This window comes from Magnolia sinica, chromosome 2, assembly GCF_029962835.1.
Source record: "Magnolia sinica isolate HGM2019 chromosome 2, MsV1, whole genome shotgun sequence".
NCBI classification, from domain to species: Eukaryota; Viridiplantae; Streptophyta; class Magnoliopsida; order Magnoliales; family Magnoliaceae; genus Magnolia; species Magnolia sinica.
Genome location: NC_080574.1, coordinates 3,087,166 through 3,159,254, shown reverse-complemented (window position 1 = coordinate 3,159,254; position 72,089 = coordinate 3,087,166). Strand labels below are relative to the sequence as shown.

Genomic DNA, 72,089 nt, shown 5'->3' with positions numbered 1-72,089 from the left:
ATGGCCGTGCGACCCACCCGGATGATCCCCACCATGAGGTATGTATCTTATCCATACCGTCCATCGAGTGGACCCACTTGGCATCCCGTCTGGACAAGCTGGATGTAGGGGAAAACACAAATATCAGATCCATCTAAATCAGGTGGACCACGTCTATGTGGGACCCACCATGATATCTGTGTTATATCCACAACCGTCCAGCATCCAGGGATGCTAGATATCAGTGAGGTGTGGGCTGACGGTGGGCGTGCACTAATAGTGGGGGTATACTGACGTGGGGTGCAGTAACAGTAAAGTGTGGACTGACAGGGGGTGTGGTAACAATGGAGTGTGGACTGGTAGTGGGGTCCATGGGACCCACTTATGTCCTCCTTCCCTTTGATGGGCCACACCATGGTGTGTGTGCTTTATACAGACCGTCCACCACCCCTGGACGGTGGGACCCACGTCCATGTGGGGCCCTCCCTGACACACCCAGCTCCATAGCTCAGGTGGCAGACTGAGTGAATGATGCCTCGTTTCAGCACGTGAGGTCTTGGTATTGATCCCTGTGGCAGTGGCTAACATGGAGTGTGTGTCCTGACATGGGTGTGTACTGACATAGGTGTGTAACTGATGGTGGGGTCCAGGGGACCCATCCATGCCATCCATCCGTTTAAAATGGCCCCACCGTGAGGCATGTACTGTCCACCGTCCATCTGACGGTGGGACACACCCCATGTGTGGGGCCCACCCTTGATGAATGTGACCGTCCAGGCCACGACTTGAACGTTGCATTTATATATAAAATATATATTATTATATTATATATATATATATATATATATTATTATATTATATTATATATATATATATGCGTGAGGGTGGGCCCTATGTGGGACCCACCTTGCCCCTTTAATGCATAAAGTTGCTCAACAACAGCTACTTTATATAAAATAAACATATATTATATACACTATATTATATACCTTATATGTATAGAACGATGGGCCCTACATGGACCCACCTCTACCCCTTTCAGGTAGCAACAACCGCCTATTTCTGCTGTGCACGGCAGCAGGTGGACTCCACCGCCAGCTACTGTACACAACATCGAGTTTAGTGGGTCCCACCTGTTCCATCCACGCCGCCTATCTATGGGACGCACCATGATGCATGTCTTATATACAAACCGTCCAACCATTTAAGATATCATTTTAGGGCGTGAGCAAAAGAATGGGTCAGATTAAAGTTCAAGTGGACCCCACCATTTAAATAATGGACCGTGACATCCACCGTTCAAAACTTCTATGGGCCACTGTAGTTCCCAATATTGTTTTCACTTCATCTATCTCTATGCTAATTATGAATAGGTTGAATCTTAAAATATGTAAGGGTGGGCCCGATTTGATATTCATGAAGCTCATTTGAATCGGCCCACTTGATTCGGTCCATTTGATCGGCCCATTTGAATCGGCCCATTCGAATCGGCCCACTTAATCGGCCCGATGTGATGTATGTGAGGCCCATGAGTGAGGCCCAATGTGATGTATGTGTGGCCGTTACATTGTGTATAAATTCCTTATGTAGGCCACTCTTTGGGAGCAATGTTGGTTAAATGTCCACATTGATAGGCAATGATGGTTGGATGTCCTCATTGTGACCTTCCCTTAGGCCTGGTTAAGCTCATTCTTGCCGATTCCGATTGACGTGACTGATTTACCGATTCCGATTATCGATCGATTCCGATTGTCGAGGCTAAGTATCGAGGTTGATTCCGATTTGTCGAGGCTGATTATATAGGCCGATTTCGATTGTCGAAGCCTATGTGATGAGGCCCATTGTGATGCATTTGAGGGCCAAGCGATGGAGCCCATTGTGATCTATGTTAGGCCCATGTAAAAGGCCTATTGTGATGTGTATTAAACCCTTGAGTAAGGCCCATCGTGTTGTATATTAGGCCTTTGTGTGAGGCCGTGGGCCCATTATATGTTTGGATCTATGTGGTCATTCCTTGGGGGCAATGTTGGTTAAATATCCACATTGTCAAGGCCAATTGTTGATGCCGGTTATTGATACCGATTATGAGTATGTGACAACATAGCATTATAATACATGCCCATACGCATCATCTGCATGTTTGTTATGAGGTGTGATTGACCATTGCATATACCATAGGGCAGGTTGTTCATAAGGCTCCCTGATAGGCGGAGTTGCCCCACATGAGAGCATGACATGCACAAGATTGATGCATGATTGGACTATGTGACTCATGCATCTCGCATTTGTGTGACATGACCACCATATGCCCTAGCGACATTAGGGTCGTAGCCTCCACGGGTATTTTGTGGATGGCTAGATGGGACATCGAAAATCTGTTCTACATAGGGTGCTATAGATATCCTTAGGTGAAAGTCCCAGAACCCTCTTAGTTCCAGAGGTTGCTCTAACGTCTAGACCGAGTGGATGCATGAGCACATGAGGATCGTATACCATTAGGCCGCATCTCCCACTTGTCGTGGTCGGTTAGAAGGGGGTATGGCCTTACCTGCCCGAGAGGAGGGGGCAATGCTAGGCTGAGTCTGACCAGCTCGAGGAATGGGTCCGCTATCTACGAGTCGGGCCCGATATTAGCAGGCGGATATTGAGGTCTCTTCCACTCTCCTTGTTGGGCACGATGGGGCGGCAATCTAGTTTGGAATGTAATAGATCCCGGTGATTTTCCAGAGAGAGGAACCGTACTGATATGTGGATTTATTGAGTAGGAGTTGCATGCTCATTCATTCATTCTTTCACTATCCACTCGGGCTGGTGGTGCGCAACTAATTGTTATGTACCTTCGTTATGGTAAGGATTTCGGTTGGGCGCGCGACTAACCTGAGATCAGGAGTCTACTACATTGAGTCTGGCTATCCAAATTTAAGTATGGGACTGGTTTGGATAGAAGCCCCTTGTGATGAACCCCATAGCCCGTGATGCTACGTACTATCATCCCGACTTCACTCCAGCTTAGTCATTTCATTCGCATCGCATATTGCATTGCATCATCGGCATCTGATATTTGGTTTACTGTCTCCGCATTGCATAACTGATCTACATTGCTTCATCAGTACATGATATTATTTTTATTATATTGTTACATCGCATCATTTGGATAAGGCTGATGGTATTTATGGGCCTATTAGCATGTTTTCACATTTCTCTTATATTGTTGATTTATGGGCTTGTTAGTATTTTCGCTTACTCTAATTACTCTAATATTGCTTACTTGGTACTTACCTGTACATACACTTTCACCACCCTCTAAGCTTTCTATAAGCTTATGCACGATAGATGCGTGCAGGTGACGTTAGGTTGTAGCAGCAGCGTTGAGCTTGGAGCGTGCAGCGGACTTCTGGATCTCTGATTTTTTATATATGTATTTTCCTTTCAGCATTATATTCAAATGATTATATTAGTGGATATGTGATGATGATGTTGCCTTTATGATTTGGGTAAACTTGTGGTTATGCTTCTTACGAGATAAATGTACGTTGAAAAATTCTCCTTGTAGGATCCCAGGATCGGAATCTAGCGTATAGGTGCTGGGAGCCGAGAATGGGGTACTACGGAGGCTGTTGGTACCGGATTCGGCGATCGGGATTCCTGTGAGTCCGATCTCCGGATTTGGGGCGTGACAATATAGCCGGTATACGGCCAGGCCACCCAATCCTCTTTAAATTAGCAGGTGGGTCCCACGTGGGGCCCACTAGATATATATGAATATATATAACATTATACATATATTATATTATATAATATTTTATATATCTAAATATATATATATATATATATATATATATTACTGTGTAGCAAATGCTTGCAGCTAACGTCCAGGGCACAGACACTTACCTGATGGACGGTGTAGATGGGGTACGCACATCACGAGGGACCCACATGACCTGGACGGTCTTGATTTACATCAACTATATAGCTGCACATCTCCATGGCAGGTAGGTCCCACGTATGTGTGGGCCACATGTGCCATTAAGGTGGGCCCACGTTTCGCATCAAGCCAATATTAATATTTTCCTTTATCTAGATCTGTCCGGGTGGATGGGCAGCATGGTGGGTCCCACAATCGGACGGTCTGGATCATCATAGCATAACACAAGTGGGCCACACACATCATCACAAAGAGAGAGAAGGAGAGAGAGAGAGAAAAAAAACGGTGGAGATAGGAGGATCTCTGTCACTATGAGCTCCTCCATGCACGTGCATACATCAAGATGGGTCCCAAATCATGTGGGCCCTACATCAAAAATCAAAATCTAGTGGTAAGAACACCCACCTTCAAAACTACTCCTTCTTCCACACTAGGGTGATCTAGCTCTAAGGATAAAGAATCAATGGTTAAGATTGGATTTTAGAGGTTGGATGATGGGGTATGAAACTTCATGGTGGGTGAAAAAATAGAGAAAAGCTTGGACGTTGGGAGTTCTTGGGATTGCTTGGGAGAATGAGAGAAAGAGAGATGAGAGAGAGAGAGAGAGAGGTGATGTATGGAGAGAGAGGGATGGTGAGTGATGAATGGAGTGATGGGTGTACTTGACATGTATGGGTGCAGAGAGAGAGAGTTAACTTTAAGGGTTGCTTAGGGATAGAACATGTACTTGACATGTGATGTGATTAATGTGACATGTTTCTCTTGCACAGCGTTTTCCTCGAACTGAACACGGGCCCACATCTCCTAGCCTGGGTATTACCTCGGCGTGCAATACGCGGTGTCAGAACCGCGGTGACGACGCGGTCGTTAGGGTACAGGTCTCAGGTTGAGCCGACTCCGGAGTATGGGATATGACTCAGGGTCACGCGCAACTGCCAATTACAAATTGTGAGTTACCGAAATTCGACCGAGAGGACCGCGAAAGCCTACGGAACAGTACGAGCTAGAATACAGGCTTACACTATAGTAATGTAAAAAGTATATGGGACAACCCTTACCTTCTAAAATTTCTCGTTAGTATTGTTATAGGGAAAATCGAGCTGACTTGAAGTATGAGGCACATGGCAGAGAACTATCAGAGCAGACCCCTTTAACTACAAATGTGTCTACCAACAGAGAAATACAACTAATTGAAGAATCCGTCAACCGAACTGAACCGGCCAGCCGAGCTTAGCAATAAGGTTCATCCACAAAGATGATCACCTCGACCAAATTGTTTAATTAAGGTTTACTTCAGATACCAACCTTGACCTCAGATAGCGAGCTTGACCTCGGAACAAAAATATCTGCAGAGAATATCACGACGTATAAGAATGGGATTGAACCAGCAAGATCTCAGCCGAAAATCACGTCGATTGAGGCTGAAATGGAGATATTTTAAAGAACAGATCCTCACTCCAAATATGGGTCCTCTAGGGCATCAAGCATATTCACACTCCGACCATTAGATGTGTGATCCTACTTTATGCTTAGGTAAAAAAATATTAGGTTGATTGTGATGTAGGTGGGCCATGCCAAAGGGGAGATGTCCACCCTTGATGTTTACGGGGCAATGATTATATCAAATCCACTCCAACTATTAAATGGCACACCAAAATTTAAGTGTGAGGACTAACACCATGCTCATTTGTGATTCATGCCGGTCACACACGAATGGAAACAATTTGGAAGGTGAGTTTTGTCATCAATGTTTCCAATCATGATGTCCACCTAAATCAAGGAAAGGACTGATTTCTGGGCATTGGGACTTACATGGAGTGATGCATATGATTGTTAGATAGATTTCACGTAAACATCATGGTGGGACCCACCTGAGACGCCAACCTCCTTCGCTGGCTTGGCCCACCTAATTGATTGGCCCTGAAAAGTTAATTTTAATAACTACTGGAATGAAAATAACATATATAAATGAGATGGTATTAAGAAAGTTGATTTACAAATCCCATCTTTTACTTAACAACTAAAATATTAATAAAAATAGAAAACCAAAATGAGACTTAGGAAGCTAATTACAAACCTTGAATTTAGATCAAAGCTCGTCATCTAAATTCCTTTCTCCTCAGTTAGCATCAGAGCTTATTATTTTGATCACCTTTTGCGGTCCTGCGCAACAGTTAGCATCAAACCAAAAGTTAGATGTTAAAAGGAAAAAAAAAAACCGACCGTAGAAATAAATCCTAAAAAAGTAACGTTAGTTTTCAAGGAAATGTGGTATAGTGCATGGTCTAAAGGTGAAATCTATGTTAAAATCTATGTTAATGAGGATTATCTATATTTTTTTTTCTAAGAAAAAGAAGTCACCCTTTTTTGGAAATCTTCCTGTGAAATCATTTTCTATGAAAGGGCAGCTTCCATCAATTTTCAATCCATCCCATAAATTTTTTTCATAAAATGACAAAATACACACCCACCACATCGATGAGTGAGAAGGCTACTTGCTGTCGTGAGAAGGACAGCCGTCTCGAGAACCACGCCCATGTCTGCGTATAAGATCCGAGCCATTCAATAAGTCGCGAACGCTCTATTTATGTTCTAGAGTTGTAGGTGGGCTGCTTTATTTTGTAACGTACGCCACAGGCGCTTTCAATGAGAACCATTGATCATCTTTCTAACCGTTCATTATTCCAATAAAGTGTAAGAATAGGATAAGTTTTAGTCTAGATGACCTACTTGATTGGTGGACCAGATTTCTAAGATACATATCATGTTCCCACATATGGTGCGAAGTTCCATTTCGTCACTCAATGGAGTACCCTATGACTCTATCTAAATACAGATTCTAGCACACCACAAGTGCTGGGGCGCACGCTTGGGAGATTACATAGGCGATTTGCTTGGATACGTGCATAATTGGTACACATGTTAGTTATCCGGACCATTCATCAGGTGAATGATTACGTGGAAATGTTCTGGACCAAAACTTCCAGTGTTCTGATCATTAAGGTAGTCACATTTATACGAGAAAAATGGACCATTTGGAAAAAAAGATGACCCACCGCGTACTTTCCATCCGCATACCATTCTAATCCTTTTTTAGTTACAGCTTGATCACGTTGGCATCGGCACGATGAGTGGCCTGGATTCCACACGCATGCCAATTCGGCACGTGTGCAGCAATTCATCTCTTCAATTTCTACTCACGTGACTCGTAGTCGACTGTCGCGCCTTGTCTCGTCTTTTTTTTCAACCGCCACTGTACCCCTTTATTTTAGTTTGGCGTGTTGTCCGCGAATTGGATATGTGGGTGGGGTCGAGATCTAGACCGTTCAGCAGGTCCATGGAAGCGGTTGGCTTACCTCAAATAATCATGGATGAACCGATGATGCTACAAATCCCATTGGTGAACTGCTTGAGTCTCGGATCATGACCGTAACAAACATTATTTCCTACCGTTAATTTTCAGGTCATCGATTAGATGGTTAAGATTGCCTGTTAGATATCTCTAGCAGTGGGATCCATCCACGGAAAGATCCAGATTATGTGCCGTCGTTTCATGGTTGCTATTTGAGTCCGGAACGGAAACGGATTGGCTACTCCCCCTTGCCAGCAGCCAATGGCTGATGGTCGGTGCTCCGTGGGCTCCACCATGATGTATGTGTTTAATCCATGCCGTCCATCGATTTTTATAGATCATTTTAGGGTATGAGACAAACAATGAGATATATACAAATCTCCGGTGGACCACATTACAGAAAATAGTGTTGAATGAACGTTGACCATTAAAAAAATTTTGGGGCAATAGAAGTTTTGGATCAAGCTGATATTTTTTTTTTCCCTTCATCTAGGTCTGTATGACCTAATAAACAGATTAGATGTCAAATAAATAGTATAGTGGGCCTTAGGAGGATTTTAACGGTGGATATCTAATCACTATTGTTTTCCTGTAGTGTGGTCCACCTGAGATTTATATACCTTCTTTTTTGGAACCAAGTCCTACAATGATCTTAGTGGATCCCACGGAGAACAGACGATCTGCCACCGGGCTAGTGGCAGGGGGAGTAGCCAATCCGTTCCGTGCGGAACCTGGTTTGTCTGGCAACTGATTTACTGTCCACATGGGTGCATGCACACCAACCACAAGTATCATATCTTGGGCCTGTCAATTGGGTCCGTGTTGTCTCAGTTTCATCCTGCCATTCTGAGCCTGTCGGTATGTCTTATCATCCTCTGGTATGAGGGCAATCTGAGTCCGCGAGTCTGTCTTATCATCGGACGCGGATTGCGTCCTACCCCCGCCCGGACGGTAATAGTCCGGGCGGGCAAGGATCTGTGGGGCCCACCGTGATGTAAGTGTTTAATCCACGCCGTTAAACTTTTTTGATCAGATCATTTTAAGTTATTGTACTAAAGATGACTCAGGTCCACATCTCCAATAGACCACATCAAAGGAAGTTGCACTATAATGACACCCTCCATTGAAACCTTTCTAAGGGCCAACGTGATCTTTTCTTACCATCGAACCTATTAATAACGTTATTTAGACGTGGATGAAATCAAAACACAAATTTCATCTTGATCCGAAAATTCTCAAGCTCTCAAGAAGTTTTTAATGGTGGACGTTAAATCCCCATTTTGTGGTCCACTTAAGCCTTGTCCTCGCTAATTTGATATTTAACAGATTAAAATGATCTGATAAAAGCGTTGAACGGCGTGGATAAAATACTTATATCACGGTGGGCTCCACAGAGCCCTGCCTGGACGGATTGACGCAATCCGCGTCCCTTATCATCATCTCAGATAAGGTCAGGTTTTCACGACGGAGGGCCAACGGCTTTTGGAAGCGGATTGGCTCGTGTATCTCACACCATCGACCTCGCTTACGTCACCAAATTTTGTGGGTCCCATCATGAGGTATGTGTTATATCCAAACCGTCCGCCCATTTGGAGAGCCACTGGTACGGCTTAATTTGAAAAATAAGAAAAAATATATAGATAAAGTGGACCACACTGCAAAAAGCAATGGGAGATTGAACGCCTGGCATTGAAACCTTTTTACAGCAAAGACGTTTTACATCGATATGATATTTACTTTTCCTCTTCATTACGTGAATTCACGAACAGATTGGATGGAAAATAAATGTTACAGTGATCACTACCAATATTGTAACAGTGAGAATCATTATCCCCCGCTACTCTCTGTAACATGGTACACTTGATGATGTAGTGCCAAGATGGATTAGAAAAGGCCCGGTTGACGATAGAAGTGATCCGGACCGTCGGACCTTAGATCGGGCGTATCTTGCAATTCGGAATGAGTTACTTGACGTAAAATATATGATTTTGGAGTAGAATGAGCTACTTTAGCCAACCAACCCGACTATGTCGGGTTATGCATTCTGGAATTACCAAAAACCCCTGTATGGACGGTCATTTCCTTGCTTTATTTTCGTTTTTACTATAAACAGTAAGTTTTAGTTTGATTATAACTCTTCATCCGTCGGGCTTTAAGAGTTGCGCCCAACATGAAAAGAGCTTAGAATAATTAGGAGAACGGTTTGATGAAGCCAAATAAGACACTTACTATTTTTGGCCGAAAACCTTGCACACTAGTAGACATCACGACCGTCTATAAATAGTAAGTTTACTATTTATAGTAAGTCGCGAATTCTAGGAGTTTTAGTTGTAGTTTGATTCTGATTTCTTTCTCATTGCTTGATACCTCTATTTAAAGGGTTGTGAACTCGTTTTTATTCATTCATTAATCAAATTCAAATTTATTAGAATTTCTTTCTATTTCCTGCTTTCTTTCCTCGTGGATTCGAGAAGTCTCTGTGAGGAGTTCAGAAAAGTTCCGTGGATTCGGAATAGTTATCCTCTTTAGGAAAATGGTGCTCGACCTCACGTCCTCCCCTGCGTCACTTGAGCTTTGGCTACGACTTATTTTTAAGTCTAAAATGGTATCAATAAATGCACGAACGGTGTGGATATAATAAATACGTGATATACTTTCAACCGTTCGTACAACGCTCCTCTTCGCACGACCTGTACCCACACCAGCGAGGTTGGTGGAAACGATTGGCTCTCCCCCTGCTACCAGCCGTGGCTGGTGGTCAGTGCTATGTGGGCCCTATCATGATTTATGTTTTTCATCCATTTCGTTTATCCATTTTTACGGATTATTTTAGAGCTTGATTTCAAAAATGAGAGGGATATAAATCTAAAGTGGACCACACCACAGGAAAATAATAGTGATTGGATATCCACCGTTAAAATCCTCATAAGGCCCACTATACTGTTTATTTGACATCCAATCTATTAATTAGGTCATACAGACCCATATAAAGTGAAAAAACAAAGACCAGCTTGTTCCAAAACTTTTATGGCTTCCAAAAAGCTTTTAATGGTCGACGTTCGTTCAACACTGTTTTGTGTAACGTGGTCCACTTGAGATTGGGATATACCTCATTTTTGGTCTCATAGTATAAAATGACCTAGAAAAAATAGATGGACAGCATTGATGAAACACATACGTCATGTTGGGGCTCACAGAGCACCGACCATCAGCCATGGGCTGGTGGCAGGAGAGTATCCAATCCGTTTCCGAGGTCGGTGGCGTGTGGTACACCAGCCAATCCACTTCCACAGTTCCACGGGTTCTTGATTTACGTGGCCCTTGAAGATGATGTGCCCGGCTCTACCAGAAGTCTTCGTACGAACGAAGACCAAAAAATTTAACTGTGAGTTCACTTTTTTTTTCTTTTTTTTTTTTAAATGCTCGTCTCTAGTACAGCAAGTGAAAGATTGTCTTGAAATATGATGTTTCCATTCATTTGATTACAATGCCATAAAATTTCTAATCCCACGATTTAATCATACAATTGTGTTCGATTAGGTCAGTCAATCATTGACTAATTGAAGGTTTGGAAGCTTGCCTGACGTTGATGATTTAAGATGGATATGGACTATAATTTTGAATTTGCAACATTCAAGCGACATTAAGTGACGGCTATATATTTTGAAATTTTTAATGATATATTATTTGGTGTGTCAAAATGAATGTGTTACATCCACCGTATTTATTGCATGAGATCATTTTAACACATGGACCCAAAGAATAGATACATATAATCCTCAGTGGACCACCCCACAAAAGGCAGTGGAATTGGGCGTTTACCATTGAAAACATCTTAAGGCATAAAAGGTTTGGACCTCTGATATATATATATATATATATTTCCATTCATCCAGGTCTACCTGACCTCATGGACAAGTTGGATGACAAATAAACACCATGGTGGGCCCTTTTAAGGTTTCAATGGTATAAAACATTGTTACCACTGCTTTTTGTGGTGTGGTCCACTTGAGCTTTGGATTTACTTCATTTTTTTGCTCATGACCTAAATTTATCTCGACAATTGAATTGATGGTGTATATATAACACATACATCATGGTGGGGGCCATAGAAGTTGGTGACATAAACACACCACCGTATTTGGTGGTGTACGCCACTTCCCGCAATTAATTTGCTTCCAAAAATTCTTTGCAGCATCTAAACAAACGGCTGCAGAACGATGCATCCCGATTAAGGAAATGAAATTGATGAGTTACTCTTTAACCACTTGCAATTACATCCCATGTAATCCCACTTAAGTTCATGTACCACACACCCCCTTACATGTCATGATAATCCAGCAGGCCAGAAGGGACATTTGGTTGCTTCTTTATTCCATGGTTTTTTTTAGGGGAAGAAGATGTGGAAAGAGTGATAGTATTTTTTTAGTCCAAGAGAAAATATATATTACATCGAATCAACTGAGTTTGTATAAAATTTTATGTGAAATTACAAAATTTCCCTATAAGCGGAGGACTACACCCCGGACCCAAGCAAGAGGGCATTGTCCCCTTATGACCTCCAACGAGTTCACTGCATAGCTCCACCGGCCAAAGCGACGGTGATAGGTAGTACACCTTTGATTATCGGACTCCACGGATCCTCACAAGAGAGGGATGGATGGAGTGCAATACAGTGCATGCTGCATCCCGAATGGTTACGACAATGGGCAATCCATCATCACCTTTTTGTGTTGTACCGTACTTCAGTTTTAAATATGCCTTGTTTTTGGGCTGATGTCTTAATAAGAGGAGGTGCAACACTTTTTAAGGAGTGGATGTCACATATTCAAAACGCCCTCAATTGAGGGGTCATACGCATCCCATTTTCCTTTTGAATCACAAGTTTAAAACCTTTCCTCTGACTAATTGCAGGATTCGGGCCAAAGTGAGATCAAGACCCGGATCCTGCGGGAGCCAAACCAGATCAACCCAGTTATACCCTTTGGTTGCACCAAGAAGTTCATCTGACCAGCCTCAAGTGTACCATATCCAAAAACTCATGGAACAATCCTATCCCTCCGACTAGTGTCTTAAAAATTAATGGCTAAGAAAATAAGTAGGCATCATTTGACATTCTACAGAAGAGAAGGCCAGAATTTGGATGTTTAGGATCTTCTAATCAAGAATTTTTTTGGGGCATGACCAATCCACATTGGCGAACATACACTTATAATACTAGCTCCCGTAGCAATGACTTATTTTGGTTCAAGCATCTGCTAAATTTCACTAAGAAGAGGCCATTTCATTGTTATTGTCCCAGCTTTTAAAATTAGGTCTGCTTGCCTTTGGGATCCATCTTGGTACCAGTCCATAATGATCAAAGTTGAATCGTGAGCCTATTAATGAGGCAACACCTGGTAATATAGAGAAGGGGCCATAAAGTGAAGAGCCTTGACCAATAGAAAAGATCATTTCATGTAGTTGAAATAACTGAATTTCGGGTTGTTCAGTTTAGTAACAGAATCTCGATAGAATTCACAACTGTCCTAATGCTGCGAGAAGTGAACACCAAACAGCCCACATCAAATGCAATTCTCATATCAAAATCACTTTTGCATTCAGCAACAACAGAACACTGTATAAACTTGTAACGTTCTGTAAAACTGTATCACTAAAAAATGGCCATTGCCATTCTTGTAGTAAGGATGAAAGTGAAGACCTTAAGGGCCCGTTTGGCCGGGGGAATTGGAAGGGATTGGAAGTTAAATCCCAGGATTGGCCGGGCGTGCCAAGGGTGATCTAATCCTGGGATATAGCAATCCCATAGGTCTTAAGACCATGCACTAACAACACCATCGTTACCTTTAAATCCCATCCAATCCACCCGGCCAATCCCTAGATGACAGCTACAAATTGAATTGTTTTAGCTATCCATTTGACAGCTACAAATTGAATTGTTAGATCTCTAGATGACTTTGATTTTGAGGCTGTGATCCATTTACAACGGGACCCACAGCTTTGACGATCTAGACAGATATACACGTATGCAACGCAACGTGAATGATAGATGAGTCACTCACCACAATTTTAAAAATTGTGAGAAACTATCAAAGTAGTCTTCAATGAACGCGGATTAGCTACAACCCCGAATCTAGCCAAGAGGGTGCAACCCTGACTGTGGGGCCCACTTTGATGTATGTGTTGTATATCCACTTCGTCCATCACTTTGCCAGTTCATTTAAGGCATGGGCCCAAAAATGAAGCAAATCAAAATCTTAGGTGGACCAAACCACAAGAAACAGTAGTGTTGCCCATTAAAAGCTTTTTGTGGGCCACGAAAGTTTTGGATCAAGCAGATACTTGTGTTTTCCGTTCATACAGGTTTGTGTGACCTTATCAACAGGTTGGATGGCAAATAAACATTCCAATGGGCCTAAGGAAGTTATTAATGGTGGGCATTCAATGACCAATGTTTCCCGTGGTGTGGTCCACTTGAAATTTGCATCTACTTCATTTTTAGGACCATTGCCTAGAATGATCTATAAAAACCGATGGACAACATGGATATACAACACATTCATCAAGGTGGGGCCTACAGTCAAGGCAACACCCACTAACATGTTACCAGAGTTAACACCTAATCCCTTCCCCTTCAACATTCGGTTTTGGCAAACTTGGATTGCGTGGTGCAGAACAAGGCACCTAGGTCGGGACCATGTTGACATGGCAAAGTTTTATGGCCCCACCATGATATGTGTTATATCCACGCTGTCCATCCATTTTGTCAAATCATTTTAGGGTATGAGACCAAAAATGAGGCAGATCCAAAGCTCAAGTGGATCACCACAGGAAACAATGGTCATTGAACACCCACCATTAAAAACTTCCGAAGGCCCACGATAATGTTTATTTTCCATCCAACATATTGATAAGGTCAGGCATACCTAGATGAAGGGAAACAACAAATATCAACTTGATCCAAAACTTTTGTGGCCCACGAAAAAGTTTTTAATGATAGGCATTCAATCCATTTTGTTTGGTCTAGTTGGGATTTGGATCTGGTTCACTTTTTGGACCATGGCCTCAAATGAGCAATAAAATCTGATGGACGATGTGGATATATAACACATACATCAAGGTAGGACCCGTGATGAAGGAGACACCTGCTAACGTGTTACTCAGGTAACACCTAATCCACTCTCATTAACATCCGATTTTGGCATACTTGGATTGCGTAGCATAGAGCACATCACCTTGGTCAATACTGTGTTGGCATCCATTTTTTCAGATCATTTTAGGGCATGAGCTAAAAAATGAGGTAGATCCAAAGCTCAATTGTGGTGAACCAACTCCAATGAGGACGCATATAGTATGATGCCCCCTAATCAAAATCGACTTGTGATAAAAGTGACCGGCCTTGGACATTGACAACACATCACAACCACTCGTCCAGGTGTGCCAAACAAACTCGATATAGCAATCCTGAGATATAGCAATCCCATGGATCTTAAGACAATCCACTGACAACACCATCATTACCTTGAAATCCATGCCATCCACCCTAATACCATTCAATCCCTTCCAATCCACCCGGCCAAACGGCCCTAAAGAACTAGAAGGAAAAAAAAAAAAAAAAAACATCTTGTGTATGTTTTCACATGCCATGAACAGAGTGTGGCAATCTCATTTAGGTGGCTGCAGAATGGAAATCCTCTCTTTCATTTTTTTCCAAAATAAACCTACCATTTTCAAAGACCCAGGAATTAACAATAGTGATACTTAGTGATGCAAGATAATTAACCACTTGCTCTAAAAGCTCGAACTATTAAAGCATGGCGAATTAATTCCTTTATCTTATAGCCCAAGCCCCAAGTCCGTGGGTTAGGTCCTCGGCTAAACCCTCATGACCCCCAAATTCATGTGTTAGGTCTTCGGCCAAACCCTCATGAGCGCCAAATTCATAGGTTCCGCCCTACACAGGCCACCCACCTCACACGGGCGCCAAATCCATGGGTTATATGGGTCACCCACCTCGAGTGTGCCCCTATATTCCACAGGTCACCCCACTTGAGCCCAGTGTGAAAGTGCCCCCACATTACTTAGGATCTGTTTGGTTTTTCCAATTTCTTATGAAATGCAATGTAAATGAGTCATCATTATCATTTCCAAGTGTTTGCTTAAACATGAATTATGACTCATAAATCGATGGTCAAAACTTGTAAAGGAAGTAGGTAAATTAAATTGTACTCATTACATTTTCACATTATAAAACTACCACTTTTGTAGTAATTTCTGGATGGAACAAACGGTATAGCAAAATCATCATTGCAGTCAAATATAAAGTAATGTCACCACACAATTACAAGTATTATTACTCATTTACATCCATTTAGCATTGAGATTAGAAAACCAAACAGGCCCTTAGGGGACTTGAAGAATGAAAAAAGTAGTGAGATTTTTACATCCTCCAGTGAATGCCTCAGCTTATTCTCCATGTTTTTAAAAATTTAAAAAAAAAAAAAATTAAAAAAAATAAAATAAAAAAAATCATCCTTCCCATGTTATGTATGTCACCACCCTTGGTTGAGCGTTTTTCTTCATTCTGCAAGAAGACATGTGCAATCATCTGAATGCCCGATCAGTGGGAGAGTCCAAAGCACTATCATGGAATCAAAACAAACCTCGACCCCTTTCGAGTCAAGCTGGGATTGCATTGACATGAAACTGAACAAAAAAAAAACAATATCATATTTCTGGAAGCATTCGAAAAACCAGAAGCTTAAATGGCGTCAATTTCATGCATTCTATTTAGTTGAAATTGAACAGAACAATAAATCTAGGAGAGGTTAAATAGAAAAAAAAATAAAAAATTTAAGAGCATCTATTTCAACTGTTTGTAAGCATCACTGAATATAGTGGTAATAGGAATCCCTAATTTAGCCAGATTGGCCTTTCATGTTCTGTTTCTAGAGGAATGCATACGATCCACTCCTCTACCGACGGTTGAAAGTCGGGCGGGTTGGGTCGGGTTGGTGCTCAACCCTAGCTCAACCCAAGGTTCCTATGTCTCAACCCTAACCCAACGCAACCCCAACCTCAAGTTGGGAATTCTCAACCCAAGCAAGCTTGGTCAGGTTGGTCAGGTGGATACATGCTAATATTTTCGTTATTACGTCAATCTATTATATTTCAATACATGTCTTATTTTTTGTACCTATGATTTTATTAATTATATATGTAATTATTTATTGTAAAGAACTTTATTTTTTCTAAATAAACGAACTAAAATATAGGACAATTATCCCTTTAAAAGTCGTGTTGTGTAGCACACAATCTATTTGAGAGAGAGAAATCCAGCGTATCTTTGTTAGCTCGAGTCATCAAAAATGACATTGACTAATGAGACCCGATGGCACTGGAATTTCTCGTGCCTTCAACATAGATGATCTACACTCAATTATAATTTATAAGTAACTAATATATCAATCGGGTTCAAGTTGGGTCGGGCAACCCCAGCCCGACCCAAGTTTTATCGGGTTGGTGTTTGTAGAGCCCAAGCTCGAGACCGAACCCAGTACATCCAGCCCGAGCCCAACCCAATGTCGGGTCGGTGTCCAGTCATTCAGGCTGAACCCGCCCGACTTTCAGCCCTACCTCTACCCAAGGATTTGCACAGTCTACTTGTTTTCTCGGGTCTGACAAGTCAGGCTCATGATTAAGTGCTCCAGTCCATTGATCTGTTGTGTCCCACCATGGATGGACCATTCCTAAATATCTCCCAGAATGAGAGATCCTAGCCACACCAATTTTAGGCCTTTTCTTTGGGTTGAATGCAAGACTGTCGTTGTACTTCTCTTTTCCATCTGCCTATTTGTAAGGCACAAGGTTAGGATTGTTCTCTGTAGGAGATTATGAGGGCAACATTCCATCTCTGACAGCTAATAGCATCCAGCAAACCAATGGTCTGGATCAGTATGAACCTGAACCCCACCCGCTCTTCAGAACCGAAAACCCAACTGTATTCAGCAGACCCTCAGGTTGCAAATCATATAAATTATAATTCCTCTCTGATCTAAGCTACAACAGTGTACAATAATCCAACTCATAAATGGGGAAAGAGAGAGAGAGAGAGAGAGAGAGAGAGAGCACTTGCTTTCTGAATGATCCTGAAAAATTGAAAGTTCCTGTTGACTTATCGCTAGTGGTGAATGATACAAAGGGTTCTGTTTAAACAGTAATGAGTTGTTTCATCTTCCTTGGGCGCAAACTAAGGAAAGAAGTCTATCAGTCAAGATGAACATGGAAAGAGAACTATTTCCATAACATGGTTTACTTGTTACATCCCATCCTCTAACAATTACAAGTCACCTCAATTACATGAATGACATCCCATGAAACTTCTTGCAAAGAGCTTTCTCGGCCACTGCTGGACTTTTGCTTATCTCCATCCCCAACAACCACCACATATCAGTGCAATTGTATAACAGAGATATTCTTGGATACAGTTTCCTGCAACACAGCCCTCTGGGGCCCACTGTGATGCCCGTGTGAAATCCACTCCGCCCATCAGTTTTTCCAGCTCATATTACACTGACAACCCAAAATGAACCAAATCCAAAACAAGTAGTCACACCAAAAGAAACAGTGGGGACTGAATGCCATAAAACCTTATTAAGGCCCACCGAAGTTTTGGATCATGTTAATATTTATGTTTTCCCCAATCCTAGTGGGAATCACCTTTGAACTGGTTAGATGTGAAAGTCTGTGTGGAAGAGTGGGCCCTCAGGAGTCTACATAATATCAGACCTCCACAAAGCTGAGGATGAACAGTTCAAGTCTATCGGTCTGCCCAAAAGTATATATATATATATATATATATATATATATATATATAGCCAGCTTCTTCTCTAGCTGTCAGAACCCTCACATACAAAGTCATCTCCCGCTAATATGATTTCAAATGGTTGACAAAGAAGTCATTTTCCCTTTCCAATCAAGAGTTGTTATCAGTAATGCAGGAGATACTAAGAAAAAGAGGAAGAATTATAATGAGTTTTTAAAAATTATTTATGAAGTCTTAGTGGGCCGGGCTAACAGGCTTTTGAAGACTACTAAGTTAAGGCTGGCCCCATTAAGAATCAGGCTAGTGTTTGAGGCCTGAACCTGGCCCTTGGGCCTGATTTCCAGCCTGTCTCACCAGCCCGGCCCATCAACAGCCATACATTCAAGAAGACAACCGAACTAGAAATAACAGTATGATACCAGATACGATAATCCCACGTACAAATATTACAAAATCGAAATGCGCACAGGGAACACCGAGAGTTGGCGCACGCATGTATATGCTCAGCTGGAACCTAGAAAGCGTTTGAAAATTTGAATTTCCAAAAGCCCTTTTTCTAATTATGCGTTAAGATTCCCGCCCAGCATTATTGAATGGCAGGAGATGAATGTGGACAGACTCTCGGTGCACACCATGTCCCTAATGAAATGAGAACTTGTAAAGCATGTAGTGCTTGTACACCTTCCCTGGATTCACAATCTGAGAAGGAAAGTTGGGGTGGTTTACAGAGTCTGGGAATCCTTGTGTCTCTAAACAGACTGCACCGTGGGGTCCATACACGTACCCACCTTTCCCCACCACGCCCTTTAGAGAGTTACTAGTGTAAAACTGTAAACCAGGTGCATTGGTCCACAGCTCCATGGCCCTACCAGACTTTCCATCCTTCAAATAGGCTACCTTCTTCATGTTACCATTCTGGCCCATCGAGTCGATTACATAGTTTATGTCATACCCATTTGGGAGGTCACTGATCCGACGGCCAATCGTGTCCGGTTGGAGGAAATCGTAAGGCGTGCCATTGACTGGGATGATCTGGCCCGTGGGAATCAGGGCCTTGTCGACAGGAGTGTAGTGAGAGGCGAAGAGTTGGACGGTGTTGGATAGGATATCACCGCTGTCGTGGCCGTCGAGGTTCCAGTATGTGTGCTGAGCGAGGTTGACTGGGGTGGGCTTGTTTCTGGCTTTCGCTTTCATGATCACGCTCATGTCGTAGTCTCCAACAAGCTTGTAGGTTACCGAGACGTCCAGATCGCCAGGAAATCCTGTAAGGTTTCAAGAAAAGCACGTGTTGGCACACTACAAAGATCATGGGCTACGGTCAATCGGCTATGGGAGGATGATAGCACTTGTCAGAGATGGCCCGAACGCAAAATGCCTCCTCGACCGAACAACTTTCAATGGGGTGGATTAGGTGTTAATTACGGTCAGGCCTGTGTGGGTGTTTTCCTGACGGTCAGGCCTGTGTTATACACGCACACCGCCCATCATTTTTTAAATATCATTTTTAGAGCATGGTATCGAAAATGGCATGGTACAAAAAAATTGAGGCAGATCCAAATCTCAAGTGGGCCATACAGGAAACATTGAATGCCCACCGTTAGAGACACCTTTGGGTACACAAAAGTTTTGGATCAAATTGATAATTGTATTTTCCATAGTCCCAATATATGGAACCTTATCAACAGGTTGGATGGGAAATAAACATTACAATGGCTCAGGATTTTTTTAATGGTAGGCATTCAATGAATAGTTGTAGACACCTTACTGTTAAAACATGACCATTAGATTTTGTAATTTTGGTGGGCCTTGAATCAGAGCGGGTACATGGTCCAAACTATGCTAGATAGACAATAAATGGGTTATATTGAGTCAGGATTAGCCCAGCACAACAAACCAGCAGTTAAGAGCTTATTGGTTGCCACTTTGCACAGACGGTGCTACAAACGGTTCTACATAAAGCGGTTGTGCTTTTAGCCAGCTCCATGCAGAGCGGTGGACCCTCAGCCGTATGCAGGCTTATATGTTGTACTAATCCCTGATTTATATGGATTTTCGTTTCTATTGCGGTTTGAGGGCCACAAAAGTTTTGGATCAAGCAAATAATTGTGTTTTCCCTTCATCCAGGGTTATGCGACTTTATAAACAAGTTGGATGGCAAATAAACATTGCAGTGGTCCTCGGTGAGTTTTCAATGTCAAGCAAATAATTCTCTTTGTTTCATGTGGCCTGGTTCACTTCAGTGAAGAAGTTTTGTATCAAGTTAACATTTTTGCATTTTCAGTTCATCCCAATAAGAATAACCTTATAAATGACTCGGATAGCATATAAACATTACAGTGGACTCAGGAAGGTTTCAATGGTAGGTGTTTACACATATTTTTGCATACTTACATGGACTAATGAGATGCCACCACGTGTCGACGTTATGCGCTAAATGATGATAAAATTCTACTCACGTATCAAGAATATTGTTTGCATTTATCCTATCGCGCTAGGTTAGATCAAACGGTCTAGAAGGCACCACGTGACAACTATACCACATGTGTAGATCAACTTCAAAAAGAGGAGTTAGAGACGTGCACATAAGAAAGCATTTAATGCTAGAGTTCTATAAAAAATACTCTCTGCAAAAGCAAGTTCCTCTTTCTCAGCATTAAATGTCACAATCCTATCAAAGTAGACTCTATCTGGCATTAAATGTTAGAGTCATCCCAAAAGCAACTCTATATAGATGGCAAAGCCAAATGACATAAGGACTGCATCAACTTTTTAATGTGGGAGGCTAGTGATGTGAGGACTCCAGCCAACGCATGCGATAGTATAGCTCTTGTATACGTAGTTATACACAATATGGTACACTTATGTGGAGAATCAAATGAGATTTGCACACCCAATCGTCCAAATCCTTCATGATGCTAAAGACGATGCAGATCCATAGCCTTCCAGAAGCCTATTTAAACAGTAACACATGAAGAGCTCTAAGCCTCATGCCATTACAAATAAACCTAACTTTATATACCCATCCACCATGGACATTTATCTTTTTATTTTATTTTATTTTAGCCCACAATCACTGCTCATAGTACGGGGCCTTAGTTTTAGCTCTTAGTTTATCTCGCCACCTAGTTTTAGCTCTTAGTTTATCTCCCAACCCTTTATTCACGACATCCCACTATACCATAAGAAAAATTGTTCAGTTTCGAACAGAATGCTGTGAGGCTTTCCTGCTAAGTGCTAGGTGATTTTATCAGTCATCTCACTATTAAGTTTGGTCCACACCAAACAACAAATGGATAGTCAAATCTTGACCGTCTTGCTATGTACTTATTTCCACCAAGACCACGAACAGGTTATCACATTATCAGCCATCTCGCCATGGAGCCCAGTTTCAACCAAGCGATGAATATATTGTCGATGATCCACCTCCATCGATCGTCTCGTCATGAGGCCAAGTTTCCACTCGAGCAACGAATAGACCACTATCCCCCACATGATGACCATCCCGCTATGAAGTTGAGTCCGCACTAGGCAACGAACGGATCATCATCTCTCAAGCCGATCGTGAGTGCCAGTATTGTAAAAAATTATTAATAGAATAATACGTTCGACTTTTATCTTAATTTATCTATTATTTTTATAATTAGACTATGGTTGCCATCATGTTAAAAGAAAAGTCTTTAAGACATAAGGTAAAAAGAATCCTTCACGAATGACTAACCCCTACCATTCTGTAAATTACTTGATCGCTATTATAACTAGTAGTTGAGAGAGCGGCTCGATCTCCGTTTTTGGTCTTAATCGGTCCATCTCAACGCGAAGGGCATCGTCATTCAATTAAACATTAAGTCAAGTATGACTCTAGCACGCCCTCACTTTCTAATCACACACATAAACTGAATACAAGCCCTCGTTCACACTCGTGACCAAGTGTTTGATTCAATTGGGAAAATATATTTTTTGGCACACTCGGTGGGACTAAAACCTATTCAGCTACCACAAATATCCATATTGCATCGGCCATGCGAACATATATTTGGGCACGCCTGGTGGGACCTGCATGTAACTAGAAGTTCAACAATTCAGTGATATGGTTTGAAAATCTAAACTCAAGAAAAAGTCAGAAATTTAAAGAAGGCTTGTGCAGAGGGATATGTTCTTAGAAGCCAATTATTCCCTAGCACCTGCAATTCATGAGTCTAGATCCTCCAACAATCGTTCACGAAAAAGCATTATTAGCCACTTAAAAAACATGTACGCTCTCTTAGAACAGATGAGAAAGCAACCTGAGTACATTAGCAAGTTGACGGAAATTCTAGATAGTCTTATAAAAAGAATATCACTTCTTTACAAGAACCTTCAAATACTCCTCTTAGTTAAGTTAAGGCGATCATATGAAGAATGGTGAAGCCTTAATAAATTTTTGGTTGATTAAATCAAATCGTCGTTTCTCAAACCAATTGAGGAATGATAACCGGTGGCCGACCATGCAGTGAATACAACCAGTATGACCCCCATAACTCATACCCTGAGGGAGGTAGTCTTACGTCAGCACCGACCAAATCGGGGGAACCTCCCGTGCCTCTGGTGTCATGCCTTTACTCTACATGTATTGAATAGCTCAATGGGCAACCTCCCATGTCGCTGACACTCTAAAAAGAAATTATAAAACTGACCTTATGAATAGTAAAAACGGTCTAGTGAATAGTGCCCGTCAGGTGAATAGTGTCGGCTTGGTGAATAGTGTCGGTTGATGAATAATGATCGGGCGATGAGTAGTGCTGGCCGGGTGAATAGTGTTAGCAGTGAATAGTAAAATGGTTGTGAATAGTTAAAAAGAGAGAGAAATGCCCGAAGAAAAAAATGAGGTAATAGAAGAGACGGTCGTCCCAACAACCGATTGGACGAAAAAATTGTCAAAAGTCATTCGACGTCTCTTTGCATTCGGACATGAGGGGGTATTGTTTACACTCATTTTCTGCATAGCCATATAGACTAATGAGATGCCTCCACGAGTCATCACTACGTGCTAAATAATCGCATATTAAGAATATTGTTTACACCTAGCTTGGCACAACTAGATTAAACAGTCCAGAAAATACCACGTGGAAGCCATGTCGCATGTGGTGTAGATCAGCTTTAAAAAGAGAAGTTAAAGGCATGCACATAAGAGAGCATTTAATGTTAGAATTCTATTAAAAATACTTTATGCAAAAGTAAGAATCTCATTAAAGAAAGTCAATCTTTCTCATCATTAAATGCCACAATCTTATCAAAACATATCTCTATCTAGTATTAAATGATAGAGTACTGCCAAAAGTAACTCTATACGAATGTTAAAGCCAAGTGACATAAGGACTCCAACAACTTTTCAATGTAGGAGTCCAATAATATGAGGACTCTAGCTGATGCATGCGGGAGTATATTTCGTGAACACGTGGTCATGAACGATAGGCTATGCTTACGTGAAGAATCAATGAGATTTACATGCCTAACTATCTAACGCAAGGATGAATGTGGTGAGGTCGAGCACCATCTTCCTCAAGCGAATAACTGTTCCAAATCCACGAAACTTCTTTGGACTCCTCACAGAGGCTTCTCGAATCCATGAGAAAGAAAGCAAGCAAAATAGAAAATAAATTCTATAAAATTCAAAATTGATTACTCAATGAAATAAAAGAGTTCACAACTCTTTAAATAAGGATACCAAGCAGTGGGAGAGAAATCAAAAGCAAACTACAACTAAAACTCCCAGAAATCGCAACTTACTATAAATAGTAAATTTACCTTTTATAGTAAGTTTCGTATGTGGCTTAACTGTGTTATTCTCCTAATTATTCTAAGCATTTTTCATGTTGGACACAACTCCTAAAGCCCAACGAATGAAAATTTATAATCAAACTAAAACTTACTATTTATAGTAAAAACAGAATTAAATATGGAATTCGACCATCGATATGATGGAATTTTGCAAATCCTGTGTATGGGCAACCTAGCTAATGTCGTGTTGGTTAGCTAAAGTAGCTCGTCTTACCCCAAAATCATATATTTTATGCCTAATAACTCATTTCGGATTATAAGATACGTCTGATCTAAGGTCCGACGGTCCGGATCACTTTTGTCATCGACCGGGCCTTTTTCTAATCCATCTTGGCTATGAAACTATCCGCAATCCGCTCTACATCACTATCTAAATTATTTATGACGCCAAAGACGACGTAGAGCCACCGCCTACTATAAGCCTATAAAATATCACTCCACGAAAGACTCATTACAAACAAACCTATCTTTATCTACCCATCCACCATAGATATTTATCTTTTTATTTTAGTTTAGCCCTATGCCGTTACTCATAGCACAGGGCCTTATTTTTAATCCTTAGTTTATCTCCTTACCTTTTATCAATGGTATCCCGTTAGATTGTAAGGAAGGTTGTACAGTTTCGAATGAAAAGCTGCAGGGCTTTCCTACTACTTGCTTGGTGATTTTGTTAGTTATCTCAATACGAAGTTTGGTCCACACCAGACGAATTAATAGTTGAATCACAACCGTCTTGTCATGTGTTTGGTTCCTAATAAGACCACAAATAGGTTGCCATCTCATCGGCCCTCTCGCCATGAAGCCTAGTTCTGACTGAACGACGAACAGATTATTAAAGATCCACCCTCCATCAGTCGTCTCGCCACGAGACCTAGTTTCAAATCGAGCAAAGAATATGCGACCATCCCCATACACCACTACGAAGCTCAGTCTGCACTAGGCAATGAACGAATCATCATCCCTCACACCGATCATGAGTGTTAATATTGTAAAAATCATTAAAGAAGAATACTTCATCTTTTATTTTCTTTCTCTAGTATTTTTATTGTTGAAGTATAGTCGCTATCACCGTTAACAAAAATTCATTAAGACACAAGGCAAAAGGAATTCATTAGGAAGGACTAAATCCAACCCTTTCACAAATCACCTTATCACTATTACAATGGACCACTTGATTGTCGAGAGGGCAGCTGTATATCTGAGTCTGATCTTAATTGGCTCATCTCAGCATCGGCACCAACTTTCAATCAAATATTAAGTATAACTCTAACATGCCTCCACTTTCTAATCACACACAGAAACTAAATGCATGCCCTTTTCACGTGTGTGGCCAAGTGTTTGATTGAATCGGAAACAATAGCATTCTCTATCCACCTTACCCTTTTCATATTACCTAGTTGAGTTTTGGATCTGCCTTGGGTTAATGTCTTAACGTAAGCGGGCAAAACAGATGAATGGTTTGGATTTCTCACAAACATCATGATGGGCGCACCCTGTTGCAAGAAGGTCATGTGATCAAAAAGCTAGGTGAGCCGGGTAACATGTTAGTGGGTGTTACCCTGACCCTGGGCCCACTTTGATGATATATCCACGCCGTCCATCCGTTTTCCCAACTCATTTAAGGACTTCATCCCAGCACTTCAGCGGATCCAAATCTCAGGTGGACCGGTGGTGTGTGTGGTCCACCTGAGATTTGGATCCTCATAAGTTCTAGGGTGAATTCCTTAAATGAGCTGCGAAAACATATTAACGGCATGGATAGACAACGGATTCATCTAAGGTGCGCCCCACACGGTAAGGGTAACACCCACTAACGTATCACCCGAGTAACACCTAATCCGCTCCCAGAGATAAGGCTTTATTGGCCATCACGGGAGTCTCGCTGGATTCCTTTCGTCATATATGCAATAATGAGAACCTATCACCTACAACTACAACCGGATGCATGCCGACCTTTTCCAACTAAATTGTCACTTATGCAGGATATCTGAGCCGTGCAAACGGTGGGCCCTACCAAGAAGATCGACCGTGTCCAAAATCATACCCATATACTCATTAGGTGGGCCAGACCTGTAAGTTCTACCTCGTTGTTTTCCTGCTGAGTATTTCAACCCGGTTTTTGTGCCATGTGTGACTGACTGTTCACATGGATCGGATGCTCTTGATAACTGATACATTGGCAGGAAAGACAGCGATGCATGCTAATTTCGCATCCATCCGGCTGTATATAATAGAGAATTGGAGGCATGGTCACATCCGTCCAGCTCTACAGTAGTAATAATAATGCTACGAAAGAGGGACCCGATCCATTGAAGGTACCCTACCTCCACGTCTTACTGCTTATGTTGCAATCAAAACCGTTCATTTGAAATGAGCAGTAATGAATGGTCCATACTTCAAAATTCATGCCGTTGGGCGATACTAACCTTTCAATTGCTGGCATACAATTACAGATTGACTGTAATTGACCAAAGTCGGCAATGGCTCATATTCAGTGAGAAAAGGTCCATCTATTAGATGATTAATGCAGTCTAATCAATTCAATTTCTTATCAGCAACCAATCATCGGTAAATCTCACATGATGGACGGTTCAGATCACCGTAAAGATGTGTCACGTGTACATTGCACAAAAGCACCCAGAAACGCCATGCCTCAAGGGGCAATGGTGGGGTTGGCCCTAGCTCGACGCTTGTCCCCAAATCTGAGGCTAAAATGCCCCTAGTAGTCCTACGGAAAAGGGGTTAAATGATCCAAAGGTTGAAATGCCTCTAAGATTATTATTATTATTACTATTTAATCCTTCTTCCGCAGGCCCAAAGGATTTCATATGTGGACCGTTTGGATCATTGAAATATGAGTCTTTAAACTACAACTGTACATTGAATAAAAGCCACTAATAAGTGTCCCTTTTAACTATTCATTACCCAGGCCCAGCGCTCGGGTCCGGCTTCCAATGGCCATTGCTACCCGGCCCACCCCAGTGGATAAGCTGGGCGAAGAAAAAGAAGCGTATGGGCATCGTCTAGAGATTGGTCAACAAAGCATATCCCATGGAGGTCTCTTTGAGACTTTGGTGATAGTTCATCACCAATTCTTAAGTCGTGGTGTCTCGACCACAGTACACGTGCCATACATCTGCATCAATCCAGACCGTCTAAATGTTGAAGGCCATTGTGTACAGATCGTGTACTGAAATTCATATCGATCAGATGATCTTAACCATCTGATTTTATCAATTTGAATTTGGACTGCTGACCAATTTCTTAATCATCCATTTGATAGGCACAAGTAGGATGGTTAGAATAATTAAAATAGCTTACCTTGTTCCCCATCGAAGCTATGATAAGTGAATGTGATGTAAGGAAACTTCCCATGCTTTTGATCTTTAACCGTCCAAATAACTTTGCTAAATCCTCTATGCCCACCTGAACAACACAAGGAAATTCAGCACCCATCGCAAAATATTAAAATCCAAAAGATTGTGCCAATTCTCGGTGTGCGCAATCTCTGGGTGCGGGCACTCCTCCCTCCATCCAACAAAGTCGGCGGGAATCTCAACACGTATTTCAAAATGGAGTTGTGGGATTCGAAGGTTTTAAATGTTATGGATTCCATCCAACCATTTTTATTTTTATTTTTTGAAGTGGGAGATAATGTGCGCACCAACTCTCTGTGTTACCAGGCGCGCTCATATAATTTTATTTTTTTAAAAAGAGAAATTACAAATTAGATTAGATAGAAAAATACCATGAAGCATGTTTTTTCCTTCATTAGGGACCAATCTATATCGAGTGCCGTTCAAGCTAAACTGGGCCCCAGCAATTCTATTCGCAACCCGCCCTACGATCGCACCAAAATACGTGGTATCATTCTGCAACAAAATAACAAAAATACGTGCAAAAATGAAATGTAATTAGTAAATTATTATAAAATTTAAGAAAGATTTGTGAAAGAGAAGGGATCATACAGAGGCAACGTAGCACAGCCTTTGATACCATACCATTTTCTTAGGAAATCAGTACCATCAAAACTGTAGGCCCCACTATGAAGATCCAGCTTTTCAAAAATAAGATCAGTTCAACAGAGGGCCACACGTATATTTTGATTCAGATAGTAGATTATCAATTGATTTCAATAGCGTGGCCCACCTGATGATCGGAATGGTCTGATTTTCTGTCCCAGGTGATCTTCATGGTGGGGCTACCATTTTCAATCGTAGTGATGTCTGACACAAGTAGCATGTTGGCGGGAAAGATGGTCATGTACCGAAGCGGTGGTACATCGCATGTACCTGATCATTCTCCTTGAGAATTTTATTTTATTTTTTATTTTTTAATTACAACTTTATCTTGTTTGTTATGGTAATAAAACAAAAACTGTGGTGTTACCGTTTAATAGAAAAAGGTTGCACAAGCAACAAAAACAGAGATTAAAAAAATAAAAATAAAAACTTATAAATGGGACACCTAACGATAGTCTGCTAACATTTTAAAGTAACGGTGGCTCTTCAATCGTACGTAAGGATAAACGGCCCAAAAATTACACTGAGAAGTGACCGTGACCATTTCATTTTGCCCCTTTAATTTGGACCAGGCTATTTTACTTATTAACCATCCATTTCATAGCCATGAACTGGATGGTTGGGATTAGTAGATCAGTGCGGATTTTGATACAGCTTCATCCAGCACTTGGCCTAGGACTTCGGATTGTATACATAGCTGCACGTGAGTAACACATGCCAGAGGGATTGGTAGTCACCACCATTAGCTATCATAGGAGTCTATGATACTAGAAGAGACACGTCCTCACCGTCGCATGATAGCCCTTCTTCATGAGAAATTGACCATTGTAAACGTTACCTTTTACCCGGCCTCTTTTCCAAACAATCCAAACTTTACTTTCCCAAAATAAACTATTACGCACGGACACACTATTTGTAAACGAAAATACCTTTTCATTCACGGTTGCTAATATAGGTTGTGATTGCAATAGTATTTTGGCCTGCAAATAGTGTGTCCGTACAGAATGGTTTACTTTGGGGAAAGTAAAGTTTGGGAGCGTGTAGAAAAGACGCTGGGTAAAAGGTGGCGTTTACATTGGGCAATTTCTCCTTCTTCATTGAACCCAACGTCTTAGATTCGTCTAATAAAATATTGGACGGCCATGGAAATATCACGAGAAGCATCTAAACAACATGAAATTTACAATTATGCCACTTCGTTCCTGAGTAATATTTTCTTGGGGGAGAGAAAGAGATCCTAGCCTGCTTGTTGGGCTATGGTATGGATGATCTGAACCGTTCAAGACGGACTTCCACCCTCATGGGCCGTTGGAAAAGTATGAATTGCAAAGTACGATCTGGGGCAGTCGATCCATCAACAGATAAAATCGTCTAGTGGTCAATGGTTTAAATCAAGTCCATTTTGTGAATGGTTAAGATCATCTTTACAGAAGAAAAAAGAAGCCATCCATGGCTTGTCGATGGTGAAGTGGGTCTTTCACATTTCATATGGTGCATTTTATGATGGACATCTAAAAATTCTCTAGTTAAAGCCTACAAAAAAGAAAATTTCTTACAAGGTATTGAGCAACCGTATCATATCCAAGAGCAACATCAGCCAAATTCCCTGCAAAAAAAAAAAAAAAAAAACAGATCAAGATCCATACCCAAGTAACATAAACATATGATTAATAAAAAATTAAAAATTTAAAAAAAAAAAAAACAGAGAGAGAGAGAGAGAGAGAGAGAGTACCTTTTGAATCAGGGAGGATGACTGAGATTACAATCGCTCCCCAGTTAGTGACTTTTACAGAAAAATTCCCTTTCTTAAGCTCATACACTCCAACTGATTTCTTTGGGATGGTGGCAACAGACAAATCAATGAGAGCAAATGCAAAGATAAAAAGGCCCACCATCAAATGGGCTTTAGCCATATCGACCGTAGAACAAACTTGGGTACCAAGATTAAGATTGTATTGTAAGAGAGGAATAGCCAGGAAAGATATGATCTTGTACACAGGAAGAAGGTTGGAGAGACGAGGAAGACATTTAAAAGGAGATATGCGTTGACTTGGTAAATATAGAGCTGCTGGACCAGATGATTGTTTTGTTAAAATCTTCCGTATTAACGGCCCACACATTGGATGATCCAAATTATCCTGATTGTCATATTGGACTTTTGAGGAATTATGGGATATTGCTCATCACCAATTTCTCACATATGGGACCCATGTTTCTTTAATCTGAACCAAAGATCTGATGGACCACATAATGGATGTGTTGAAAATTGTTATAGATTGGAAGATCTGAACCGTTTGATGGTTGGACATTTCACATGTTGAATGTGGGGCGTTCCGTGTGTTCTTCTCAACAGTCTATTTGTGGGTCTTGGTTAAAGGGTCAGGATTTCCAATGTGGAAATTTTTGAGGCATCCTTATCCATGGTGGGGCCCATCAGATAAAGTAAGTGGACCAAAACGCCTGTGGCGGCTGGGCTAGCTGTAAAGCTTGACAAGATAAAATTGTAACACTAAAATCACTATTAGTTTAGCCACTTTTTAAGTTCCTATGGTACATGTTCCACTTAAGCTAACAATGGATAATTCTTAATAGACCATTGAGAGTAATATGATATTTTCTTCATGAAATAATAGTTTTTAAGATAAGTTATGTTGGAGCTAAGGTGGAATTATAGTTTTAGAAAGTGAAAGGAGGATTTTAAGAGGAATTTCTTTTTTATGACAATATTCAAATTTTAAGATTTTAAAGCTTTACAAGTGGTGATTAAGGTTTGGTTTTTTTTTTTTTTTTTCAATGTACAATGTAAAAAATTTATAACTAACATTATAATAGTAGATAATTTTTCTCTTAACCTTGATGTGATGAGGTTTTCTTGTATTATTGAAGAAGGTACTCCATTCTTAATTATCGGTAATCTCTCCTTATTATAGTAGATATTTCTTTACTAGATTGTCAATAGATATATTTATATGATAAACCAAGTATATCATGTATTCTTATATGATTGTGGTTTATAAATATATTTTTTTATTATCTTTTTTTCTATTTATTATTGGCCATCTTTATGTAGCATATGTGACATTAGAATCAAAACAATGTTTGATTTTATTTATATGTTATTTAAATAGTAACCTTGTCGCATCAAGTGGTCACAAGTGAGTATTAGCTCGGCTCATTAGTATTCTTTGTTGCCTTCTCTGTCCTATCTGTTTTCTGTGGTGGTAATGCGGCCACAGCTAGAGATATGGATGGCTATTAGAAAGAAAATAACCAACAGCTACCTTTTGGTGTACAAATGTGGACCACTTGATGATCAGCCATCGGTTAAACTACTGATTTTTGTGGGCCCACCTGTTGCATGTGTGACATCCCCTCCGTCCATCAGTTGAACCCTCTCAATATTCCACCGTATATCCCAAAAAGTCAAGTTAGACAGACCACAACACGGGAAAATTGTAAAATAACGCATAAAACCTTTAAGTTCATGTGGTGTGGCTCACCCTAGATTTGAATTGGGTTAGTTTAGATGTATGATGAACTTGGTCTTGACCCAACTCGTTTGAGCTCTGAGTCGAGTCATGACTCGTTCGAACTCGAGTCGTGGCTCACCTGAGTTGGGCCTGAATTGGCCAGACTTAACCAAGGGGTGATCACTAACTTCGAAAATGGTGCGACTCATTCCCTTTACATGTGGCACACACGTAACGCTATCCAGACCATCCGGATGGTGGGCCATATTCTGGATGGAGCTGATCAAGCAATCCTAACCATCCAATTGGAGGCTCTCATATGGGTGGGTAAAAGTAAATTAGTGAGTGATCCAAAAGGCAATGGGGAAACATCTCATTTCTAATATTACTCTCCCATAAACCTGTCATCAATTTGGACGGTTGTGATCCCCATGCCATTATGCTATGTGGACAGTGGACTAGTAATGGTGGTCAACTATTAGGGTTGTTCAAGAGTCAAGCTAGCTCGAAAAGCTCGCTCGTCTCGGCTCGAGTGAGCTCGGATTGACTCGGCTTAAATAGTCAGTTCGAGTCGAACCAAGCTAATTATTTGAAACTCGAGTTGAGTTCAAGCCAAGTTCGATCAGGGGGTTATTTCAACTCGACTCGACTCGAAGCTCGACTCGGCTTGATTAATAAATATATTAAATATTATAATATATATATATAATATTAAAAATTAAAAAAATAAAAAACAAACCCTAAAGTCTCTACCCGACCACACGCACCCCCTTCCCTTTCCCTTTCTTCTCTTTTTTTGCCCACTGCCAGCCGCACGCCCGCCCTAACCACCACCACCAGTTTTCATTTCAGCACCAACAATAGTATGATTTCAATCTTTTGAGATATACTTCTTAGGTGAGAAACTCAAGAAATTCGAGATGGGTTCTTCTCAGATTTGTTAGAGCTTCAAGGAAATCCAATGATCTAATTGGCTAGAGCTCTTTACTTGGATTTCTAATCTGTGTTCTGCTCTGTTTCTTTTCTAGTATTTGGATTTCTGCTGGTGAAAGAAGATCAAGAATAGATCGATTCTTATAGGTTTCCTCATCCGATTCGAAGCTTTGTTTAGTTTTTTTTATCGAGTTTTGTTTTGATTCTCTTAAGATTTTTAAATTTTTCATCAATGGAGGAGGATCAAGAACAGAATCCATTACTCTCTTACCCAACAAGCTCGAACTTGACTCGAGGTAAACTCGACTCAACTCGAACCACTAGCTCGACTCGACAGCTTTGGCAAACAAGCCAAGCTTCAATGTTGAGCTCGAGGCCAAGCCCGAGCTCGAACTCGAGTACATCATGGACAAGCCAAGCCAAGCTTGGCCCACCTCGACTCGACTCGGCTCGATGCCCACCTCTATCAACTATCATTGGAGTCTGACCTAGTGGGCTTGACATGGGCCGAGTTTAAAGAAGATGGGCCCACGGAGTTTACAAAAGAAGGGCCCAAAGGGACATTTCCGTAATTAACAAATTTCAGCTCCATTTTATAATTTTTATTCCGAAAGGAATTCCGTTATAAAATCAGTAGAAGAAGAAAAAAATAAAAAGATGGCTACAATATCTTCCTTACCTGCCGGAATTTCGGGACCGTTACGGCCGTTATCTTGCCAAAGAGGTATTTCGTTTTCTACCTTTTTCCTCTGGAATTTTATACCGGAATGCTACAATACGCATGGGGTGCGTGATGCGCAACTCCTGTTTAGATTTTAGGGCCCGTTTGGCCGGTCGGATTGGAAGGGATTGGATGGTATTGGAAGGGATTGAAAGCTAAATCATAGGATTGGCCGGGCGTGCCAAACAGAGTCGGTGATATGATCCCAATCCCATGGGTCTCAAGACAATCCACTGACAACGCCATCATTACCTTTAAATCCCATTCAATCCACCTTAATCCAATGGGGTATGCGTACTATGCACGCATGCGCATTGTAACAAGACCCACTTCAGGATTGAAATTATTGGGTTGATTTACCTCATTTTGGATGTGATTATTTAAATTATTTGATTTGTTTTCACAATTATTTTCTTTAGGTTTTTTATTTTTTAATTTTTGCTCTTCCTAAAAGCAATTAAATGCTTTTATGATTGATTTATTGTTAAAAAAGCAATGCAAGTGATTAATTTTCAATTTAGTAAGAGACCCAATTGCTAATTTCCAAGTGGGGCCCACCGTTCGCTAACCCAGACCGTTGGCCTGTTGTGTCCCGCCATGGATGGATCATGCCTCGAAAATATCCTCAATAGAAAAATCCTAGCCTTTCTATTTCTGGCCTGTGAATTGACGGTTAAGGAGATAAAATACAGCAATGGTCCACGTAGAGCCGAAAATAGTAGCAGCATTGGTGGCTTGGATCTCCCAATCTGGGAGATTTTTGAGGAACAGTCCATCCAGGCCGGGACCCACCGAGTCAATGGTCTGGATTACTGAACCATGGGACCCACTTGTTAGAACTGTAAACCTGAGTATGCGATGAAATACTCGGGTGGAAGATCCTGTCACTCTTCCATTTTTGGTGATTTCATGCATGCCTAGTTCCAAATATCATGAATTGCTCAATGTACTGAGTTGACTCGTTCAACTCATGATTTCGAGTTTGAATGAATCGACGCGTGAGTCACAAGCTTTGATTGATTTATTGCTTAAAAATATCAGATGGGCATGAATTCCAAATACCAGTTATCAAGCATTACAGATTCTCCTCTCCATCTCAATCATGTTTTTGCAGAATTTTTTCTATTTTCTAAATATTTTATTGCTCAACTTACTGAGTCAACTTATTTGACTTATCTTAAGTTGGAATGAGTTGAGACCAAGTTACAAGTTCTCGCCGGAGTAGTGATTTTAAGATGGAATTCGTTGAGCCCGAGTCACAATGTTGAAAAGCATGGTTTCCAAACCCGTCATTTGTTGTACAAGTTGCCGTTGATATTTTATAATATGATCAGACTATTATTATGTTTGCATGATTTTTGTAGGAAATATTTTCAGAGAAATCTACTTAATGAATCTTACAAAGTCCACAAAAGTGCCGTTGCAGGCGAATTCTAATGCAGCTATGGCATCCACTGCAACCTTTGAGAATTACCAACAACCAAAGCTTGTATGGGTATGGACTAAAAACAAGCAAGTCATGACTGCTGCTGTTGAGAGAGGCTGGAACACTTTCATTTTCCCGTCTGGTGATCGTGAAATTGCAGATGAATGGTCTTGTAAGCTGCCGACTAACCCAATCTTCTTCAAGTTTCTTGTTCAGTTCCTTAAATTACTATGAACTAGTGGAATTATAGTAATTCTCCATACTAAGTGCCCATGTCATAATTTCTTTTAAATGTATGAGAAGATTGTGGTGGGGAGATTCAAAATGCCATCCAACAAAATAAAAAATCTCATTATCCTTTGTTGTATGCTTTTATTCTGTAAATACCCTAAATGAGTCTCTAATGATGTTATTTTTTATTTGTGTTGGCATTAGGATTTGAATGGTTCACTGGTTTTTTACAGTGGAATTTAGTCACATTCATATGTAGAAATATGCAGTCTCTCTTGACTTTTGCTAAGATATGGGCTTATTTGAAATTGATTTTCCGAAGAGGCATGATTCTTCTTCCTGAATTTGGCATTTTTGTGCTGAGGATTGTGCAGCAGTTGCGTTGATACATCCTCTCTTTATCAAAGGTGGGGAGCTTTTCGATGGTGAAAACAAAAGGGTCGCCACATTTTCCAAGATTTCGTCTCCCCAACAATTACAACAGCTTCAACCACTCGATGAACAAGCTGAGAATGTTGTTTTGAGTTTTCTGGATTGGCAGGTTTGCTTCTTCAGATTCTTTAGAAATGTAAAGTTTTTGGTAGTTGTATGTTATGTTAAATTCCTGCTGTTTATTTCTTTTCTCTTAGGGTGTGCTTGGTTGCACCAAATATCATGATTAATCTGTCTGATTTGGTGCAACCAAACTCACCCTTACTTTCCACATTCAATCACAGTAACTTTGGATTTGGTTGATGGGCTGCTGGCCCCCTTTTATGATGACAAATTATCATTGTTGTTGGTTTCTTGGGGGTCGAGCTTTGGACTCTCGTGCTGAATATACAGTCAGCAATGGCCTACTTTCTTGTCCATGGATTTTGTGGGCACTGGCTTTCTCTTACCTTCACCATTTCTTTTGGAGCACTTTGGGTATGCTGGTTATATTCTTACTTTGTACCTGTGCTTCAATAATCCAGACCACTGGTTATTTGCATTCCTACATTGATGGACCATGCTCCCAGGTTTGAAGATCGCCACCAATCTTGGGCCTTTCCTGAATTGAACATGAGACAGTTTGTGTTTCTTCTCTCAACCATTTATTTGGACCCAGATTCAAAAGTTAGGTTTGTCACATCCACAAGATTTTCAGGGCTCATCCATCTATGTTCAGGTTATCCCGACTAACTAATGGTCTGAATTACTGAACCATGTACCAAACTTACCAGAACTGAAACATGTTTACTTTGCGAAGCCTCAGGTTGAGGATCCTACAATTTCCCTATTAAGGGAACGTTGATGTGGGTCTGACATTTGACTGAATGAGCTAATGGAAGATCAAACTAATTGGAAATGGACATCAGAAAGTAAAGACGTCCTTTATCTCCAATTTACTCACATTTATCTTCTTCTTTCTCATTGCGTGTCTTCACTTTTAGGTGATACCTGCAGAGAATATCGTTGCAGCGTTCCAAGGAAGTCTGAAGACAGTATTTGCTGTTGCAAAAACTCCCTCTGAAGCACAAATCTTCCTTGAGGTAACTTCTATACATGTATTCAAATTCAAACCCATCAAGGAATTCTACTAGCAATATCAATTTATGATTATTCCATCTCGCTATCCTGTAATCTTGAAATTTTCGGATGACAACAAAAACAGCCAATGTTTCGTCTTTGTAGGCCTTGGAGCAAGGTCTGGATGGAGTGGTTTTGAAAGTTGAGGATATGGGAGATGTTCTTGAACTAAAGGTATAATTGTTTCTTCTGGTGGTTTTCCTAATCCATGGTTTTGTTCTAGACTTGTTACTAGGATTTTATCAAAGCTAATAGAAGCTTCAGCTTGTATTTCTCTTGCATTTTGCACATTGATTGCATGCAACCTGTCAATGTTTTCTTATTTTTCTCATGAGACTAGCTGTACATATTTCATACATGAAATGACTTGTTGTACATTAATAATGACGTAAGGTTATCAATTCCTTTCATTCCCAAATAGCTGGGACAAGGCAATGATGATGATCATCATCATTTCTTTCATTATTCTTTCTGCTATTTCTTCCATATAATCATGGCTGTTTAATATGCGAAAGGGCTAGTTGAAAATGGACTTCGTGTCAGTTTATTACTTGCCCAAATGGTTAGTTCACCTGGACTGCATGAGAACTGACCAGAGATATCAATATTTGCTGTAAAATGTGAAGCCTCCACGAATTGGGTCATGGGAGACCCTGATGGACACCTTTCCATTTGAGTACTTCAGTATCTATAAAACAATGCTTTTAGTATCTATAAAACAATGCTATTTTTTTTTCTTGAGATCATCATCATCTTACCCTTTTACCCAACAATTCAGATTCAGCTTTTAGATGATAGATCAGCAGAAATTTTACAATCAGCTGCCTACTGGACATCAACCTTCTCTTTTACCTGGGCTCTAGAACCAGCCATGCTAGAGGCTTACCTTGAAAACACTTGAATGTGAAAACAATCCCACCATAGTAACCCCTAGCACGACTAGTACACCCAAACCCAAAACAAAGGATGGTCATGTAGGTGCAGTTGCCAGACATACACTGCTGAGCATGAGTTCCCTCTTACCAGGCAATAAGACAGGCTGGGACCGCATTCTTACTATCGATTGGCTCCGTAGAAGGAATATGATCCTGGTGAATGGATGCGCTTGTGTCTTAGGAATGCAGAAGATTGCATTCTACTTTTCATCCATTTTTCCTTGAAGACTGCAATCACCTTTTCATCCATTTTTCCTTTGGAGCTGCTGTTTTGGGGTGGTGTCTTCAGCAATTCAAGTTGGCATGGTCAATGCCACAATTTATGCAGCTGTTTCTAGGGGCCTGGAGGTTTGAGTCCATTTGGGTGGAAACATAAAAGAGCTCGGAACCTGTCTTGTGGCTGTTTTATGGTTTATATAGTAAGAAAGGTGATGCAGGACATGGAAAATTAAATATGATATGCAAGATTTCAGGCTTAGATCCTACCAATTCAGAAACAATCACACAAATTCCACGTCCCACATGGAAATCCAAACATTCAATTAAAAAGGGGAATCTATGCGGGTCCAAGCCGACACAGGCTAGGACTGGACCAATAAATTATAAACCAAACGATGTCAAAGGGAAATAAAACCAACTACTCATGCATAAAAATCAATCCCTAATCCAAGGGATTCCCTAATTTCAATTCAAGGAACCCAAAGGTAGAGGTGGGCATCGAGCCGAGTCGAGTCGAGGTGGGCCAAGCTTGGCTTGGCTTGTCCATGATTTACTCGAGTTCGAGCTCGAGCTCGAGCTTGGCCTCGAGCTCAACATTGAAGCTTAACTTGTTTGCCAAAGCTGTCGAGTCGAGTTCGAGTCGAGCTAGTGGTTCGAGTCGAGTCGAGTTTACCTCGAGTCGAGCTCGAGCTTGTTGGGTGAGAGAGTAATGGATTCTGTTCTGGATCATCCTCCATTGATGAAAATTTTAAAAATCTCAAGAGAATCAAAGCAAAACCCGATGAAAAAACCAAACAAAGCTTCGAATCAGATGAGGAAATCTGTAAGAACCGATCTGTTCTTGATCTTCTTCCACTAGCAAAAATCCAAGTACTAAAAAAGAAATAAAGCAGAACACAGATCAGAAATCCAAGTAAAGAGCTCTAGCCAATCAGATCATTGGATTTCCTCGAAGCTCTAACAAATCTGAGAAGAACCCATCTCGGATTTCTTGGGTTTCTTGCCTAAGAAGTAGATCTCAAGAAATTGAAATTATATTATTGTGGAGTTGAAATGAAAACTGGTGATGGTGGTCCGGGTGGGCGTGCGGCTAGCAGTGGGTAAAGAAAGAGAAGAAAGGGAAAGGGAAGGGGGTGCATGCGGTCGGGTAAAGATTCTACGGTTTGTTTTTTATTTTTTTATTTTTTATTTTAAACTTAAAACTTATATATATATAAAATATTTAATATTTTTATTAATCGAGCCAAGTCGAGCTTGAGTTCGAGCTTCGAGTCGAGTTGAAATGCCCCCTGGTCAAACTTAGCTTGAACTTAAATCGAGCTTCAAATAATTAGCTTGGCTTGGCTTGAATCGGTCATTCAAGCCGAGTCAATCCGAGCTGAGTCGAGCCGAGTCGAGCGAGCTTTTCGAGCTAGCTTGACTCGTGAACAGCCCTACCCAAAGGTGATAAAAAGGAGCAAATCAATTAGGGATCATGTAATCTAGGATTAGGATTCATGAAAAATGGCTATAAGAGGATAAAAGAGGATAAAAACCTGAGCCAAAAGATGATCCCGTGTGTGGACAGCAACAATAGCCCAGACGGACGTGCGTGTGATCCCGGCCGCACGTGTGTGGGGCCCACTATTCAGAAAAAGGTCACCTTAGCCCTGGTCGGCCAGGGATGGACCTATCGACAAAATTATTCAACGTAAACTCGGTTGTAGGTATTACGGTGTCCCATGTTCTGGTGTGCTCTATATCTCTCTTAGGGGACTCATCCGATAGATCATCAGGACAAACATCACGAAACTCATCCACTACCAGAATGACCTCAGTGGGTAACTCTACACTAACATCTGGTGCACTCTCTCCAGTCACAAGGCTGCACATGTTGTACCCCTCAAAATAGTGGTCTTAGTGTCTCTCATGGGGTGGGTACACGGGTGCACGCCCATAACTGATTCCTTGGCCAACTCCATTCATTGGTCTATCTTTCAGGCCACCTGCCTGAGATTGGACATCTACCCCAATGGTGGGGTTTGTCCTAGCGATGGTCTTTAGTCGGGCAATGCGTTTATCAAGCTGCTCAAAGCATTGGTCCATTTCCAAGCGCTTAATCATAAACTTCAACTTCTGGGACAACTTGTTTAGTGATTCTTACAATTGTTCCATGTTTAGTGTAGGGTGCCAACCAAAATTCAGCAATATAGTTGTCAAAATATAAGAGATTTTTTTATTTTTAAAGAATCGACCTAGTTTCTAAAAAACGAAAAAGGAAAGTTTCTAAAGAAACAAATTAGGAAAGCTTCTAAAAAAAAAAAAACAAATTAGAAAAGTTTCTAAAAAAAACAACCTAGTTTCTAAAGAAAAAGAAAAAAGGAAAGTTGCTAAAAATAGAAAGTAAGTTAGTTTCTAAAAAAGAAAAAGGAAAGTAAATTAGTTTCTAAAAAAGAAAAAGGAAAGGAAATTAGTTTCTAAAAACAGATTAAGAAAGTTTCTAAAAAATTAGTTTATAAAAAAACAAAAAAGGAAAAGTTTCTAAACCTAGAAATAGAAAACTAAGTTAATTTCTAAAATAATTCAAATAAGGGGATAACAGAAAATTTCAGCAGCTTATTTCAAGGTTTATGGACCTCTAAACAGCCATATATGATGAGAATTGATGCGCCATGGACATAAACAACCAAACCCTAAACATGTAATGAATTCCCCTACAAGAACCCTAGGCTCTGATACCAAATTTGATGCAGGATATGGAAAATTAAATATGATATGCAAGATTTCAAGCTTAGATCCTACCAATTCAGAAACAATCACACAAATTCCACGTCCCACATGAAAATCCAAACATTCAATTAAAAAGGGGAATCTATGCGAGTCCAAGCCAACACAGGCTAGGACTTGACCAATAAAAATTTTAAACCAAATAATGTCAAAGGGAAATAAAATCAACTACTCATACATAAAAATCAATCCCTAATCCAAGGGATTCCCTAATTTCAATTCAAGGAACCCTAAGGTGATAAAAAGGGGCAAATCAATTAGGGATCATGTAATCTAGGATTAGGATTCATGAAAAACGGCTATGAGAGGATAAAAGAGGATAAAAACCTGAGCCAAAAGATGATCTCGCGTGTGGACAGCAACAATGGCCCAGACGGACGTGCGTGTGATTCCGGCCGCACTTGTGGGGCCCACTATTCAGAAAAAGGCCACCTTGGCCCTGGTCGGCCAGGGATGGACTCCAAAACTCCCAAATCTCAGCTCGATCCGATGTACGGTTTGTGCGTGGTGCTCCGCCGAAGTTTCAGCTCGCCTGCGAGCCGAAATCTGAAAACCTGCTGTAATGAAAAAATCTGATGCAACAAAAGGACAAATTCGAAGTACGGATGGTGGGAGAAGATGGAAAAAAAGATGATGGAAGATGGGGGTGAATTGGGATCGATGTGGCTTCGCACCACGGTAGTTAGCCCTTCGAAAAGGGAGGGCTTCGCACCCACTCTTGAATTCTTCCACAACTCACGAAGAGAGCAGAAAAATAAAGCAAGATTTTTTTATTAACTTCAATGAATGAAAAGAACTACAAGGGATGCCTATTTATAGGGAGAACCCTATACCCAAAAACTCGCACCATGTGTGACACCTATTACTTGGCGATGAAGTAAACTAAAATAAAAACCAAACAAGAAAATCTAAAGCGTTCACGATATTCTAAATAATAACAATAAGCAAAACCTAAAATATAAAACCAATCCGACGAGTGGGCCACGATCATGAGATCCCATGGTGGGCTTTTCTTGACTATCGGGCCACTTTTCTGAACCAAAACTTGACTTCTAGCTAGTAAGCCCTCCCTGGACGTCGTCATCGAGCCAGATCGATGATGGGGTCCTCCTCCTACATACGTACGTGCGTAGGGGGGGCGGCGTGAGTGCACGTGTGCGCGTGATGTCCCCATCAAAAGGAATAACCACACTTTTAATGGGAAAAGTGAGCTGGTTTTGGCATTCATTTCCTGAATCAAATACCATGTCTGCTCTTGGATGGAGGCCTCGGGGTCTTTTCTGCCCTCCAACTCGAGAGCATCTCTCCATTCATTGGAGCTTTTCCTTGTAATCTTCTTGTAGCATTTTGGCCCTTGCGTCCTTCTCAATAAAAGTTTAGTTGCCAAGCAAAAGAAAAAAAAAAATTGGAAAGAACTTGTGCAAGTAGTTGGGTGCAAAGAAGAGTGCAAAGCCCACTGATACATGTTTAATTCACTACATACTGATCTATATACCTCCCCCATTCTAATCTGCCTCCTTTTGAGTGGATTTAGGGGTTTTCCCATTATTCTTTTTCCTCACACAACCCAATGCCTCATACCTAGATATGGCAGAACATCACATGGATACAGATTTTAAATTTGTAATTGTTACCACATGGTGCAAATACAATATGGATGTGTCACTTAATTTGAAGTATCTGGGTATCATTGAATCCAATTGATGATTTTCACAAGTTACCATGTCTAGAAATTTGCGACCTACAAGAAATCAAAATCTGTGCTCTTTTTTTTTTTGGTCATGTCTTATGATCATTTGGTCTGAAATGAAACATTTCTCTCATTGTGGTTGATATTATCAGGATTACTTTGACAGAAGAAATGAATCAAGGAATCGACTGAGCTTGATTAAGGCCACTGTGACACAGGTGCAAATAGCTGGAATGGGCGATCGTGTATGCGTAGATCTTTGCAGCCTCATGAGACCTGGTGAAGGCCTTCTGGTGTGTCTCCTTATTACTGTAGGGATGATACGAGCACTCGATCATGCAAAGTATCTGAAACAGCAGTTTTATACTCGTGACTGTTGGCTTTTGAATTTCTTTTGAGCCCCCAGCAACCATATATTGTGATTTTTAGGTCGGCTCATTTGCCAGAGGACTCTTTCTTGCTCACTCAGAATGCTTGGAGTCAAACTACATCGCTAGCCGGCCTTTCCGAGTTAATGCGGTAAGTTTTGGTAGTGGCCAAAAATATTATATTCTGACAGCTAGCATCCTTAAAAGCTGCAGGAGGTCAAGTTGATTTAGCTCAGTTTATCCGCTTGTCTCAGCAATGCACAATGACATTTCATATAGCTGCAACCGAGTTACAGAAACTATATTTTAGGAATTGTAGAATTCCTTCTGTTCATCGCAATATTGTAAATGCACTCCTCTGATGTGTTTCATTTTGGTTTGTCTGAGACAATTTGGAAAATTCCAACAAAATAAGAATCAAGTAAAAGAAATTTGATTTCAGGAGTGAATATGCTATTGAGTTCCTTTTGACTCACAGGGGCCAGTACATGCCTACATCGCTGTTCCAGGAGGGAAGACTTGCTACCTTTCAGAATTGCAGGCGGGCAAGGAGGTTATCGTGGTGGACCAAACTGGTCTGCAGCGGACAGTGATTGTTGGGCGCATAAAGATAGAATCAAGACCACTCATTCTCATAGAGGCAATGGTTTGTGTAATATAAACCCCTGCTTATTTTATTTAGAATACGGAAAATGAGCACTCATTTAAGAAAAGATAGAAGTCCATCTAGATTCAGTGTATGAAAATGGCTATAGAATGTAGATGTTCCAATACCACGGCTTACCCTCATTTTCTGCAAGCTGCAGGAGTGCAGTTCTCATCTAGAGAGAGGTGCTATCAGAGGAATTGTATGGGCCTGAGTCTCAGCACATGTATACTTAGCTGAGGCACAGTGTTTTGCAAATGTGATGCGAGGCTCATGGTTTGCTAATCCAGACCATTTATCTGATCGTGTCCTCTAGAGAACAGGAACGATCCTAGCCCTTCAATGTAGGCTGCTGATCAATGGGTTAGAATATTCCAGGCTGGGGGTTTGTGGGCCATACCACCATACATGGTGGGACCCAATAAATCAAATGTCTAGATCACTGAATCATAGAAAACATGTATATGGAGCAAGCTTGCAGGGCAATTTCATACGTAATGCAATGTGCTCAAGCGTGTAACACTCGTTCCTGAGTTTGATTTTTGGCGCTTGCTGATCATTTGCTAATTTGAACCAGTGGACTGCTTTCATATCTTATAAATGGCTTCTTCAATTGCAGGATAACTCAGATTACAAAACCACCTACAGCATTTTTCTACAGAACGCAGAAACTGTTGGATTAGTCTGTCCTTGTCACGGTCCATATTCCATCAATAAACTACCATATTTTTCTTTTCCAATCTTGAATCATTCCATTGTATTTAGTATCTCATGCCTCCTTGTCATTCTTCCCAGGAAATGAACCTCCCAGAACTGCCATTCCGGTAACCTCGCTGAAAGTAGGAGATGAAGTTATGTTGAGAGTGCAGGGTGGGGCCCGCCATACAGGAATAGAGATCAAAGAATTCATTGTTGAGAAATGAATAGCCTGAGACCATTGTATCTGCAATTTCATCATCTTCTATATGAATATGAGCTTCAAAGAATGATGGAAGCTTCCTGTGAGTGGGTGAGTGCTTGCAATTCAAATATGTATCGAGGCTCGCATCAAACACTGAGTTTTACTGAGCATGGACACACCTCAACTCATCAGGTCAGCCCCACCCCAAATGTACAAAAGCAGTGTATGGTCTTTGAAAGAAACTTGCAACTGTTGACATTTAATGTATGTGGCCCACATGATGAGTGAACTAGCATAGTTTTTTGGATGCAGATTGCCTATGCTTCCTAGATGCAGCCCGACAGTGAAAAGCAAAGACTCCCCTGCATGAAATGACAAATTTTCTCATTTCGTTACAGCCCCTGCATCTGACTGGTGCATGTGGTGCTTTTTTATTCGGACATGTCAAGGTTACAGTAAACTCCTGTAAAACCCAGTTACGGGCAATTTGCATCCTAGTTTTTTGGGGCAACTCATCAGCATGGTGGGGCCCAACTAATCCGCCAGTTGGATGTACCACATGTTCCACAACATCTAGAGGTGTGTGTGAACTTAGCATACTCTCAAACATTTTCAGGAGTATGGTTCGTTTCCTGCATGTTGGTGACAGTCAGTAGAGTAGAAAGGAGAGATGAACAGAATCAGGAGAAGTTTACATGGTCCTTTACTTCCATCAAACTACAACCAGGGTCGATTTTGATGACTCCCCTATACCCCATTTCATTCCTTACTTCCATGACATTGTCCCATTCACCAATCGTCGCATAGAGATTCGATATCAGTATATAATTCCCGCTATCCTTTGGCTCCAACTCGAGTAACTGCCTCATTACTTTTCTTGCTAGAGCAATATTCCCCTGGTTTTTACATGCTCCAACCAATGCCCGCCACATAACGACATCTGGTTCCATCGGCATCCTCTCCACAAACTCAAGTGCCTCATTCAGCAGCCCCGCTCTACATAGAAGATCTACCATGCACCCATAGTGTTCCATCCATGGCACCACACCATGCTCCTCGATCATCAATCGAAAACACCGCCTCCCCTCATTGACCAACCCCGCATGGCTACACGCGCCCAAGATGCTGAGGAAGACGATGCCGTCTGGCCTAAACCCTTCCCTTTGCATTTGAGAGAAACGTACAAGTGCAGCAATGCCATGGCCATGCATGGCTAGCCCTTGTATCATAGTAGTCCAAGACACCAATGTTTTCGCCGTCATCCTACTGAAAATTCGACAAGCTTCCTTTACGTTACCGCATTTGGCGTGCATGTCCATCAGAGCATTTGCCATGCATGTACTCTCATCATACCCATTCCTCTTGATATACTGATCAGCCCATTCCCCAAGCTCGAAACATCCCAGCTTTGAGCACATGTTAACCAAACCCAGCAACGCTACTCCATCTGGTCTCACATTATCAGACTCCATTTCTCTAAACAGTGCCAATGCCTCATGTGGGCGGCCATTGTCGCTATATCCATTGATCATGGAAGTCCATGAAACTACATTTCTTCCCGCCATCCTTTCAAAAATCCGACGCCCATGGGATAAACACCCGCATTTTGCATACATACCAATCAATGCATTGTACACGAAGACATCAGGACCCATGATGCATTTGATCACAAAACCATGAATCAATTTTCCCTGTTCCAAGGCCCTCAAGGACGAACAAGCGGATAGGATGCTAGCAACCGTCACTCCATTGGGCCCCACATTCTCATTAATCATGGTATATGACACCGAGAGTGCCTTGCGGGGCTGGCCCATTTGAGTATATGTAGCAACAAGAGTATTCCACAGAACTAAATCTCTTTGAGGAGTTTCATCAAAGACTCTTTGTGCAGACAAAAGGTCATGAAACAAAACATACATCTGCACGAGGGCAGTCTGTGTAATTATCTCTGATTCAAATCCCATTTTGAAGATATGGGCATGTATCTCCGCCCCTTCAAAAGAACCTGATACACGCCCACATGCTTTGATTGTAAACAGAAGCGTGTGGCTGTCTATTTTCAGACCTTCTCTTATCACATGGGCATAGGCCAAAATGGCTTCTTTTGGGCTGTTTCTCTCCAAATAGCCTCTAATGATAGAGTTCCACTTGTACGTATCCTGTCCGTCGATCCGATCCGCGATCATGCATGCGACACGTCCGTTCCTGACGAGACCTGTGGACATCATTTGCGCATGGATTTGGTTGAGGTGGGCCATGGCCTTGCATTTTCCCAAGGGGGGAAGAGGGTGTTGAGATGGGTGTGTGGGTTTTGTTGCAGTTTTGGGTGGCTTGGATGGATTTGCAGTGACTGGAGAGGTTGATGAACGGTGGGGATTGCAGAAGAGAGTTTTGATGGTATGGATTCTATTGAATGGCTGGGTGAATGGGTGGCAATGGCATTTGCAATACATACGAGATTACGAGGGTTGCGTGTTTGGATATGCAATGAAAATAATGTGAGAAGAGTAGCTGAGAATTAGAGATTTGTGTTATGTCAGGAGGGATCAGTTGGTCGGTTTGCGAGCTCCACACGCTTGTTTGGCCTACCTATCCAAGCAACACATGCAGATATGACTAAAATGTGCAAGATCCGACCTCTTCATCAGCTTCTTCCAGATGTAGCTCTTCACAGCCACCTTGTCAAGGTGCACAGAAGCTGAACGTGAAAGAGCGAAAACATGTGAATAGTGCGTAAGGTGGGACCCACGTTGATGATGACCTGGCGTGCAATAGCCACTCTACTCATCATGCCGGCCACGCTTTTTCATGGTGAGTCTTAACTAATGCATAGCTCAGATGACTGCCTCATCATGTCGGTCAACTTTTTCTTGGTAGGTCCCACCTAATGCATGGCTCAGATGACTTAACGCGTGCCAGTAGGCACATGTGCGGGTTGACTTGTACATTGATTTTGAACTAGTCATGCATTGCATGTGGGCCCAGCCTATTCTCAGGGTTCGGTCCATTGGTAACATTGCATTTTTTTATTTTTATTTTCTGTTAGAAGAGACCGGTGAAGTGGCTCGTTTTGTAATCTCTACTTACACTTCAATGTGACATAAGAGTGAGACATTTACACCACTCATCAGGGAGGCCCTACTTTATGGATGCAATGGTATTATACCGATCAGGTGGACCATGGATGTAGAAATTTTTGGTTCACCCAGAAATGGAACAGCTATATTCTCCACGTATCCTGTTGAGATTCATCAGGATGTATTTTAGCACCAGGTGCTGCGGCCGTGAGGAATCTAATCCAGACCATCCGACAGGTGCTTCCTACCATAGATCAGACAGTTAACACATTAGTTGAGCAAGCTTGGGACAAACATACATTTGCAAACTAACGAGACCCACATTCCATCATTTAGTCATGTTGATTGTTGGAATATGGATTTATGTTGCAGAATATCCATTGGTTCCAGGCCGTCCAAGGTTCATTACAGTGGCGTTCAAAGCCAGAACTATTTGCTAGTTACTCCAGATCCATGCTTTTCATCAGGTGGACTCCCATATACCGGGCTAAAAAGCAGACTACTAGCAAGTTCTTGTTAACAGTTCATTTCTTTCAAAAGCGTGATCCACATGTTTATCACAAACGTCCAATTTTCACACCAACACAACAGAACAGGCCCACATCTTGAAGGTGAGAGATCACTCACACGCTTCATTATCACAGTGGTGGGAGGATCTGGATTCCAAATCCTGCTCTTTGCAAAGTAGCCAACAGATCTGCCTTCCACACCGTGCATTGTGCATGCAAATACGACCATAGTGGAACAGCTCTATGCGGATGAGATTCACCCAATCCATCAGGAACGCCACCCCATGTTTTGCCTTGACCCCAGAACCCATGCCAATCCAAAACTCATAGTGGACCACGCCAAAGCAAAACTGTGTAAAAATTATGCCTAAAATTGATAGCATACTTTGATCCAAAATCATGCCTAAAACCACTAAATTCACATGATGTGGCCCACCTGAGCTTTAGAATAGCAGGATTGTTGCCGTGTCCCTTTACCCTTGTGAGGCACATTAAAGTCATGGATTGGTTCATTTGAACATGGTGGTCCCCACAAATAACTAATGGTGGGTGTCCCCATCAAAACTGTCCCCAGTGGTGTGGCCAAAACGAGTTTTGTATGGGTCGGATACAGTATTTTAGCCCCTTCTTTTTAAATTGGCCACCTTACTTCTAAAAAAAATTGGAAGTGCTTAGTTTCTCAACATAAAATAACCAAAGAGATGAAATCCTTCAACTCGACAAGTAAACAGACTTCAATAGCACCAGGATAATAATTAAATCCGAAGGGGCAAAAGGGGCTGACTCCTCAAAACCATCTACCTATGATGAAATCAATGGAATTCAATTAAACCATCACACTTCAAAACTGTCATTTAGTACTTGATTGGGGCCAGGATATCTAGCTGGGGCCCGAGCTGCTCTTCAGCAGCCTTCTCTGCCTTCACCCGCAGCTTGGTTAGCTGCTTCCTCCTCTCATATGCAACCTGAGCCCTCTTTTTCCTCTTGTCCTCCAGCTCCTGCCAAAATAATTGCAAAATCTCATTATCATATGGATTCCTCGATTCTCTTCTTATTAACTGTATCTTGTGTTAAATGATAATGTAGCAACAATTTCAGAATCATGATATAATAAGAGAATGGATTCAACCAGCTGTACACAACCAAGAGTCACACACACCTCTCACTATTTAAAACAGTTGGCAGGAATCTAGCAAGAATTTCAAATCAAGCAAGCTTCTGAAAGTCCATATGGAACATGCGTTGGGATTCCCACTCAGGCACTCACCACTACTGGATGGTGGGAAATATGTCCACACGACTCTCTGAGATGGGGCAAACAAAAATGAATGACCCTACATGCCAAATGATTCAAGTCAACTTGCCCCCAATGATTGGGTCCCAATCACTCCATGGACCCCAATGAAGAAGCCAGTCGAGATCAGTTTGACACATACATGCTTATGCTTCTTTTCTTCTTTTTTTGAACTGATCTGGAACTGGAAACTTACATGGCTGTGATTATTTTCATGCACAATGATGGAATGTACACATAATTCTTGGTAAAAAAAAATACACAATTCTTGGTTTAGTGTCCACTGTGAGATTACTAAGAATAATAGTCAATTAAAGGCTTGGTCCAATTCTCACACTGCAGGATGAGGTGCAGATATTTATTGATCCGTACCTCCACCTTGATTGATGGGAGGATCAAGATGAGACCGCACCAAAATCAGCATCATCAACTCCATGTACGGACAGATATGTGAGCTTACATGTGTCAGTGGGGATTGATATCAAATGGTTGGAGAGATCTGGATGTGCTAAGAGACCATCTACCTAAAACTGATGGATCCATTCCATTTGGGTTGCTGTGCCAGAACAGCACTCCAACAGGTGATATTGTTGTTGTGTCCCTTTTCTCATCAATATATTGTCCTAATTAATCTATGCCCCATTATTAGACTGTGATGAGGTGGCACTACTTTTAAGTGCATTATTAAAGTAATATACATAGATTCAACCACTGCAGTAAGCATTGGATTGGATAAACAATGCGTATTGCAACAGTGCATAGGCATGCTACTTTGATATGCATTCTGAATCATATGCATAGATTCAACCAGAGTGATATGGGAAGATCTTATCTAGGGCATTCGATTGAATGGACAATGCATATCGCAACAATGGTTCCATTATATTGAATGGACAATCATCTCAGTAACATGATCAGGCAATTTATTCTTCACACTCGTGATTAGATTTCTGAGGCAATGTTGATGGAAAATTCTCTCCCTCCACTCCCTCTCTCCATCTCAGCAGCTACATCAGCAATGTTTTTTTTTTTCTCATACTATGTGCTTAGATTTCTAAGGTAATGTCAATCCATAAATTTCTAAACAATGCTTTGCTTCTGCTTTAGTGTACTGAGCAACCCCTATTTAGTTAATCTAGCAAGTCTAGATTTATGCCCTAACCTAGTATGCTATTTCACAGATTCAGAAGTAACATGAGATAAATCATTGGGAAGTGAAGGAGATTAAAAAAAAAAAAGCATTTAATCAACTATTATAGAGCGCAAGCAACCACACTATTTGTAATTTTCAAGGAATGATGTTAACTCAAATACATAACTATGAAACAAGATCCAACCATCCGATCACACTTCAGAGAGTACGGCTAGATGATAGAGATGTCAAATATCAACCACAACAAGAAGAGCCCACAATGAGGAGGAGGGCAAGGGAAGAAAAAGAAAATAGATACAGGAAAGGAGTTTTTGTGCATCAAATTATGGATGCCATATTTATCTACACCACATCCCTTTATATATGAGCTTAGGAGGAGATCCTCAACTCCCAAGTAAGATTCACCCAACTAAGTTTCCTTAAACAACTCCATTCTCCATGTCATTTCCATAGTGCTTAAAGGAAGAAGAAATAGAGACAGGAGAGGAGTTTTTTAATGTATGGAATTATGTGTTATTCACACCACATCCCTTCATATAGGTGCTACAGTGGAAATTCTCACATCCAAGTAAGCTTCCCCCAATTAAGTTTCCCTAAATGACTCCATTCTCTATGTCCCTTCCACAGTGCTCAAGGAAGAAGAAATAAAGACAGGAATGTTTTATGTATGGAATCATGCGTGCCATAAGTCCGTCAATTCAAGTTTTGCTCTCATTGCTAGTCACAAACCCGGATAAAGGAGGACCGCATCAGGTTGGCAGCCAGCATCAAACTTCCACCAAAACTTTTTCTCATGAATCCTGACAATCTAACATTTCGAGCTCAGGCAAAGGCATTAACTAAGGATATGGTCCTTGATAGATTGGAATAGCAGAACATATTCCTATAGCTGACCCCAATTAGCTAAGACCAGTGTTTTAAATAACTTCGCTATGTCGCGTGTAGCTTACACAACATAACATAGCTTAGCCTTAATGCCATGTAGCTCATGAAAATAGCTTAAGTCACATGTAACCTATGCTACATGCTAATTTTGCATACATTGTATGCTACATAGCCTATGGTACACGCTACGTAGCTTACATTACAAGTTATTTTTCACTAAAACATTAAAAAATAAATAAATTTGTTTTCACTAGAACATTAAAATCAATTAACGTTTTCAATGATTTGTTACATTTTTCATTTTTTAATATAAAATAGTTAAATCTTTTTAATGATTACAGTAAAATGATATTAGTAATAGTATTAAATCAATAAGGTTGCTCTTTCTTTACCCTTATACTTAATCTTTGCCAAATTTTCCTATTATTTTATGTTGTGTTTGGTTGCACCAAATGTTATTACATTTCATTATCAGACAACTTGGTGCCAAATATCATAAAATTTCATGATATTTAGCCCAACCAAGCACAACCTCAATTAAAAATCTAGAAGTAGCGTGTAGCATATGCTACACGGTACATAGCTTAAGATTCACGCTTCAGAGAAGTGAATGCTATGCTACACGCTATTCGCTATTTAAAGCACTGGTTAAGATAAGGTGATGATGATGATGAATAATTATGTGCCATATTATCTACACCACATCCCTTTTTATACGGGCTTCAGTGGAGATTCTCAAATCCAAGTAAGATTCATTTCTTTTTGAAGGATGCCAAGAAAGATTCACCCAATTAAGTTTCCTTAAACGACTCCATACTCCATGGCCCTTCCCTAGAGCTAAGGTAATGCAAGGGCATTTTCACACTGGGCTCGAGTGGGGTCGCCTGTTGGATGCAGGGACACACTCGGGGTGGGTGACCCATGCGATTTGGGGCCCACGGGGGAGGTCTCGTGTTCGAGACTCCTTATCAGGGGAGATTAATGTGCATTTTCACACCGAGCTCGAGTAGGGTAGCCCGTGGGATGAGGGGACACACTCGAGGTGGGCGGCCGATGTGATTTGGGGCCCACGAAGGGGGTTCGGCCGAGGTCCTAACCCATGAGATGTGGGGCCTGGGCTATGAGATAAAGGGATTAATTCGCCATACTCTAACAGTTCAAGCTTTTAGAGCAAGTGGTTAAATGTCCTGCATCAAATTGGTATCAGGACAATTAACCACTTGCTCTAAAAGCTCGAACTGTTAGAGTAAGGCGAATTAATCCCTTTATCTCATAGCACAGGCCCCACATCGCATGGGTTAGGACCTAGGCCGAACCCCCTTCGTGGGCCCCAAATCACATGAGCCGCACACCCTGAGTGTGTCCCCGCATCCCACGGGCTACCCCACTCAAGCCTGGTGGGAAATGCGCATTAATCACCCCTGGTGAGGAGTCTCGAACACGAGACTTCCTCCGTGAGCCGCACCCACCCTAAGTGTGCCCCTGCATCAAACAAGCGACCCACTCGTGCCCAGTGTGAAAATGCCCCTGCATTAATCACCCCCAGTGAGGAGTCTCGAACACGAGACCTCCTGCTCTGATACCAATTTGATGTAGGACAATTAACCACTTGCTCTAAAAGCTCGAACTGTTAGAGTATGGCGAATTAATCCCTTTATCTCATATCCCAGGCCCTACATCGCATGGGTTAGGACCTCGGCCGAACCCCCTTCGTGAGCCCCAAATCACATAGGCCACCCACCCTGAGTGTCCGCTCATCCCACGGGCTACCCCACTCAAGCCTGGTAGGAAATGCGCATTAATCACCCCTGGTGAGGAATCTTGAACACGAGACTTCCTCCGTGAGCCGCACCCACCCCAAGTGTGCCCCTACATCAAACAAGCGACCCCACTCGAACCCGGTGTGAAAATGCCCCTGCATTAATTTAAAAACAATCACACAAATTCCACGTCCCACATGAAATTCCAAACATTCAATTAAAAAGGGGAATCTATGCGGGTCCAAGCCAACACAGGCTAGGACTGGACCAATAAAAATTATAAACCAAACGATGTCAAAGGAAAATAAAATCAACTACTCATACATAAAAATCAATCCCTAATCCAAGGGATTCCCTAATTTCAATTCAAGGAACCCTAAGGTGATAAAAAAAGGGCAAATCAATTAGGGATCATGTAATTTAAGGTTAGGATTTATAAAAAACGACTATGAGAGGATAAAAGAGGATAAAAACCTGAGCCAAAAGATGATCCCGCGTGTGGACAGCAACAATGGCCCGAACGGACATGAGTGTGATCCCGACCGCACGTGTGTGGGGCCCACTATTCAGAAAAAGTCCACCTTGGCCCTGGTCGGCCAGGGATGGACTCCAAAACTCCCAAATCTCAGCTCGATTCGATGTACGGTTTGTGCGTTGTGCTCCGCCGAAATTTCAGCTCGCCTGCAGGCCGAAATCTGGAAACTTGCTGTAATGAAGAAATCTAATGCAACAAAAGGACAAATTCGAAGTACGGCTGGTGGGGGAAGATGGGAAAAAAGATGATGAAAGATGGGGGTGAATTGGGATCGATGTGGCTTCGCACCACGGTAGTTAGCCTTCGAAAAGGGAGGGCTTCGCACCCACTTTTGAATTCTTCCACAACTCACGAAGAGAGCAGAAAAATAAAGCAGGAATTTTTTATTAACTTTAATAAATCAAAAGAACTACAAGGGGTGTCTATTTATAGGGAAAACCATATACCCAAAAACTCGCACCATATGCGACACCTATTACTTGGCGATGAAATAAACTAAAATAAAAACCAAACAAGAAAATTTAAAGCGTTCACGATGTTTTAAATAATAACAATAAGCAAAACCTAAAATATAAAACCAATCCAACGAGTGGGCCACGATCATGAGATCCCATGGTGGGGCTTTTCTTAACTATCAGGCCACTTTTTCTGAACCAAAACTTGACTTCTAGCTAGGAGGCCCTCCCTGGACGTCATCATCGAGCTAGATCAATGGTGAGGTCCTCCTACGTACGTACGTGGGTAGGAGGGGCGGCGTGAGTACGCGTGTGCGCGTGATGTCCCCATCAATTCTCCCCGGCTGCAAAGATTTCGCCACTGGCAAAATAAAACTCCTGAACCACTCCAGGATGTCAGGATCAAGTCTCTGAAGTTCCTCCTCAGTGAGCCACGTGCTGTCTAAAGCTGGGCGTGACTTCCATTTAACAACGTACTTCTGAAACCCGCCGTCCGACGTTGAAACTATCTGATGGTCCAGGATATCCTCTATTTTCTTTTTGGGTGTGTGAAGGTTAGGTATGGGAGATAGAGGCTGAAAAAATGAGTCGGGAAGGATAGGTATGGGAGGTAGAGGCTGTGAAGATGGGTCAGGACGGGTAGGTATGGGAGATAGAGACTGAGAACATGGGTCGGGACGGGTAGGTATGAGACGTAGAGGCTGGAAAAATGGATTGGGAATGGTAGATATGGGAGATAGAGGCTGGAAAAATAGGTCGGGACATGTAGGTATGAGACATAGAGGCTGAAAAAATGGGTCAGGAAGGGTAGATATGAGAGGTAGAGGCTGGGAAGAAAGGTTAGGAAAAGTAGATATGGGAGGTAAAGGCTGAGAAAATGGGTTGGGAAGGGGCCATGGTTCAAGGGATAAATATGGGGAATCAGGATGGGTGGGCGAAGGGCCGGACAAAGTATCAGTAGTCCCCTGAAAAGTAACTAAATCCTCCACATCGGATGTGAAACTAATTCCCATGGAAGGTGGAAGATCTACCTCATACACATTGAGACCGTTTCGTTTTATAATTTTGACAGGTCCAGCGCTACACGCGTGTAACTTACGAACGGCCCTCGAAGGATACCGCTCGGACCTGATGCAGACCATCACAGAGTCCCCAATATTGAATCCTTTGAAACATTTATACTGGTCTATAAAAAATGTGCAATGTTTATATGATCTTCTGCCTGATTTTTTGATGCCATGAATGAATGTGATGCGCTAAAGACTCTGCAGACTCTGACAGCCTATGGGACAGTGACATAGGAACAAGATCAATAAGTTTCCTAGGTTTATAATCAGTAACGACTTCACGAGGACTTAGACCTGTGGACTTATCGACAAAATTATTCAACGTAAACTCGGTTGTAGGTATTACGGTGTCCCATGTTCTGGTGTGCTCTATATCCCTCCTAGGGGACTCATCCGGTAGATCATCAGGACAAAAATCACGAAACTCATCCACTACCGGAATGACCTCAGTGGATAACTCTACACTAACATCTGGTGCACTCTCTTCAGTCACAAGGCTGCACAAGTTGTACCCCTCAAAATAGTGGTCTTGATGTCCCTCATGGGGTGGGTACACGGGTGCACGCCCATAACTGATTCCTTGGCCAACTTCATTCATTGGTCTATCCTTTAGGCTACCCGCCTGAGATTTGACATCTACCCCAATGGTGGGGTTTGTCCTGGTGATGGTCTTTAGTCGGGCAATGCGTTCATCAAGCTGCTCAAAGCATTGGTCCATTTTTAAGCGCTTAATCATAAACTCCAACTTCTGGGACAACTTGTTTAGTAACTCTTGCAATTGTTCCATGTTTAGTATAGGGTGCCAACCAAAATTCAGCAATATAGTTGTCAAAATATAAAGAGTTTTTTTTTTTTTTTAAAGAATCGACTTAGTTTCTAAAAAACGAAAAAGGAAAGTTTCTAAAGAAACAAATTAGGAAAGCTTCTAAAAAAAACAAATTAGAAGAGTTTCTTAAAAAAAACAACCTGGTTTCTAAAGAAAAAGAAAAAAGGAAAGTTGCTAAAAATAGAAAATAAGTTAGTTTCTAAAAAAGAAAAAGGAAAGTAAATTAGTTTCTAAAAAAGAAAAAGGAAAGGAAATTAGTTTCTAAAAACAGATTAAGAAAGTTTCTAAAAAATTAGTTTATAAAAAAACAGAAAAGGAAAGTTTCTAAACCTAGAAATAGAAAACTAAGTTAATTTCTAAAATAATTCAAATAAGGGGATAACAGAAAATTTCAGCAGCTTATTTCAGGGTTTATGGACCTCTAAACAGCCATATATGATGAGAATTGATGCATAATGGATATAAACAACCAAACCCTAAACGTGTAATGAATTCCCCTACAAGAACCCTAGGCTCTGATACCAAATTTGATGCAGGACATGGAAAATTAAATATGATATGCAAGATTTCAGGCTTAGATCCTACCAATTCAGAAACAATCACACAAATTCCACGTCCCACATGAAAATCTAAACATTCAATTAAAAAAGGGAATCTATGCGGGTCCAAGCCAACACAGGCTAGGACTGGACCAATAAAAATTATAAACCAAACGATGTCAAAGGGAAATAAAATCAACTACTCATGCATAAAAATCAGTCCCTAATCCAAGGGATTCCCTAATTTCAATTCAAGGAACCCTAAGGTGATAAAAAGGGGCAAATCAATTAGGGATCATGTAATCTAGGGTTAGGATTCATGAAAAACGGATATAAGAGGATAAAGAGGATAAAAACCTAAGCCAAAAGATGATCCCGCATGTAGACAACAACAATGGCCCAGACGAATGTGCGTGTGATCCCGGCCGCACGTGTGTGGGGCCCACTATTCAGAAAAAGGCCACCTTGGCCCTGGTCGACCAGGGATGGACTCCAAAACTCCCAAATATCAGCTCGATCCGATGTATGGTTTGTGCGTGGTACTCCGCCGAAGTTTGAATTCAAAAGTGGGTGCGAAGCCCTCCCTTTTCGAAGGGTTAACTACCGTGGTGCGAAGCCACATCGATCCCAATTCACCCCCATCTTCCATCATCTTTTTTTCCATCTTCCCCCACCATCCGTACTTTGAATTTGTCCTTTTGTTGCATCAGATTTCTTCATTACAGTAGGTTTCAGATTTCGGCCCGCAAGCGAGCTGAAACTTCGACGGAGCACCACACACAAACCGTACATCGGATCAAGCTGAGATGTGGGGGTTTTGGAGTCCATCCCTGGCCGACCAGGGCCAAAGTGGACTTTTTCTGAATAGTGGGCCCCACACACGTGCGGTCGGGATCACACGCATGTCCGTCCGGGCCATTGTTGTTATCCACATGCGGGATCATCTTTTGGCTCAGGTTTTTATCCTCTTTTATCCTCTCATTGCCGTTTTTCATAAATCCTAACCCTAGATTACATGATCCATAATTGATTTGCCCTTTTTTATCACTTTAGGGTTCCTTGAATTGAAATTAGGGAATCCCTTGGATTAGGGACTGATTTTTATACATGAGTAGTTGATTTTATTTCCCTTTGACATCGTTTGGTTTATAATTTTTATTGGTCCGATCCTAGCTTGTGTCGACTTGGACCCGCATAGATTCCCCTTTTTAATTAAATGTTTGGACTTTCATGTGGGACGTGGAATTTGTGTGATTGTTTCTGAATTGGTAGGATCTAAGCCTGAAATCTTGCATATCATATTTAATTTTCCATGTCCTACATCAAATTTGGTATCAGAGCCTAGGGTTCTTATAGGGGAATTCATTACATGTTTAGGGTTTGGTTGTTTATGTCCATTACGCATCAATTCTCATCATATATGGCTGTTTAGAGGTCCATAAACCCTGAAATAAGCGACTGAAATTTTCTGTTTTTCCCTTATTTGAATTATTTTAAAAATTAACTTAGTTTTCTATTTCTAGGTTTAGAAACTTTCCTTTTCTATTTTTTTATAAACTAATTTTTTAAAAACTTTCTTAATCTGTTTTTAGAAACTAATTTCCTTTCCTTTTTCTTTTTTAGAAACTAACTTACTTTCTATTTTTAGCAACTTTCCTTTTTTCTTTTTCTTTAGAAACTAGGTTGTTTTTTTTAGAAACTTTTCTAATTTGTTTTTTTTAGAAGCTTTCCTAATTTGTTTCTTTAGAAACTTTCCTTTTTCGTTTTTTAGAAACTAGGTCGATTCTTTTTTTTTAAAAAAAAAAAACTCTTATATTTTGACAACTATATTGCTGAATTTTGATTGACACCCTACACTAAACATGGAACAATTGCAAGAGTCACTAAACAAGTTGTCTCAGAAGTTGGAGTTTATGATTAAGTGCTTGGAAATGGACCAATGCTTTGAGCAGCTTGATGAACGACAAACCCCACCATTGGGGTAGATGTCCAATCTCAGGCAGGTGACCTGAAGGATAAACCAATGAATGGAGTTGGCCAAGGAATCAGTTATAAGCGTGCACCGTGTACCCACCCCATGAGGGACATCAAGACCACTATTTTGAGGGGTATAACATGTGCAGCCTTATGACTGGAGAGAGTGCACCAGATGTTAGTGTAGAGTTACCCACTGAGGTCATTCCGGTAATGGATGAGTTTCGTGATGTTTGTCCTGATGATCTACCGAATGAGTCCCTTAGAAGGGATACAGAGCACACCAGAACATGGGACACCGTAATACCTACAACCGAGTTTACGTTGAATGATTTTGTCGATAGGTCCACAGGTCTAAGTCCTCGTGAAGTCGTTACTAATTATAAACCTAAGAAACTTATTGATCTTGTCCCTATGTCACTGTCCCATAGGCCGTCAGAGTCTATAGAGTCTGTTGCGCATCACATTCATTCATGGCATCAAGAAATCAGGCAGAAGATCATTACCAATAATGAACATTGCATATTTTCTACAGACCAGTATAAATGTTTCAAAGGATTCAATATTGGGGACTCTGTGATGGCCTGCATCAGGCCCGAGCGGTATCCTTCAAGGGTCGTTCGTAAGTTACACGCGTAAAGAGCTGGACCCGTCAAAATTATAAAACGAAACGGTCTCAATGTGTATGAGGTAGATCTTCCACCTTCCATGGGAATTAGTTTCACATCCGATGTGGAGAATTTAGTTACTTTTTAGGGGACCACTGATACTTTGTCCGGCCCTTCACCCACCCATCCTGATTCCCCATATTTTTCCCTTGAACCATAGCCCCTTCCCAACCCATTTTTCCAGCCTCTACCTCCCATATCTACTTTTCCTAACATTTCTTCTCAGCCTCTACCTCCCATACTTACCCTTCCCGACCCATTCCAGCCTCTACGTCGCATACCTACCCGTCCCGACCTATTTTCTCAGCCTCTACCTCCCATATCTACCCTTCCCAACCCATTTTTCCAGCCTCTACGTCCCATACCTACCCGTCCCGACCTATGTTCCCAGCCTCTACCTCCCATACCTACCCGTCTCGACCCATTTTCCTAACCTCTACCTCTTATACATGTCCTTCCCGACTCATTTTCCCAGCCTCTATCTCCCATACCTAACCTTCACACACCCAAAAAGAAAATAGAGGATATCCTGGACCATCAGATAGTTTCAATGTCGAACGGCAGGTTTCAGAAGTACGTGGTTAAATGGAAGTCACGCCCAGCTTCAGACAGCACGTGGCTCACTGAGGAGGAGCTTCAAAGACTTGATCCTGACATCCTGAAGCGGTTCAGGAGTTTTATTTCGCCGGTGGTGAAATCTTTGCAGCCAGGGAGAATTGATGGAGACATCACACGCACACGCCCACTCACGCCGCCCCCTACGCACGTACGTACGTAGAAAGACCACACCATCGATCTGGCTCGATGACGACGTCCAGGGAGGGCCTCCTAGCTAGAAGTCAAGTTTTGGTTCAGAAAAAGTGGCCCGATAGTCAAGAAAAGCCCACCATGGGATCTCATGATCGTGGCCCACTCGTCGGATTGGTTTTATATTTTAGGTTTTGCTTATTGTTATTATTTAAAACATCATGAACGCTTTAGATTTTCTTGTTTGGTGTTTATTTTAATTTACTTCATCGCCAAGTAATAGGTGTCGCACATAGTGCCAGTTTTTGGGTATAGGGTTCTCCCTATAAATAGACACCCCTTGTAGTTCTTTTGATTCATTGAAGTTAATAAAAAATTCCTGCTTTATTTTCTGCTCTCTTCGTGAGTTGTGGAAGAATTCAAAAGTGGGTGCGAAGCCCTCCCTTTTCGAAGGGCTAACTACCGTGGTGCGAAGCCACATCGATCTCAATTCACCCCCATCTTCCATCATCTTTTTTTCCATCTTCCTCCACCATCCGTACTTCGAATTTGTCCTTTTGTTGCATCAGATTTCTTCATTACAGCAGGTTTCCAGATTTCGACCCGCAGGCGAGCTGAAACTTCGGCGGAGCACCACGCACAAACCGTACATCGAATCGAGCTGAGATTTGGGAGTTTTGGAGTCCATCCCTGGCCGACCAGGGCCAAGGTGGCCTTTTTCTGAATAGTGGGCTCCACACACGTGCGGTCGGGATCACACGCACGTCCGTCCGGGCCATTGTTGCTGTCCACACGCGGGATCATCTTTTGGCTCAGGTTTTTATCCTCTTTTATCCTCTCATTACCGTTTTTCATGAATCTTAACCCTAGATTACATGATCCCTAATTGATTTGCCACTTTTTATCACCTTAGGATTCCTTGAATTGAAATTGGGGAATCCCTTGGATTAGGGACTGATTTTTATGCATGAGTAGTTGATTTTATTTCCCTTTAACATCGTTTGGTTTATAATTTTTATTGGTCCAGTCCTAGCCTGTGTCGGCTTGGACCCGCATAGATTCCCCTTTTTAATTGAATGTTTGGATTTTCATGTGGGATGTGGAATTTGTGTGATTGTTTCTGAATTGGTAGGATCTAAGCCTGAAATCTTGCATATCATATTTAATTTTCCATGTCCTGCATCATAAGGTACAACATTTCTCAATGTCCCTTCTATGAAAAAAGCTCTCTAGCCATTCTTGTATCTTCCCCGTCTACAGTACAACAACTCTAGGACTGTTTATATTCTTGCTCACATTGCATCATTTAAATACTAAAATAGCAGAAGACAATTGCAGTAAATTGATTTTATTGGCATTAATAAGCACCAAAAAGAGGATGGATAGTATTCCATGCATGGCCCATAACACAAATTTATCAATATAATAATTTTGCAGAAGCAATTTCACAAACAGAAACAAAAATTAACAAGTATCCAGCAATAGGCATTGCTTGTGCTTTTAAAGCAAACGAAATATGAAACATAAACGGTCCAAATGAAAGAGGAGGAGGCAAAGCTTGTTCCCTCTGGTATACTTAAAAACCCAGGAACACCCTGATATGCATATAGACACCTGGACATTGTGATAAGAGATCAAGACGGTCCATTAGATCCACCCCTCTTCATGGGTGACCTTGCAAAAATCACGGAGATTGAAGGATCTGTTCCATCCGATCAATTTCCTTAAAAACGGATGCTTTAGATCATCTGGAACCAACAACTCGTCATCCATTTGTATAGCCTCTCTAAGGATAACTTTGTTCAGATGACACAAATGGTTGCAAAAACAAAGGCCAACATTATGATGGTTACAACCATCCAATCAAAGTGATATTTTCTGAGTGGCCCACAAAGACATGGATGAACCAGATTGATGATTGGATTGACCATGTGTATAAAAGCACTTAAATCCACTTAAAGATAAAGCACACCCTGTTGTACCCAACTTCCAATCTTAATCTTACCTTGATGGTGTCATAATGACTCCATCCAACTTCAGAGGAAAGACGTCCCAACAGGCAATACTTGTGACCCGGCTGAAGCCTCAAAACCCTGTCATCATTAAAAATTTTAAAAAAATTAAAAAATGCAGATAATTTAGATACACAACAAAAACCTAAAAACCTAAGGCTATAATTGGCCAGAAACAATCCCAGCAAATCGATATTCCACTCCTTTCAGCTACTAAACAAAACAAGCAGACTTCTCGATCTGGGGTAGAAAAGCAGAAAAGTGGTAAACCAGCCAAATTGGTTTTCACTTAGACGCCGCTCCAAATGCTCAGTGGGTTCAAATTGAACCGATCAAGTCGACCTAATTCATATAGAAAACAAAAAATCATGCTGAACTTGGTGGGAAACAATCCCGCCAAGTCAATATCCGGCTCCTTCCAGCTATATGTTGTGGAGAGTGGAAATCTGATAACAGCTTTTTAGTTTCCATGCCACCCCAAATGCTCAATGGGTACAAGACAAAGCAATCACATCGACCCAATTCAGATCCAAAACAAAAGCTCAGGTCATGGTTGGCCACATTTAATCCCGGCAAACCGATATGCCAAGTCCTTTCAGCTGCTTGACAAAACGGGCAGAATTCTTGATACAGAGTGGAAAGTGGGTAACTGATAACCGACTAATCAGATTTTCACTTTCCATGCTGCCCCAAATGCTCAATGGCTTAAAAAAATATGCCTACATATTCGATCGAATCTCAATCTGAGGTACTTCCAAACGCATCGTGATCTTATTAAAGGACGAAAAAAAAAAAAAAAAAACTCACTTGAGGGCATCAGGGATGACCATCCTCTTTATCTTATCGTACGGTGTAGGGACTCCCTCGTAGGCCTTGAGCCGCGCGAGAGCAGCAGCCCCGCGTTTGGTCTTGTGCGGTATCATGCTGCAACAATACACGTCAATCTATTGAGAGATTTTTTTTTCTATTGGAATGAGAAAAGCATGTGAGGAGGAGAAAAGGGAGTGAGTGTATTTCTAGGGCGTGTGTACGTACCCTCGGATGGTCCTCCAGAGGATCTTAGAGGGAGCACGGAAATGTATGGGACCGTGGGAAGGCTTGGTGTTCATCCTCTTGCGAAGGAAGCGGAGGTACTTCATCTTCTGGCGGACGAGGCCACCGGACAGGCAGATCTCCTCGCAGCGGACCACCACTACTTTCTGTCCATTGAGGAGCTCCTTGGCCAGAATCGACGCCAGCCGTCCCAGCATGTGGTGCCTAGCATCCACCACCACCCGACGTGCACATACACCCGAACCTGAAACCATCTCTCTCTCTCCTTCCCTCTTCCCCTCTCTGGTTAGTTCATAAGATGTACGAGTTACTAGGGCTTTGATTTGGGTTATTAGGGCTTTCAACGAAAGGCTATGGATGACCTCCGTATTTACATTCGTGCCATTAGGGCTTGTTAGGATGTTGTGGGCCGGGACTTGGGCTGTTGGCATTGACCCATCTGTTAAGAAATGGGCAGTGGGCTGAGCTTGGATTTGTGCGCACGACGACACTTTCAGAATACAAGAATGGAAAGTGAAAATAAAGGCGTGAAGATTTTTGGGATACACGGTGACATGCATACAACGTGTCTATCCATACGCATGGTACATGTTCCCATATTTCATGTTGCTGGTCGGTTCATTCGTCCCGCTCCACTGATAAAAAATACATGGGCAAGCCTGGTGGACGTGAATTGTTTGTAACCCAGAGTTGCTGCAACCTATAAACCCTAACATAGACCAATGAATGAAAACATGGCCTGTGAACATACTGTAGGCCATCAAATCTTGTTGGGGACTCTTGCTGATGAAACGATGCCTATAGTTCGACACGCACGAGACTTATTATTGTATTATAAATGATCTTGTTTAGAAGTCATATCCAAACAAGGATTCATTTGTTGTCATTGATAACTTAAGTTTGGGCACTATGACCACTGGTTAAGAGAGTTATTTTTCATAGATATTGTTATCCTGTTTCATTAACCACCTATCTGGTCATATGATAAATCTACAGTAATTCTTATGTGGTCATCTTGTTTGGGTAACTAATAACAAATCGGGATACAAGGTCTTTATCATTAGGTTCAGCAACAGGTTAGCGCCTATGACCTACACCATATGGGAATGTTAGTATTCATGGGGATAGGATCTTGGTATTAAACACATTGGATACTTGCATTGGAGGGTTATTTCTATTGGGAGCTGCAGAAGTAAACCCCAAGTAGAATCACACAAGCAAAGGATAAATACAAACAAAGCAACATAGATTACAGACGATTTCATGTTGAAAATCCTTTTAGGAAAAAACCACGGCACATAGCGACCAACAATCTATTATAAAAACAAAAGTACAAGATATTAGATTAACTTATAGATATAAAAACCATAGCTTCCTCCCTTTCAAACCCTAGAAACAATTTTGCTCTCATTGTTCTGCCCTAATCTCATATTACACCTACATATATTGTGTTCCACCCGAAATAGAAAACAAATCGTGCAATTAGATAAAATTGTGCGCGTCGTCGATCTAAGCTTTGATAATCAACATCAATCAAGCATCTCTCGATCGCTTGAGCCTCCATATTCAATCAATCGAACATGCTCAAAAGTGCCCAGCGAGCAAACTAGGAAATTCGAAATTTTTTACTAATCAAACTAGGTGGACAATCAATCAATAACCCTTGTTTCAGCATAAATTAAAAACGCCCGATTTCAACAATTTTCACTGTGGCTTTAATCTCCATGCTTCAAGCTTCATCATTCATATCTAATTGTCTCCAACATAGTATCAATATTGTCATCGCTTCTCTGCACACCCCGTCTTCATTCCTTCAATGTTAAGCCCAGAGAAGTCGAAAAGAATTTGAACTTCTCAGTAAGAATAACCTTCATAATTTTATCCACTGGATTCACGCTCGTGTGGATCTTCTTAAGAGTAACATCGCCCTCCTCAAGCACATGTCGGATAAAATGATCATGAACATCAATATGCTTAGTACGAGAATGATATATCGAATTCTTTACCAAATTAATCACGCTTTCATTGTCATAATTAATCGGCACAGCCTCCTGCTGAAAACAAAGTTCATTTATCATTTCTCTTAACTAAACACATTCTTTGTATGCATCCGTCACTATCATATATTCAGCTTCGGTTATGGAAAGAGCAATCACAAATTGATGCTTAATTTGGCATCCAACTAATCGCTTAACCCGCCAGCACAATGAGTAGCCAACATTTTATTTTCCACGTTTCCTGCATAATTCGAATCCACATGACCTATAAGTTTCTCTCTAATTTTTCGAATGTCAAGACGCAATCATTCGTATCTCATGGATATCAAAGTAGCTATTTCACTGCCTCCCAATATTGCTTGTTAAGGCTTGACATGTATCGGCTCATAATACCGACTGCATGTGAAATATGTGGTCTCATAGAGACTATGGCATACATCAAATTACTAATCGCGCTCGAGTAGTATATACGAGACATAAACTGTTTTTCTTCATCTGTATTACGACATTGCTCTAAAAAAGCTAAAAGTGAGTAGCATGGGGTATGTTAACCGGTTTAGCCTTGTCCATTTCAAACTTGACCAACAGCTTCTTAAGGTCTTTTACCTGAAATAACTATAACATGCTTCTCTCCATATATATATATATATATATATATATATATATATATATATATATATATATATATATCAATGCTACACATTAAGTACTTGTAAGGTATCATGTATGAAACAATAGTCAATCAAGTCTTCAATATATTGATATCAAACATGTTATGCCTAACAATAATATCAGTACAATGAATTCTTCATCACTTAGTACCTTGAAGTAAACACAATGATTATATTCACTTCCGATAAACAGTTGACTCACCATGAAAGAATTAAACTTGTATACTACTGCCTAAGCGACTGTTTCACGTCATACAATGACCTCCTCAACCTGTAAACCTTATTATTTAACCCATGTATCTCAAACCCTTCTGGTTGCTTCATATAGATTTGCTCATCCAGTTTCTCATATAATAAAGCAATCTTCACGTACATTTGTTCTAGTTTCATATTTTATTGGGCAAACAGCACCAACACAAATATAATAGATACTTACTTGACCACATGTGCGAAAATCTCACCGAAGTCGATACCCTCCTTCTACGCATAACCCTGCGCTACCAATCTGGCATTATATCTATTATGTTTCTTCCTTTAACTTCATTTACATTCGATCTCTTTATGCCCGACAGGAAGCTCCACCAACTCTAACATCTCATTTTTGTACTAAGATTCCATTTTATATTGTATCGTTGTCATTCACTTCTCAGCATTTGTGTCTTCCAATGCTTCCTGAAAAGTAAACAGATCTCCCTCGTCTGTAATGAGAGCGAATGCAAAACTCCAGTAATCTTTGTATCTCATCGATTTTCTACAATCTTTTGGTAGATTTCTCCTCATAGGTGACAGCTCCACCTACTCCTGTACCTCTTCCTACGGCTCAACTTCAACCAGTGTCTTGTCCTTGTCAATTTCAACATCAATCACCATTGATTTTTTTGTTTCCTTGTGTTCATCCTTTCGGAACAATGAATTCTCATCAAACCTAACATCATGATGCATCTTGATATTCAGTGTGACCTAGTTATACAGCTTGTATCCCTTCACACCATCATCATAGGCCATTAAGGTATACTTCTTCGTCCTTTGGTATAGCTTATCTCTCTTAATTGAAGGTACATAAAAGTAAGCATTATAACCAAATACTCACAGCCCTGAGTAGTATACATCATAATTATTATACATTTCCTCTGAAATTTTACAATTTATGGTCGTAGATGGGGACCGATTCGATAAGTAACAAGCCATATTAATAGCCTCAATTCCATAGTTCCTTGTCTAATGCAACATTACTCAACATGCTTCGTGATCTCTCCAAAAAAGTTTGATTCATTTGTTACGCTACAACATTATGCTCTAGTGTATGCCTCACTGTATTGTGCCTCACTATCCCTTCATCTTTGCTAAACTGATTGAATTCTCTAAAAGTGAATTCTCCACCGTTGTGTATCCTCAACACTTTCAACTTTCACCCGATTGTTTTCTACCATCGCATTCCATATCTTGAAGGTGGCAAAAACATCAAATTTATTTTTTTAAAAATAAACTCACACCTTTCTACAGAAATCGTCAACGAATGTGACAAAGAATAAATATCCTCTCCCAGAAACCACGGGCGATGACCCCCATACATCGAATGCACATAATCAAGTACACATTTACTTATATGTTTTTTAGACTTAAAAAATACATGTGATTATTTACCATATATGTAATAAAAATCAACATTTTTAAATGCAGCAACCAAACAACGATTAAAAAGTGCATTCATACCGCGCTCGCTCATGTGGCCTAGGCATGCATGTCACATACGTACAAAGCCTTAGGGCTTGTTTGGATGGATGGATTCGACGGGATTACGAGGGATAGGTTCGTAATATCCCTCGTGTACTTTTTCTGGGTGTGTTTGGGCGGGTAGATATCTAACAGACGAGCGGGAGATTCATGGGATTTGGCTGATAAGGGAGGGATTGCGAAATCCCTCTTGGAGACGACACCCGAGACGCTGCCAGCATCGAGCCCATCCCACTATTCCTCCATCCATCATACGAATTGACGGGATAGGAGGTTTCAGGTCGATATAACTCTTCGAGGTGGCAGGAGTGCAAATCTTGGCATGAACTGGACGTTTACTTATAGAGTGGTTTAGAACGTTTGTGGTTGTCATCAAAGCTGTTTTGGTCGATTTTAGGTGAGCAACGACATTTACATCAAACCCATTTCAGCCGAGGTACGTCTCCTTCTTCGACGATCGAAGCAACATCGTCTGAGATTTTGATTTCTTATATCCGAAATCTTTCTCTGATATTTGGTGCAATGCTTTCATAAAATCTGAATTTGGTGTGATTGTTTTTCAAATTTTTGATAGAAATTAGGGGTTTCCCTCCTACATGTTTTGCTTCATAGTTACATTGATTATCATGTTGAATAGATTTTTTCCTCCACGAAATTTGGAGGTTTGCTGTCTAGATGATGTGCATGATACTTGAGATGATTTTCAGGACTTTATAGAACTTTCTTAAAATTTGAGGGGTTTGCGGTTGAGAGTTTTTGCATGGTACTTCATTACATTATCGGGATTTTATGGATTAATTTTGAAATATTGGGGGTTTTTAATCTACATGTGTTAAAATCTATGGAAATCATGAGCTTCTCTCTATTTTTAATCTACATGTGTTAAAATCCATAGATTCCTGTAAATCTGACAAACAGTTAGACATAAAGAGATTGTTTCATCTCATTGTGGTTTCTACCCATATTACTATAGAATCAGACTGTTGTTCAAGTTTCATTCATTATGTGATTTCATTGTGGTCAGATATACAGAGATTGTTTCATCAACTTCATGTTCATGACTCAACTATGAATCATTGGTGATGCCTTTTTTGTAAAACATATAAAGCCATCCTAATCCAAATGTAAAGGTTTCATTGTAGATTTTTTTATCTGTTTCAGTAGTGACTCTGTTACTGTTTCACTTCCTATGTTCTGGGCTAAATAAACATTAGATCTATGTCTCAGGTGGGCAGAATAAATATTAGATACTGTAAAATTTTTGTGGCCCATACGAAATTTGAATCAATAAGTCATCATTGTTTGTTATGGTATGGTTCACTTAAGATTTGGATGAGTTTCAATACTGACTCTGAAACTGTTACATTTCTTGTATTTTGTGTAGCATGGTCATTGAAGCTTGTATAGTGTATGTTATGTTAATTTAGATCCCAATCTACTTGATGGCTTTCCATGTTATATGTTAATTGTGTTGAGTCTATTATGTAAACTAGCCCTTGTAAATGGTTCATTTCCATCTACATGTGTTTCATTCTTCTTCGGACATGAACTTGTTGGCTTGGAATGACATTGCCCTCATGTAATCTATAAGAAATATATGCTTGGAATGGCATTGCCCTCATGTAAGGCAAATCAACAGATTCTGACCTCCTTCATGTTCATTCTTTAGCTGTGAGTTATTGGTAATGGATTTTGCTGTAAAGCATTGAAAGCCATGCTAATTCAAATGGATCTTAGAGTGTTATTGTAGATTTTTTTAGATTCCAGTTTCATTAACTATATTTTATGTAGCATGGTCACTGAAGCCTGTACAGTGTAATTCATGTTAATTTGGAACATTTTCTACTTGTATAAATACAAAATTTTCATTTTGTAGGATCTCCTTTACATTTTCAATAAAGACTTTGAATCTGATGTATGTCCTCATGTTCACTCATGCCCAGCCATTAATTGTTTTCACATGTCATTTTTCTTAATTTAACTTAATTATAGGCCAGGTCCTTTGCCTTTTGCATAATCATGCAAGTATGTATCTGTTCCCCTCTCCGATTTGATTATAGGTTTACACTTCTTCATGCAAACCATCAGATTGTGTCATATGACCTCCTATGGCAATATTTTTTAATGTTCTTGGGGGCAACATATATCAAGGATATATTGCAGTCTCTTCCTCAATGTCACATTAGGCCTCACAATGGGTGGGCATTGCGCTTGGATTTCGAACTAGTTGGACTGGGATTAATAGCTGGGCGTTTTCAAAATAATGATTTTTCCTTGTTTTAGCTGCATATGGAACGTGTAACTTCTTTTAGCTGCATTGTTTTCCTAAGATATCTTTGTTTTATCTGCATATGGAAAGTGTAACTTCAAAATAGTAATATTATCCTGAGCTCTCATTGTTTTTGCTGCATTTGGAAAGTGTAACTTCTTTTATATGCCCTTCTTTGTTGCAAGCATAGTTAATTGTATATATTTTTTTTTGGAATTGGGTGGGCATTCGCGCTTGGAATTGAACTGCTTGCACTGGGTTTATAGGCTGGGACTTTTCAAAATGATCTCTCTTCCTTTTTTTACCTGCATATGGAAAGTGTAACTTCTTTTAGCTGCATTGTTTTCTTAAGCTCTCATTGTTTTAGCTGCATATGGAAAGTGTAACTTCAAAATAGTCTGATTTTCCTGAACTATCATTGTTTTAGCTGCATGAATTCCACACATAAGTGAAAATTGTGATAGCCTGTTGTGTGTTACATAATTTCATACGAACTAGACATGAGTCTCATTAAGATCTACATGACGCTGGTATATCTATGGCTAATGTAGGGAGTAACCTAACACCGTATGAGGTATCAACAAATGATGAGAGGCAATGGTTGCTGCGAGTTACTCAGCGAGAGAAGGAAGCTTGGATTCGAGTGCGCGATGATATTACAACTCGAATGTGGGTAGATGCGCATCAGAATAGTAGGAGTAGTTAGTCGGATTATTTTTAGTTCTTTTATGCAATCTTTCATACAAACTGGACACTATTTAGTTGCTTGTAATATTAAGTACTTGTCAATGGAATTATGGTCTTTCAAATTTTTGAAATATAATTTCAAATAAGTATGTCCAATTTCTGATCCTTCTTGTTATCGTCATGTAAATTTTAACCTCGTGGGTTAACATTAGATAAACTTCATCTATACTTGACACGTGTTGCATGCGTAGGTGGAATGTCAGACTTCTGGTCCAATGATACATCGACACCAATGCAATCACCAATTAAAGCACCAGTGGTGCCAACTCAATGTTCTCCATGAGAAAAGACAGTGAAATCCCTCACCGAGACTCTATCCCGAACAGTAAAAATCAAATGGACTAGAGCAGTGGATCAAGTGCTATTCGACACGTTGCTTGGATAGGTTGCATTGGGACGTAAAACTAACAATGGTTTCAAGAGGAAAGCCTACCAAGCAACTGCTGAAGAGGTGATGAAGCATATTGAATAGTTGTGAACTGACAGAACGTACAGAACCGGCCAAGGTATTACAATAGAGAATATAATGCTGTGAAGGACACGTTAGCGGCCAGTGCGTTTGGATGGGATAATGAGTGAATGGTGGTTACGACTCCAGAGGAAGTCTAGGAAGAATACCTTAAGGCCCGTTTGGCCAGTCGGATTGGAAGGGATTGGATGGTATTGGAAGGGATTGGAAGTTAAATCCCGGGATTGGCCGGGCATGCCAAACAGAGTCGGTGATATGATCCCAATCCCATGGGTCTTAAAAGAATCCACTGACAACGCCATCATTACCTTTAAATCCCATCCAATCCACCTTAATCCATTCAAATTGGCCAGAGACGTGTTTGGTTCGAGGGATTGGAAGGGATGGGAAGGTTTAATCCCGGGATTGGTTGGGGGTGCCAAACAGACTGGATATAGCAATCTCATGGATCTCAGGACAATCCACTGACAACACCATCATTACCTAGAAATCCACGCCATCCACCCTAATACCATTCAATCCCTTTCAAACCACCTGACCAAACGAGCCCTTAGGGTAAGATTTACAAAAGTAGAGTTTACAAAACAATTTCACATATTTTACATGGTTTAATGACCCTTAAATAATATCTAATTTTTGCTTACTTACAACTATCTTTTACGGTTGCAGTCTCACCCGCGAGCTGAAAGACTCCGCGATAAAAGAATCGATAGAATGGATGACCTTGCAGTTATCATCGGATCCGATCAGGCCACAGGACGTTATGTGCAAGGAAGTATGAGTATGGCTGGATCATCCTCTCGGATTTAATGAGATCTCAATGAGGCTTAGAGGGATCTCAAAGATGATCTTGACGATACCATTGACCTCTCAGAGGATAACGTAGCAGACTCGACAGGGACCAATCAATTTTCATCGGACACTCCTTCGATGGAAAATCATGTGTCCCACGGCACTCCTACTTGTACTTCCGATTTTGATGGTAGACGGGGTGGGACCGTATCAAAGAAAAGTATGCGGCCTCCTCATCCCTGTGATGTACTCGGCATCTCTCTTAATACTGTTGCAGAGGCTATGCGTGATTTTGGCCTAGGCAAATAGGTGAATCGTACTAGTGAAGTATTTGATGTCCTCGAAGAGGTGCAAAGGTTGACCAACTCAAAGTTATCGAAGTTGGTCAGTTGTTGAGTAGGGACGAGAAGCTGGCATCATTCTTTATCAGTCTTCGACCTGAGCATCGCATCAAGTGGTCGAAGAAAACACTCCGCGATAAGTTTGGGGACGTAGGTGCTGGGTCCGTTTAACAGGGGCTGGTCCCTATTTCTTTTGATTTGTTTCTTTGTGGACCTGTAATAACTTTTTTACACTGATACTGGTTTTTTGTTAATTGGTATATTCGGTATACAGTGTATACCAAAGTGAATGATATGACAATGAATACTTTTGGTTATATAATATCTTTAATCACATGCTTGTTGTATACACATTAAGACAGATAAGACCACACACTTCGACCGGAGAAACGGTATGTACTCACAACTTTTTCAATATATTTGATTACAGACACTAATTTTTTTGTCGATTGGATATGCCTCATAATTTTTAAATGCATTTCTAGTCAAATACATTAGTATACATTCCAATAATGGACATGTCAATACAGATAGCTAAAAAAAAAAGTACTACGTTGTACTGGTGAGGTGTTGACCGGGCATATATATCTGTCATGGGATGATGCTAGATTGGAAGTTGAGGGATACAGCGGAAGTAGACATCGAGCTTTCAAGAATTGAAAGGAAGCTGCTACATGTTGGGGCAGTCACTTCGGTAATACCAGTGCACAATCGAGACTTAGATGAGGATCTCATGCG

The 72,089-nt window shown here is 40.9% G+C and overlaps 4 protein-coding genes and 1 long non-coding RNA gene across 9 annotated transcripts; 1 reads left to right on the top strand and 4 right to left on the bottom strand.

Annotated features, from left to right (window-relative positions):
- Nucleotides 1–18,477: 18,477 nt before the first annotated feature.
- LOC131231885 (uncharacterized) lies at nt 18,478–29,964 on the bottom strand. Its single transcript, XM_058228234.1, has 5 exons — nt 29,653–29,964; nt 29,477–29,526; nt 27,647–27,770; nt 27,220–27,324; nt 18,478–19,343 (listed from the first exon to the last, which is right to left on the bottom strand). The coding sequence occupies exons 1-5, from the start codon at nt 29,831–29,833 to the stop codon at nt 18,721–18,723; spliced, it is 1,083 nt and encodes a 360-aa protein (XP_058084217.1). The 5' UTR covers nt 29,834–29,964; the 3' UTR covers nt 18,478–18,720.
- Nucleotides 29,965–32,923: 2,959 nt separating this feature from the next.
- Nucleotides 32,924–44,088, top strand: LOC131231892 (uncharacterized). Of its 5 annotated transcripts, none has more exons than XM_058228279.1 (10): nt 32,924–33,047; nt 34,471–34,642; nt 35,076–35,242; nt 36,117–36,215; nt 36,358–36,426; nt 42,015–42,155; nt 42,292–42,381; nt 42,709–42,876; nt 43,496–43,574; nt 43,672–44,088. In XM_058228279.1, the coding sequence occupies exons 2-10, from the start codon at nt 34,489–34,491 to the stop codon at nt 43,797–43,799; spliced, it is 1,095 nt and encodes a 364-aa protein (XP_058084262.1). In that variant the 5' UTR covers nt 32,924–33,047; nt 34,471–34,488; the 3' UTR covers nt 43,800–44,088. The 5 variants fall into 5 exon arrangements, with proteins under 5 accessions (XP_058084262.1, XP_058084237.1, XP_058084252.1 ...); XM_058228254.1 differs by having other exon boundaries at nt 32,930–33,047; nt 34,409–34,642; nt 35,109–35,242; XM_058228269.1 differs by having other exon boundaries at nt 32,930–33,047; nt 34,409–34,642; nt 42,081–42,155.
- LOC131231920 (uncharacterized) lies at nt 38,900–41,000 on the bottom strand. The gene is made up of 2 exons (XR_009164565.1): nt 40,605–41,000; nt 38,900–39,048 (listed from the first exon to the last, which is right to left on the bottom strand). It is a non-coding gene; the product is annotated as an uncharacterized LOC131231920 (long non-coding RNA).
- Nucleotides 44,089–44,457: 369 nt separating the features above from the next.
- LOC131237998 (pentatricopeptide repeat-containing protein At2g13600-like) lies at nt 44,458–46,005 on the bottom strand. Its single transcript, XM_058236128.1, has one exon. The coding sequence runs from the start codon at nt 46,003–46,005 to the stop codon at nt 44,458–44,460; it is 1,548 nt and encodes a 515-aa protein (XP_058092111.1).
- Nucleotides 46,006–48,016: 2,011 nt separating this feature from the next.
- LOC131231915 (large ribosomal subunit protein uL13w) lies at nt 48,017–62,655 on the bottom strand. The gene is made up of 4 exons (XM_058228292.1): nt 62,314–62,655; nt 62,086–62,202; nt 61,272–61,359; nt 48,017–48,361 (listed from the first exon to the last, which is right to left on the bottom strand). Exons 1-4 carry the CDS (start codon nt 62,583–62,585, stop codon nt 48,218–48,220), a joined length of 621 nt encoding a protein of 206 aa, XP_058084275.1. The 5' UTR covers nt 62,586–62,655; the 3' UTR covers nt 48,017–48,217.
- Nucleotides 62,656–72,089: the final 9,434 nt, after the last annotated feature.

What these genes read in the sequence shown, in the direction of transcription:
- LOC131231885 (XM_058228234.1), bottom strand. Translation starts at nt 29,833, where the DNA reads ATGGCTAAAGCCCATTTGATGGTGGGCCTTTTTATCTTTGCATTTGCT. An exon ending in CATCCTCCCTGATTCAAAAG is followed by an intron (nt 29,527 to 29,652) that starts GTACTCTCTCTC and finishes TTTTTTTTGCAG; the next exon opens with GGAATTTGGCTGATGTTGCT. An exon ending in ATACGGTTGCTCAATACCTT is followed by an intron (nt 27,771 to 29,476) that starts GTAAGAAATTTT and finishes ATTTTGTTGCAG; the next exon opens with AATGATACCACGTATTTTGG.
- LOC131231915 (XM_058228292.1), bottom strand. Translation starts at nt 62,585, where the DNA reads ATGGTTTCAGGTTCGGGTGTATGTGCACGTCGGGTGGTGGTGGATGCT. An exon ending in CTCTGGAGGACCATCCGAGG is followed by an intron (nt 62,203 to 62,313) that starts GTACGTACACAC and finishes GTATTGTTGCAG; the next exon opens with CATGATACCGCACAAGACCA. An exon ending in GTCATTATGACACCATCAAG is followed by an intron (nt 48,362 to 61,271) that starts GTAAGATTAAGA and finishes TTATTTTGGCAG; the next exon opens with GAGCTGGAGGACAAGAGGAA.
- LOC131237998 (XM_058236128.1), bottom strand. Translation starts at nt 46,005, where the DNA reads ATGATGTCCACAGGTCTCGTCAGGAACGGACGTGTCGCATGCATGATC.
- LOC131231892 (XM_058228246.1), top strand. Translation starts at nt 32,981, where the DNA reads ATGGCTACAATATCTTCCTTACCTGCCGGAATTTCGGGACCGTTACGG. An exon ending in GAGATGTTCTTGAACTAAAG is followed by an intron (nt 36,427 to 42,014) that starts GTATAATTGTTT and finishes TGATATTATCAG; the next exon opens with GATTACTTTGACAGAAGAAA. An exon ending in ATTAGTCTGTCCTTGTCACG is followed by an intron (nt 43,575 to 43,671) that starts GTCCATATTCCA and finishes CATTCTTCCCAG; the next exon opens with GAAATGAACCTCCCAGAACT.